Below are 71,025 nucleotides of genomic sequence, written 5' to 3'. Positions count from 1 at the left end.
CGCCCACCCAAAGTCAAAATTTGACAAAACTTCCAACATGAATGTTCTTCATCCTAACTCCAATTGAAACTTTCATAACTACACCATATTCAGATTATAATCCCAAAAAATGAATTTTACCTCGCAAGCCGATAGATTCGAAAAACTCTAATTTCACAACTCCAAAATTCGATGACCACAGATCAAATCGCTACAAGCCGTCTTGGGTATATCTTCTACGTCTTCTAGGCTAGAAAAGCCCTCAAGGATCTCGAGCTATAGTGGCTGGAGCTGAGAGAACCAAGGCCGGCGATTTGCAGTTCCACCGTGCAACTTCTCGGCCTTGTAGCGTCGTGCTCAGGTCTACCCACACCGTGAAACTTCACGGAGATGAATTTGGGACAAAGGCGAAGAGATAGGCACAAGAATCTCGGCCTATGGTGGCCGGACGGTGAAGAACGAAGCCGGCAAAGTCAACTGGGCGAAACTGGGCTCGGACGCGAAATGGGGAGGGATTTCTGGAGCTCTGGAAATTCTGTCCTTCTTTGCAAATTTCCCAAATGTTCTTATATTTATAGAATTTTCTCAATTTTCAATTGCTCATAACTTTTTCATATCAACTCCGATTCTCGCGTTCCTCATGTCTACGAACTCTTATCGACGCGCTCTACGACTTTCGTAAAGGAAGTTTTCCGAGAATCCCAACGAATAAAGAGTCAACCTTTGTGACGCCCTAAAACCAAAATCTTCGACTAAATATTCGTCCAGAACACTTCCGCTCCGTCCACGAGCCACGAAACCGTCCAATAACCACAATTTAGTTATGGAAAATAAATACGAATTTCTGAGGCATCACAATAAAGATTTCGTATCCGTACTTTAAAATTACTGAAATTTCGACAGTTTCGGAGAAATTTCAATCCTTGTGTTGATATCATTAATTTGGACTGCAAATAGATATTTTAAACCTTCATGTGACAACTAAGCAATATAAAATGACAAATTATAAATGACCTATTTATGACTTGCCAGTGATGCCACATAAGATTAAGGCCATAAAATATGAAAATTTTAACTTTAACGAAGGAATTGAAGGAATGCACCAAAGTAATTAGCAAAATATAAAATTGAGGTACTAAAATATATTTTTTTGAGATAAAGAGCTCACAAGTTAATATGGCCCCTCTTGTCTGAGTAGTTGCCCTGTTGCCATTTTCGTTTCTTATCGTTTGACTTTGTGGTGTTGGTGGGAGGATTGCTAGTAGTGGCTTGCTGGGATGAGGGCTGAGTGTTTTTGGCGAGGGTTTATGGTGGAGGTGAAGTGGCACTTAGGCGTGGAGGACTACTTCCCCCATGACATGATCATATGTTGCATTTGGGCAGTTGTAATTTAAGTGGTACAAGAAGTTCCCCTTGATGGGTCTTTGCTTGAAGGCGGTCAGTGTCATTGTTTTGTCAAAATCTGGACAACTTGACATAGACGTCTGCCACTTTGTGACAAATTAACACTCGTAGGGACTTGTCAGTGCCTTGCTTAAAAGTGAATTATTGGCTCGAGTTATGCTATTCTTCTGTTATGAGGATGAATGGCGATAAGAAGGCATTGGACAGAGTTGATAATGACTCAATTGAGCTTGGCGGGCACTCAAAGAACCAGTTCATTGCCTCACTGTCTAGTTTCTTGCTGAATAAATGACATAGAGTTGCATCATCAAAACCCTTGTTGTTGGTTACCTTTCTGAATGTGTCCATATGGACGAAAGGATCTGTCAGGCTGCCATATTGGCGATCTTTTGCGTTTTTGCATATGCATACCTGATGGTTTGAAGGATTCTGGTGGTGAATGGTACTAGGTGGACGACAAAGAGTGGGTTGGCGGTTTATAATGAGGTACCTGCCTCTGCTTAGAATAACCTCTCCTTGAGTTAGCGTACCTTGTCAAGGATCATGGCAGTGGCATCCACAGTAGGTCTGGGGTAAGCCTGGTTATTAACCTGGCTTTGTTGTTGATAAGGTGGCGGATGAGTGCTTATGACTACCCTGGTTGTCTGGCAATAAAAGAGCTATTGCTGGAATATGAGTCTTCTATCTTCTCATTTGCCAATCTTAGGTTGGGTGGTAACCCAGTTTCGTCAACTCCAAGGGGGTTGGGTTGAGTGATGCCCCTATATGCACTATTTACGGGGATGGAAGGACCTGTTGTGCTGCACCAACTGCCGTTTCGATGTTGGCATCCGGCGCCGATGTGCACTTCATGTGGGATTGATGGTTCCGCCAAGGACCTTTTTTAATGAGATGAATTCATTTTATCGCCTTGAACTTTATGCCTAAAATCGTCTGTGCCCCCAAACTTTTAATTTAATCACATATGCCCTTATCTCTCTAATATGATCAATCATAATCATTAGTAAACTAATTCCTTAATTTCTTCATAAATTAGTGACAACGCATGCCCACTTAGGGTCAATTTTTAGCCTTGATCATGTAAATAGTGTGTTTCTTGCATGATTAAAGGCTAAAAACTAATTTGAGTAGACAACAATATATGAATAAATTGATAGATTAGTGAAGGATTAGCCATAATAGATCAAATTGGAGAGTACAAGGGCACATGCGATTAAATTAGAGGTTTGGGGGGGCACAACTGATTTTAAGTGTAAAATTTAGGGTGGTAAAATGATTTTAGCTCTTTTTAATTCATCGAATTTTGCCAATAATTCTGCCACCTGGTTTTGTGCGGCCGCTTTGTCCTTTCACTCTTGCTCACGATCCCTATTAACGCGGTGCAGGTCCATCAAGGCCAACTCTAGCTTTGCCACCACGTCTAGTCTCTGCTGTCGTTGGCTTGCGTAAGGTTGGTCTTCGATTGGCGAGCGATTTGTGGTAGTTTCTAGGGTAACTATTAGAGTGTGGTCGTCGATGTTGGTCGGGGTATTGAATAGTGCCCGCATCACGTGTTGGCGGCATCAATGGTTTTGATGTTGGTGGCTTGTTCTAATTGATTGGCTGCACCTTCCTCGTTACCATTTTTCATGGTGATTTTGAGTGAGTGACCTTTAGCTCAAGGATTTTTACAGATGGCGCCAATTTAATGCTTAGAATGCCACCACTTGGTGTCGACTTCCGATAACGTGGACGAGGGTCCTTATCTTTCGATATCTTGATATAGTTGCAAATTGCCGCCACCTGTCAAATGAAATACACTAGGGTGAAGATAGGAGACCGCGGTTGGCAGTCTTCGCTCCTCCAATGCTAAAGTCAGACAATGTATTTATGTTGACAGAGTAGCGATAGGTAAGTATTAAATGCGTAATTAATGAAGAGAGAAGAGTGGACATTTTATAGGTGATGAGAGATTTGGCCTCAGTTTTGTTTTTGATGTGGGACTGATATGCTTCATTCTTGTGTCTTCGAACTTCCCTGAGAGGTCGTCTTTGAACGGCGTGTGGCGGGGCGTCAAAGGTCATATTGGCCTGAAGCTGGGTCGAGGCAGAAGGTTGGCCTACACATGCTAGCCATTTCAACAATGGGAGGTTGACTCCATTGGTTGATAGTGTCATGTATGTACAACTCTATGCCAACAAAATCACCTCGTCCCATAGGCATCTATTCTGCCATCCTCCATACGCCGAGCACACCATTGCATCTATCCTCTCAAAATCAAACCAACATATGGCATAACAGCCATACCACTAATGGGGGGAGAGGGCTAAGGCCAAGGCGAGCTTGGTGCTCTATACGAGGACAATGAGGGTTGTCGTCCTCTTGCTCAGCGTCCCAAGTCAGCGCCACTAGGTTTTCTCATCCTTTTTCCTTGTACTTTTCCTAATGTACTAAAATATAGATTTGTAAATAGTTCAGATAGTGTTTGAAATTTTTTCGCATGGTACAAAGAATAAAAACTTTGTGAAATAGAGAGAAGAAAAAAAAGAAAAGGTAAAAAGAATAAAATAGCACTATTTATCATGGCCCCCCTTGGTCTTGTGGAAAGCCAGCCCGCTTGGCTTCAACTATATATTATAAGCCCTACGCACCCTTCCACTTAGTAATCTTTTTTACAATAGTTTTTGATACGTATCTTTTTTACAATAGTTGATAATTGTTTTTCACATGTAATTTTAGTGATTACATTTAATGCTAAAGTGATGATCCAGAGTCCAGACAGTACATATAAATTAAAGAATAATCTTTGCTTGCTAGTTGACGTTTTAATTTATTTTTTTAAATTCATAGTTGACACATGATAATTAAACGTGGAAATTAAGGGAGGTGTTAAAAAGGGGAGCAAGAACGAACAAGCTATCCCACAACCTTGCATGGGTGGTTTCGTTTTGGACTTTTGGCCTTTTGGGTTGCCTTTGTCTTTTGCAGAGAAGGATATGACTGACCGTTCATTGGCACATGCTATACGAAGCTTCTTCAAGACTTGGCTAACCATCTCTGAAATTCACTAGGGATGAGTGATTACTTCCGCTGGCTAGCTAGAGTGGTAGTCAACCTTGCTCCTAGAACCGAGAATTTTCAAATGGAAGATTTTTTAATGCATTGACTGGATGAGTTGTTCAGCACCTACACTGTAGTTACAACAATTTGACGGGTTTGCTCTCATCGTTGTGTATTTAGCGTTTTATATACAAAAAGTGGAACCCTATAGTGCCGGAGCATTCCATTAATTGGTGAAAAACCCTAGTCTGTGGTACTTCCACTTTGGTTATTAGATGATATTTCTTTTTTCTTTTTTTTCCATCAAATTTATTATTAAAAAAAAAAAGGTTAAATCATGAGTTATTTTTAGGGAGCTAGAAAAATCGCTCCATGCTCAAAATATCATGCCACAATATTTTAATTTCATAAAATGAAGGAAAAATCGTCCAGACAGTGTCTGAACTTTTGCGGATTATTAAATTTCATACCTATATTTTGAAAAATATCAAAATGGTACTTGACGATTTAAGCCTGACCCAATATTCATACCTAGGAACAGTAAAAACGTTAACCCCGTTAAATTTTTAAGGATAAAAGTGGTACTTCTGAAACAAACAAACAAAAAAACTTGTTTTTGGAGTTCTTCATACCTATACCATACCAAGAACAACTTTGTTTGTTCTCATGCTAGTACCACAAAAGTATGCCAATACCTACCATACCCAATACGAGATTCAAATACCAATACCATAGACCCACCGTATACCTAGATCCAAATACTCGAATACCCGTATCTAGAAGAACTTAGGAAGATTGGCGATCACAGATCACCGCCAGCAGCCGCTGTCATTCCAAGAACATGCAACAGTTGTGCTCAGATCCATACTTGATCGGAACCCAACCTACATCTACATCGACGACCTGAATCCAAAGACGTCCTCCGACATACCAGAACCTGACTTAGGGTCTCACGTCAAGCACCAGAAATGACACAGTTGCTAACGACAGGCCTAACCACTCCTCATTTTACAATCCACATTCTATGTTTCTTTTTTCAGCAACTTAATTTTGTCTTTTTATAATAATTTCAACAAAAAGAAGAAGAAGTATGGATTGTAAGTGGGAGAGTGTAGATTTCACTCCCCATATGTAATTTGATGACTCTAAATATTTGGGTATATTGATTTATGCTTTCCGATTACGATTATCACATTAATGTCTCTTGTGTTAAAACCCTAATTGAAGTTCTTTAGAAAATTAAAATTTAGCTTAGACATGAGAACTAAGTTGTTTAGATAGTAGAAAAAATCTGTTATGTTCATAAGCCCTAACCCAGAACATTGAATTCTATCTTGATCAAATTGAACACATAATTTTCTGTTGTACGTCGGAAAAAAAATTGATTAATTGAAAAGAATTCGGAATTCATGAAAGAAAGTTAAAGATCAAATCGATAGAGTATCCGACAGAAGTATTCTGCCTCGGTTTTTTATTGAAATCAAAATACATCTCCATAAGTAAAAAGTTCATTATGAGACATTATTAGAAGAAAAGCTGTAGGAGCTTTATCAAGAGGTATGGTCACTTTGTAATTAGTTGAGAAGAAAGTCATCTTCTTCTTCTTTATTTCAATCTAATAGTGGTAGATATGATTGTATTGGAAAGTGTATAGTTAAGGTTTATGCGTAATTTATCCAATTTGATTCAGATAGAATATCATCGCCGACTCTCAATTTGGACGCAATTGAATAACACCAACACTATTTAGTGAACCATTATAAAACTTAAGTTTCTGTGGGTTGCTTCTTGCATTACTTTCGTTTACTTGTTTACTCATCAAAATCTAAATCTAAATCAATATCGTATTTGTTTAAGCTTCCTCACAACAAACTAGGATCAGAGTTTTGATTTTGTTTTGAATTAAGATTTGACAATTGAGTTGGCCAAATAATATGGTAACTTATCAACTTCTAGTTACTGAAGAAGAAATTGCTTCTGCGCACACATTGCTATCATACAATAGCAAATGCCAAATGGTGTAGAGTTGGAAAAACCGAAAAAGCAATATTATTACCCAAGTTTAGCAAAGTAACGGAGTCTCCATATATAAAAGTACAGGAATTGTTCATGGCTTTTCATGCCGAATATGTCAAAGCTCACGTCACTTGTTTTTTTTTTTTTTAATTAAACTTAATATTGAGTTCAACCTCAACTCCTTTGTTTATAAACACAAGTCAGACGAGCATAAAATGAGCCAACCGCAAGCGTAACAGAATTTTATCAAGCCTTGAGAGAGATGGGAGATAGAGTTGATCAGACAAGAACAGGCTAATCGCCACAACGCTCACAAGTGTAGGGCACATACTATCTTCTAACAAAAGATTTGATGAAATTTAATAATTTATGCGTTTAATAGGAAGCAATTACCATTAGTTCTCAGTGTCGTAGTTTTCTCTTCCCAATGTTATAACAGGTCACAAATTATTTACACCTAGTCGGGGAAGTATTTCAATATGTCAGGGTTGGATGATTGGATCCATGCTTAAAGCCTTCACTTCGGATCTATCGCAACCAAATTTCAATATGATATATAGTGTAGTACGTTTGGTAAATGCCCAAAGTATATAAGAGAGCATCTCTAAATGCCAAAAATCTTCATCCATAACCCCAGCAAATCAGCGTATAGTTCAAGGATAATCATGCAGTTCTGCTGTCAAGCTTAACAACCATGCTATAGGACTAGATGGCCATAGCTGCCCGGGACAGCACAACAGTCATGCACAAGAACTCCACAAAGATGAGGCAGGAAACAAAACATAAGCTTAGAGTTCGGCATAAGCCAATTAATCACATATTATATCTAATATGTATCGAGAATAATTGAATCAAAGAATTTAGAGAAGATAACGGAAGAGCAGCTGGCACACTTGCGCACATGGATGCCAACAAGCATGAAAGGAGAAAACAGTGAGAAACAAAAGAACAAAACCAAACATGAATATAACTAAATCTGATTCAAATCAACTATATCTAGCCGAGCTTAAATAGTCTTGACAAAAACACTATAACAAAGGTAATCTAAGATCAATATTTCACAGATAGTAGTGTCTCAATTACAGAATACAGACCAACACCATTGTCATCCAGGCAAAAAAAAAAATAACGCTTCACCAAAAAATTAAGCACGATTATGAGTACCCCTGGATGAGTTCGACCATTGGATAAACTAGCAGTTTCACAGACTGGACTCCCGAATTAAACAACTGCAGAAGTACAGACAAATATAGTTTAAAGCAACTTCAAAAAATAATAGAAAAACTTCCTAAATGGTATTACTGACTACCTCAACCAGATGCTGATTCCGATGGAGTTGCTTCTTGTTTTGGCCGTGTTCGTTCTGGAGGAGGTCCATCTCTTCGTCTTTCATATCTTCTGCTCTCAAACTTTGATTCTCTTCGTTTCTTCGGTTGATAAACAGGGTAGTTACCAGGAATTATCTCTCCATTAACATATTTATCACCTACATATGAACCCAAAATGAAATTATAATAACAGCGTTTAAGTGCTAAAAAAAAACCATTTACTTGTAATATAACCCACCTCCATAATCCTTATTTTTAACATCTATATACGAATCTGGCAACACCCAGAGGACACCAGGCAAGCCTGCATCAGGTTGAACCAGGTTAGCACAAGAAAGTTAATGTTACATGGGAAATCCAAGCAAATTTGAACCTAACCGTAATACAAACCTTTAAATTTTTCAGATGTTTCTTCGGATACAGTACACTGGAATCCAGTGTAGGTGGTGGTGCTAAAAGCATACATATTCTTCTTTGCTTCTTCCATACTGTAACATAGATTACCGTAAGAGTTGTGAGATTAAAACAAAGTGCCTCTCATTAGCTATTCAACCTAGCAAAGTTTCATAGTAATAAAACCCACAAAGGTTCAGATTGAGGTCAATCAATCTTAATGTAACTTATCTAAGCATATAATTCTGGCCCTTCTAGATCATCAATTAAAACAAGTTCAACATGATTCCATATCCTTGCTCAGATTCAAACCATCACAATTTTGCTAGTAACGATTCTTGTAATCTCAGAACCAATTTGCTTAAAAACAAAAGGCTTTTGAAACACACTCAAACTAGAAGACAGACTTTCTCACTTACTGATAAGCCATCAAACATAACAAAGTTTCAAGCTTCACTTTCCATCATAACAAACAAAAAAATCACATAGAAAATTGATACCTTCCGAGAACAGTAGCGAGAGTGTTGAGGTAGGTCTCAATCATTTGGTCTCTTGTAGGGGCAGGGTCTTTGGGGAACTCCATGACTATGAGCCAGTGGTTATAGTCACAGCCCGGTAACATTATCGTCTCCCTCTGCTCATTACTGCTGCTCCTTCTGGACGAGTACTCGCTGTCGCTCACGGCCCGAAGGGTCGGCTTTGACGGCACCGAGCGGGTAAGAGGGCGAGTCGCGGCGGCGGAGGATGAGCTGAATCCGAGGGAGGAGATAGAGGGCTGGAAGAGGGAGAGTCTTGGGGTCGGTATTATTAGGGTTTTGGGTGTGAGAGAGAGGCTCGGCGCCATTGCCATTTTTCAGAGTTGAGAGTGAGAGAGACTATGAGAGTTTGGGAGATAAGGAGAACTGGAATTAACGATATTTTCAGGTTTTTATGTTGGACAGGTTTGAGTTTGGGCTGGGTCTCTGTGTTGGTTTTTGAGTTTTGGGCCGTATTGGAAGTATGGTGGCTGTTGCTGTTCACTGATGTTAGCATTACCGTTCACCGTTAATATCTTACCTCAGTTGTTAGAGTTGTTTAGATAGTTAGCCTTTCTGTTTTCTGTTCCTTTTTCTCTTCCTTGTGTATGTATAGGAAAATGCTTGTAATCAGTTTATACCATGAAGTAATATCAGAAAACTTTCCACAAAGTTTCTGTTTTGTTTTCTTCATGGTATCAGAGCAGGAATTCAAGGCCTGACTCTGAAACTGTTCGTGTGTAGTTTCTGAATTTGTCAGCTTATCATGGCTGGGAAATCCGGTTCTAAAGATGAGGATTCTCTAACCTCAAATTCTTCCGATGTTGAGTTTAATCCAAACCAACGTCTTAGCTCTGTTTTGTTGAATGAGTTCAACTATCTTTCTTGGGCTAGAGCTGTTACACTTGCTCTTGGAGGAAGGTCCAAGTTTGGCTATGTCAATGGAATCATACTGGGGATGGCAATGGGGAGGGTAGGGTAAGGGGATCAAATTACCATCCCCATACCCGACTTCATTCTCCATCCCCGTACCCGCCCCAATCCCCGTAATAAGATATCGGGGATTCCCCGTCCCCGTCCCCATTGGGGATTAGGTCCCCATACCCGCCCCAATCCCCGTTAACAATATTACTAATTTATTATATTAAAATTTATACAAATAATTATGGATTGTAAAATATAAAGTTAAATCCAACATTAAAATAAAATAAATTTCTTATTTCAATCAAGGAAAATTGATATATTGATAAAGATATTTTATTAAAAGAAATTTTTTTTTTTTTAACATATTTATTAACATAATTTAAATATTGACAAAAGATGAAGTTTACAAATATTTATTTATAAATAATATATATATATATATATATATATATATATATATTAGATAATTCTTATTGGGTGGGTATGGGGATGGCGATCAAAATACCATCCCCGCCCCGTACCCGATTTCAGAATTCAAATACTGGGGATCCCCATCCCCGTTACCCGATTTCCCCCGAATTTCTCCCCGTTAGGGTCGAATACCCGATGGGTACCCTACCCAATGGGGATTTTTGCCATCCCTAAATCATACATAAGCCTAAAGCTGACTCCCCCACATATGATTCTTGGATGTGCAAGGATCAACTTGTCATGTCTTGGTTACTCAACTCTATGGAGAGCATAATTGAAGAGATTTTTAGTTTTTCTGAGTCTTCTATGCATCTTTGGAAACATGTTACAGAGATGTATGTAAATCAGAATAATGCAGCTCGAGTTTTTCAACTCAAGCGAGATATTGCTGATCTACAACAGGACGGTAAGTCCTTTGTGCAACACCTTGGTAGTCTTACAAGCATGTGGAATGAGCTTGATGTTTACAGACCTCATATCACAGAGGCTAGTGTTTTGACAAAGAGAGCTGAGGAGGACAAGATTTTTCCACTTCTTGCAACCTTAAGCTCAGAGTATGAAGATTTGAGAAGTCATATTCTCATGAATGCTGAGCTTCCATCTTTCAACTCTGTATGTGCTACGATTCAAAGAGAAGAAGTTTGAAAGAAGGTGATGAATATGGAGAACAAGAAAAGTTTATCTGAAACTAGAGCCTATGTTTCAAATCACAGGCAAGTTGAAGAGAGAGCATATAAAGGCAAGAAAACTGATTTAAAGTGCAGTTACTGTGAAGGTGTTGAGCATGTCAAGGATAGATGTTGGGTTCTCCATCCTGAGCAGAATCCAAAGTTTTCAAAGGAAGATAAACTTCTTCAAAAAGGCTGGAGTACTTCATCACATAAAGCAAACCTTGCAGATGCTTCTTCTACTCTGAATATGATGAATTTCACCTCCAATCTCGCTGCTTTGATTAATGAATTTGCTGCCTATCTCAACAAGAGGCAGATACATGGTAAAAAGGAAGAACCAGCCATAACTGGGAGTGAAAGCCACAGTACTGCACTCCTTGGAAAGTTTACTGGATGAAACTGATTGTGTTCCACATGAAGAAGATTAAGGTATTCTAAAATCCTTCTCAACTGCTCTCAACGTTTGTGCTATGGATGACTATTGGATTATAGACTCAGGAGCTACGGATCATATGACAAATAAGCTCGAAAATCTTCATGATTTTGAAAAATTGTCCATTCCTTCTAAAGTTTTAGTAGCAAATGGCAAAGGAGTTTTTGTTTTGGGAAAAGGAAAAGGAAAACTAAAATTACTTTCTAGTTTCATTGAGTCAATTGCTCTTTATGTTCCTTCTTTTCTTCAACTTCTGTCTGTTGGAAGAATTATACATACCTTAAAATACCTTGCCATTTTCTCCCCTTATAATGTTATATTTCAGGATCTCATCACCAAGAAGAAGATTGGTGAAGGTTTCTTCTTGAATGGACTTTATTATCTGTCAAAAAAACTCCTTCGTCTCCAAGGTTTTTCAAGCTAGTTCAAGTTTAGTACAAGACCAACATCTGTGGCATCAACGTTTGGCTCATCCTTCTAAGAAAGTGTTTTTCTTCCCAAATATGTGCAAGACAGCTAATCAATGTGATGTCTGCCATTTATCAAAATCCTCTAGATTACCATTTACTTCTTCTTTGTCTACGGCTAGTAATCCTTTTGAAATCGTGAATTCAGACATTTAGGGACCAGTTCTTGAGTCCTATGATGGATTTAAGTATTTTGTAACCTTTGTAGATGATTTTACGAGGATTACTTGGTTGTATATTTTGAAACTAAAAAATGAAGTTGTGGATGTTTTTTTAAGGATTTTCGTAAATTTGTCATCACTCAATTTTCATCATCTATTCATATTTTACGATCCGATAATGGTTATGAGTATATGTCCAATAACATGTCACAATACTTGAGCACACAAGGCATTGTGCATCAAACAAGCTGTGTTGGTACTTCTCAACAGAATGGGATTGCCGAGAGAAAAATCGAGACTTTGAAAAAACCAGAGCTCTTATGTAAATGAATGTTCCAAAAAAATTTGGTCTCAAGGTGTTCTCACTGCCACATATCTCATCAACAGACTCCCTAGTAGAGTGCTTGGATTCAAATCCCCTCTTGAAGTATTGAAAGGTAGAAAGATTGATATGTCTCACTTAAAAGTCTTTGGCTGCACATGCTTCGTTCATATTCAAGCTCATCAACGTGATAAACTTGATCCCAAAGCTGATAAGTGTGTTTTCCTAGGATATTCATCTACTCAAAAGGGGTGTAAATGCTACAACTATGCTACTAGGAAGCTCATTGTGTCAAGGGATGTGAGATTTGATGAAGTTACTCCCTATTTCACTAGAAAATCATGTGATACTGGTCAGGGGGAGTTTCTATCTGATCTGTTTCCAAGTCCTAATCTTCCTGTTGATGAAGATTGCAGCTCGCCTATCAATCCTGATATCAGTCCTAATCTTCCTGTTGATGAGGATTGCAACTCATCTATCAATCCTGATATTCCAGTTCAAGAAGTTCCAGCAGTAATTTCTTATTCAAAAATTGATATGCAATCTGTTGTCGAGCCTCCATCTCCACCTGCAATTGTTCTTCATAGAAACCCTCCACGAGAACGAGGTTCTCCATCAAAGCTCAATGACTATAAAACCTACACTGCAAGGTATCCGATGACACACTTCATATCTTATAAGAATTTTTCCTCTGCTCATTCTGCATTTCTGAGTGCTCTTGATTGTACTCATGAACCTCAAAATTTTGAGGAAGTTAATCATCTTGATGTATGGAAGCAAGCCATAGCAAATGAATTTCAAGCTCTCCATGACAATTGTACATGGAGTGTTGTTCGAATTCCTAAAGGGAAGAAGGCTGTAAGCAGTCGTTGGGTTTACAAAACGAAGCTTCATTCTGATGGTTATGTGGAGAGACATAAGGCTCGTTTGGTAGCTCATGGTTTACTCAAACATATGGAGTAGATTACAAGGAAAATTTTGCTCCTGTTGCTAAAATGAGTACAGTGAAAGTTTTGTTATCAGTTGCAGCCAATCATGCTTGGCCTTTATATCAAATGGATGTAAAAAATGGTTTTTTACATGGTGATCTTGAAGAAGAGGTTTATATGAAGTTGCCCTCAGGTCACCCTCAATCACATGATCTTGAGATAGTATGCAAGTTTCACAAGTCTATTTATGGTTTAAAGCAATCTCCACATGCTTGGTATGCCAAGCTCAGTTCAGTATTCGAAGAAGTTGGTTTTTCACATAAGCAATGCTGATTCCTCTCTGTTTTGGCTCAACTAGTAAGCTCGTGGTGCTCATCTATATTGATGATTTGATTGTGACAGGTGACAATATTGAAGAGATTAATACTCTCAAGCAATCTTTGCGAAATAGGTTTGCTTTGAAAGATTTAGGCATTCTCAAATATTTTCTTGGTATAGAAGTGGCCACTTCTCATAAAGGTCTTTTCTAAACCAAAGAAAATACGTTCTTGATCTTTTACAAGATACTGATCTGCAGGATTGCAAGCCAGCTTGTACTCCTCTTGACAGCAAGCTCCAATTTGATGTACAAGGTGAGCTTCTCCTGAATGTGAGTTATTATCAAAGGCTGGCAGGTAAGTTTATCTATCTTACCATTACTCGTCCGAATTTAGCTTATGCAGTAAGCATCGTCAGTTAGTTCATGCATTTTCCCACTTTGGCTCATCTTCACATTGTTAAACGAATTCTTTATTATCTCAAAGGCTCTGCTGGAAGAGATATTTTGATAAAAAAAACAATGGTAATACTCAAATCATGGGTTACACAGATGCTGATTGGGCAGGTTACTCTCTTGATCGTAAATCAACTACCGGTTTCTTCACATTTGTTGGTGGTAACTTAGTTATCTGGAAAAGCAAGAAGCAGACAGTTGTTGCTCGCTCTAGTGCAGAGGCTGAATATAGAGCTATGGCTTCCACTGCTTGTGAGCTTATTTGGTTAAAAGGTCTCCTATCTGATTTCGGATTTCCTAGTGATCAACCAATGTCCCTTTTCCGTGATAATCAAGTTGCAATGCATATTGCTTCTAATCCTGTTTTTTATGAAAGAATCAAGCACATAGAGGTTAACTGTCACTACATTCGAGCCCAAGTTCAATCCAAGATCATTGATACTCACTATATCCGAAGTCATGATCAATTGGTTGATATTTTCACCAAATCTTTTGGGCAAGCTTGGATCAATGAATCCTCTTGATCCCGCTTGAGGGGGAGTATTGGAAGTATGGTGGCAGTATGGCTGTTACTGTTCACTGATATTAGCATTACCTGTCACTGTTAATATCTTACCTCAGTTATTAGAGTTGTTTAGATAGTTATGGTTGGGGTGTCCCTTAATTAAGGGAAAGCCTTTCTGTTTTTTGTTCCTTTTTCTCTTCCTTGTGTATATATATGAAAATGCTTGTAATCAGTTTATACAATGAAGTAATATCAGAAAATCTTCCACAAAGTTTTTGTCTTGTTTTCTTCAGGCCGGCATGTTGTGAGCTTGGGTCTGTTGTTACAACTTGTATCTTGTGCATACAACATCAGATGTATGAGTTGGATAATCGTTTTTTGATAGTGAATAGGTATAGGGTGTTGACAATCTTGTGAGGTTCGGTGTTTATTGCACTTGAGATAGCAAGTATTCTTATGCATGTTGAACATGAGATAAATATGAAGGTGCTCGTCTGGAGGATGCATAAGCACATTAAACGTTACAATCCACTATGTACTTTTCTCTTCTTACTGCGTTGTGCAAATAGTTTTTTTATATGAGATATCATGCGTTATCTATATAGCAAACTACATATACCCCCTCACTAACATTCCAAAACACAAATAACTCCTCAACATTTAGTTTTACACATTTAAGGACAAAAATTTACACTTAAGGACATTTTGTCTTTAGTAAGTCTTTTACTTTCCTTTAGCATTTATCTCTTCCTTCAGTAAAGATAAAATTGACGGAGCGTTGTGGGCCCATGCTTTTGAATTTGTTTGTTTAACATATTACAGGTATAAATCCATCCTCTATACTCGAAGGTAAACAGTTATTTTTACTATTCATAATTTCAATCGTTGACAGACTTGAGTTAAATGTTATCTGCAAAAATACTAGCAAGGAATTGAAGAAAGAAAGAGAAAAGTTGAGAAAATCGAAAGACTTTAGGAATAGTCTTAAAAGAGAAACTCTTGGCTATTGGGATATCATATTCCATACCCAGACAAGAATTTATAAAGTCGAGCAAGATATTGAAAACCTCTTGTATATGCTTACAGAGGAACAAAAACCTCTTGATTATTTGAGCATTGGTTAGATCCGCACATCACTGGTATCAGAGCTTGTAAAATAGCTCAATAGGGGAATCCCCAATGGGGACAATGTCTGATCTACTATTAGAGAAGTTGAATTCTCTACTGAAATCTTCTGATGAGAAACATCAGATCCTACTGAAGGAATTATCTAGATATCAAGATCATCTAGATAAACTGCCTACTATAATCTACCAATTAGAAAAATTGGAAAACAAAATAGATTATATCAAGGAACTTCCAAAAACGGAAGAAGAAAAGCTAACAACTGTTAGCAGAAAAATCAATGAACAGCAAAAAACGCTGGATTCTATGAAAAATATACTGAAGGACAAGAAAATGCCTACAGTAAAACCAAAGAAGGCTAATGGATTTAAATCATTAGAAAAACCTGAGAAGAATCATGTTCCTAACATGATTTTTCTTGGACCATCTACTAGTCAAACTAGTATTCGGTATGAAAACCCGAAAGAAACAAGAGATGTCAAAATGATGAGCATCTTCGGGAAAAAGAAAGGAGTACAACTCCTCAATGCTGAAGAATTCGAATTCAACGAAATTAAATAGAAGGTAAAAAACTCTGCAATTCCAAAGCTAGATTTTAAACAAATCTACAAAAGGGGAAAATTTGATGTGTTGGATAGCCACCACTTCAATTATTAGAATTTACAACCCCCTCTACAACAGGAGAAACAGATCTTCTGATGATAACTCCTAAAGAAGTTACCCGAGCAAGAACAAAAAATTATCAATATATGCATGTTGTCAATTTTAATTTAGTACTCGCAAGTGCACGATTTAATTGTAGGATAGATGTGCAAGCACGAGGTCATTCCCTCAAGGACTGATTGAAACAATTTTGCTATGACAAGTGTGCTATACTTAAGTGAAACAAATTGATTTTTATGATGATTGAGTTGTAAACAGAAAATTGAAGAAAGAAAAACTAAAATTAAAGACAAGATTGAGTAATGAGATTCTTTAGAGTTTAAGAACAGATTATGAAGATGCTAAAGCATTGAATCCACCACCTAATACTCCTATCCTATTCTCTAGTTGATAACAATTGAACACCTAGACATCATGCTAAAGATTTCCATACATAAGCCTTATTGATCCCAGACATATGCCAAAGTTCTTCTAACCTATGAATTCCAACTTATTGATCCTGTATAGAACTCAAGTAGCCAAACTATAATTTACTCCACTTAATGATTAGGTTCAAGCAAACATGTTCAACTCCATTAAGCACAAAAGAACTAGAAAATCATGCAAACAAGAATATCAACTATGATCAAGCACTTGTATTCTTAATTCACAACTCTTTAATCACAAGATTGAATTATCTTTTGGCACCCTAGAAAACATCTACTCATTGATCAAGCACCATGTTCTCCAACCAAATAACTCATAAAAAAAACTTAGGTCTTATTGATCCCGAGCGAAGATTTTGAATAAAAGTTATATTGAAACGGTGATTAAGAGTTTAACATAGAAATCCAGAAATTCAATCACAAATCAACTAAACAAATAGAATAGTCATACTAGGGGCTTCATCTCAGCCCTAGCTTAGAAGTTTAGCAATCCATAACTATGAGAAACATGACTAGAATCAAAGAAAACATGAAACAAACAATGGAAGAATTGAGGAACTCCGGTCCAGCGATGGTGAGAGCTTCTCTTTTTCTTTTTCTCTGCGAAATATGCTGCCTCTTGTGTCTCTAGACGTTCTAGGTTTTTCTGCCCTGTATGTCTCTTTCCAATCCTACTTGACTTGGGCTTCTTCGGTCTTCTAGTCCAACTTAGAATAGATTTCTTCTCTCCAAAGGAACGCAGGGTTATTAAAGTCAATGCAAGAAATTACTCCAAACATGTCAAACACGTTCAACCTTATTCCATTCAAGTGCTAAGAACAACGGACTTGGGCCTCACAAGTCAGATTCCCAAAAGATATGCAAAATCCATCAGAATCTGCCTTCCCGAACTAGGTTCGCTAAAATCATCATAACTTGCTCCACAAGAATGCGAATCCACTTCCATAAAATTCCTCATAAAGCTAACATCCGTATCTTTCCAATGGTGTAAGACTTGCCTACTAATTCCTTGTGAGAAGGTACAGTTTAATACTTGAAGTTGACGCACAGCAGAGACAATTCTGGACAACCAGGATGGTCAGCATCCTTTCAATCCTACATGACTCTAAGCTCCAAATCTTTCTTTTCTCCAATTTAACCTACAAAACACAAACACAAAGTAAAAGACTCAAAAATGACAAGAACTAAGCCTAGAATCCGATATTGAAGGGTATAAAAATGCATGATGTTTTGAGTTATCAAATACCCCCAAACTTAGATTCTGCTAGTCCTCGAGCAAACAAGAAAAGAAAAATAAATATGACTCAAAGCATGGACCTAATGTCTTCCAAACAACTCAGAGAACTTATATTGCCCACAAGTATGGTCAGTCAAGATTCAACAAGCACAATATCAAATTCACAACTTCACTTAAAAGCTAATCTATTTTGATGACCATCATGCTCAAAATTTAGTGCAAGGACAATCAAAGCAATGCGACAAAAGAAACCCAACTTCCTCATGTTTCAAACAAGTGTCAACTCAATTTCTCACAAGGATGCACTCAATTTCTTTTCACTCATGATTCTCTGACTATGGCATAAGCTTCCATTTTCACTCAAGTTATATGTGAGAGGAATGATGTATAAAGGCAAACAAATAGCTCACATACGAAAACAGGAACGAAAAGCTTTTTCTGACAATATTTTTTTAATTATGATCTCATGAAAGGAATGCCAAAACTCGGATGAAAGGCCAGTGACACCATATGCTCACCTCTCTGCACAAGTCTCCACAAATCGAATGCACAACTTCAAAGATCAAAGAGGTCTTTATTTAGGGTTGTAATGGGGCTATGGGTGTAAGTTTCAAGAAAGAAAGGATCGGGAAATTACAAAAATCCTAAGGAATTTAGTAGAGCACTACGAAGATAATGTAGAGAGATAAGAACTTCAATGAATTTCCTCAAGGCAATAAAACTCGAAACACATGAAGCAAGAAACTTTTTCTTAAGGCCGGATGTCATTTTTTTGGGCCTTTGCTTCACGCTAAACACCACAATATAATAAAACAACTTATCGAATCCAAGGAAATTCTTCTATTTTTTCACTTTCAATTTTTTTCTTTGGCTTCTTTTTTTTCGATAGCCATCAATATATATTTTTTTCTTCCTTGGATCGACATTTACAATAACATACCCCCATACTTGCTTACAAAAATACCTTGAACAATAATGAATCTCTGAGAATTTGTGCTCCACTAACTCCTTAGAATAGGGTCAAGATATAGCTATATATACTAGGTTAAAGGGTAAAGAATTTGTGGTTGACAAAAGAAAAGGCTTAATATAGGCTCAAGAGGTTTATCTAGGGGGTTGCACAACTTGTGTGCATAAAGGGACACAGGCTTTATTTGGCTATGGTGGTTAATCCTAGTGCCTTTATCCTTTCCCATCCATCAGGCAATTCAACCATACGCTTCAAGAGGCTTTGGGACAAGTTCTAGCATTTGTCCTTGTATAAAATATGCAAGTCGAATCCGAGTCTCAACCAAGATGAATAAAAGATGAGATCATGCAAAATCCACGCCAAGAAAATAAGATGATCTATTCTAATTCACTCAGAAAAGAAAAGCACATATATAGGCTCAAATTCTCACAAGGGTTAAAATCAAGTTTAGCTCATCCTAGCATGCATTAATCAAATTTCAATCATAACACCAATCTAACCATCAATGCAAGACAAGCTGAGCACAATGGTCATAAAAATCTATTAACAATTACTTAAAATCATGAATCAATACATGCTTGCTATCATCTTGGGACCATAATATTAATCCGAAAGAAGTTCATGCTCATCATAGTGTTTGGAAGACCCTAAAACTTAGACTAACAAACAAACAAGACTAAAAACCCAATGAAAAACACAAATTTTTTTTTTTTTTTTTGTTATTATTGATTTTTTGATTTTTTGATTTTTTGAATATTTTTTTTTTTGTATAAGGTTATAAGGTCAAACAAACATAGAACACGGACCTAAAATAAAATAAAAATACGAAATCCCACCCCCAAACTTAAATTGAGCATTGTCCGCAAGGTGAAGAACAAATCAGTCGCAGGATTGAAGTGCATATTGCAATCCCAGAATATAAAACAGCAGTGCAGCAATAACAGTAAGGGGACAGAACACGACCAAAACAACTAATGGATGAAAAAGAACTACAAAAATAGAAGAAAAGAGTTAGGAAACGTCCCTGGTATGAAGGTAGCAGATGTGACATGATTAGAAGCCTCATTCTTGCTGAACGCGCACTCCTCGTCTTCCAAGAATCATTGGGTTGCCTCCCAACAAGCGCTAAGTTTTATGTCTTCAGCCAGACCAAGTTTAAGCTCATTCATTTGGAGGATCAGTGAAGGAAACATGCTGCTCATTGGTGTCAAACGATGTCTCCAAGTAAGGTTTGAGACGTTGACCATTCACTTTGAATATAGAGTTGTTCCTCAAGTTCTTAATTTCAATTGCTCCATAGGGAAACACCTTTGTGACTAGAAAAGGACCCATCCACCGAGATTTCAACTTTCCTGGAAAGAGTCTTAGCCGAGAGTTATATAACAGCACCTTTTGGTTTGGTTCGAATGTCTTTTGACGAATGACTTTATCATGAAACCTCTTGGTGCGCTCCTTGTAAATTTTTGCATTCTCATAAGACTCATTACAAATTTCCTCCATCTCATTCAGCTGCAATGCTCTCTGTTCACTGGCTGCAATCATGTCAAAATTGTAGTGCTTGATTGCCCAATAAGCTCGGTGCTCCAACTCCACCGGAAGATGACAAGCCTTCCCAAAAACTAAGCGATATGGCGACATGCCGATTGGAGTTTTATAGGCTGTCCTATACGCCCATAGAGCATCATTCAAATGTTGAGACCAATCTTTCCTATCCGGCCGAACTGTTTTCTCCAAAATATTTTTAATTTCCCGGTTGGAAATCTCAACTTGACCACTAGTTTGAGGGTGGTAAGGTGTAGCCACTTTGTGAGTGATGGAATACTTCTTCATAAGTGATGTGAATGGCTTGTTGCAAAAGTGTAGTCCTCCATTGCTTATAATAGCTCTAGGAGTGCCAAAACGAGCAAAAATATTGTCTTTGAGAAAGGAGAGTACCACCTTGTGATCATTAGTCTTGCAAGCAATTGCTTCAACCCACTTTGATACATAATCCACTGCCACCAATATGTATAGATTGCCAAAGGATTGAGAGAAGGGTCCCATGAAGTCGATTCCCCAAACATCAAATAATTCAACCACCAAAATATTACTCAAAGGCATCATGTCACGTTTAGAAATATTACCCATTCGTTGGCAGCGATCACATGAAGAACAAAATTCAAAAGCATCCTTGAATAATGTTGGCCAATAAAAGCCACTTTGAAGGACTTTAGCCGCTGTTTTCTTGGCTCCAAAATGCCCACCACAAGCATAACTATGGCAGAAACGAAGAGTGCTTTGAAACTCACTTTCTGGTACACATCTTCTAACCAATTGATCTGGGCAATATTTGAATAAATATGGTTCATCCCAAATATAATGCTTCACTTTAGAAAGAAATTTCTCCCTCTCTTGCTTGCTTCAATGATCTGGAATTTTTTTAGTAACAATAAAGTTCACAATATGAGCAAACCAAGGAGGAGAATCACGTGCCATAAACAATTGTTCATCAAGGAAATTTTCATTCAAAGGAAGGCAGTCCACCTCATCATCTTCATGCACCAATCTACTCAAGTGGTCTGCAACCGCATTCTCACTTCCTTTTTTATCTTTTATCTCCAAATCAAATTCTTGAAGTAAGAGAACCCAACGGATAAGTCGAGGCTTCGCATCTTTCTTGGCAAGTAAATATTTAAGGGTGTAGACAATTACTTTGGAACCAATCAAATAAGATCGGAACTTGTCTAGAGCAAACACAACCGCAAGCAACTCTTTTTCGGTGGTAGAATAGTTAAGCTGAGCATCATTTAGAGTCTTTGAAGCATAATAAATAGCATGAGGAAGCCTCTCTATACGCTGCCCCAAAACTGCACCCACCGCATAATCCGACGCATCACACATTAATTCAAACGGTAAGTTCCAATCCGGAGGCTTTATGATAGGAGCTGAAGTTAGGAGGGCCTTGAGCTTGTTAAATGCCTCTAGACATGCTTCATCAAACACAAATTCTGCATCTTTTGCTAATAAATTGCTCAATGGTCCTGCAATCTTGCTAAAATCCTTCATGAAACGTCGATAAAATCCTGCGTGGCCAAGAAAGAACGCACTCCCTTTACTGTTGTTGGTGGAGGAAGATTGGTAATTAAATCCACTTTTGCCTTGTCAACTTCAATGCCTTTGCTTGAAACAATATGTCCCAACACAATACCTTGCTTGACCATAAAATGGCACTTCTCCCAATTTAGCACAAGATTGGTTTCTTGACATCTTTTGAGCACTAAAGCTAAATGAAGCAAACAATCATCAAAAGAAGAACCAAAAACAGAAAAGTTGTCCATAAATACCTCAATAAATCGCTCCACCATGTCGGAGAAAATACTCATCATACACCGTTGAAAAGTAGCCGATGCGTTACACAATCCAAAAGGCATTCTCCGGTATGCGAAAGTACCAAAAGGGCAAGTAAATGTAGTCTTTTCTTGGTCCTCCGGTGCAATAGGAATTTGATTATACCCTGAATAGCCATCAAGGAAACAATAATAACTATGACCCGCCAATCGCTCGAGCATCTGATCAATAAAAGGTAATGGAAAGTGGTCTTTGCGTGTGGCAGTGTTGAGCTTTCGGTAATCAATACACACTCTCCAACCCGTAGTCATCCTTGTAGGCACTAACTCATCTTTTTCATTCTTCACAACGGTTATTCCTGACTTTTTAGGCACCACTTGAACTGGACTAACCCATTGACTATCTGAAATTGGATATATAACTCCAACATCTAGAAGCTTCAAAATTTCAGCACACACAACTTCTTTCATTGGTGGATTTAAACGCCTTTGTGCATCACGTGTTGGCTTCATATTGTCTTCAAGATGGATTCGGTGCATACACATTGTAGGACTTATACTTTTAATATCTGCAATTGTCCATCCAATCGCTGTTTTGTGAGCTTGAAGAACTTGCAGCAACTTCTTTTCATCTTCTTCACAAAGGTCCAAAGCAATAATCACTGGAAGTGTCTCAAATTCACCCAAAAATACATATTTCAAGTGTGATGGCAGTGGCTTGAGCTCTAACTTCGGTGCTTGCTGAATGGAAGGCACAACTTTATTTGTGGACAAAGGTAAAGACTCAAATTGGTTCCACTTTCTTGATTCAAAAACCGGTGCAGCATTAAGAAGCTTCTCTAACTCATCAACCTCTTTCTTGGCATCAAAATCCATTCCAGATTGTGTCAAACATACTTCAAGTGGATCTTGAGATGAATTCAAAACAAAAGATTCATGAGTAATAGGAGAAATTGAATCAACCATAAAACATTTACCATCATCAGAGGGACGTCGACCTGCTTCAAAAATCTTGTACTCTACTGACATGTCACCAACTGTCATAGATAGAAGTCCATCTTTTACTCTAATTATGGTATCAGCAGTAGCCATGAATGCACGACCCAAAATGATTGGTACATCCTCACTTGAATAAGCATCTGGTTCAATTTCAAGAATGACAAAATCTGCAGGCAATATGAACTTATCAACCTTCACTAACACATCTTCAACAATTCCCTTTGGCCTCTTGACTGATCGGTCTGCAAATTGCAAGGTGATTGATGTTGGTTGTAGGTCACCAAGCTTTAATTTCAAATATAGAGAGTACGACATCAAGTTAATGCTGGCACCCAAGTCCATCAAAGCACGCTCAAAATAATGATCACCAATTGTGCAGGGGATTGTAAAGCTTCCTGGATCCTTCAACTTTGGAGGGAGTCTTCTTTGAATTACGGCACTAACCTCTTCTGACAACAACACCTTCTCATGTTCTTCAAATTTTCTCTTATTAGTACATAACTCCTTCAAAAACTTCGCATAAGCTGGGATTTGTTTAATGGCATCAAGCAAAGGAATATTAATCTGCACCTTGCGAAATAGTTCCATAATCTCAGTCAAGTGCCTATCTTTCTTTGGCTTCTGAAGCAATTCTGGATATGGAGGTTTAGGAACAAATTGAGACTCTATAGGAGGCCTTAAAGTCGTTTCTAGTGTGCTAGAAGTCACTGGGTTCGAATCAGTTCGTTTTCGGGATTGCTGTTGCAACTTCAATCCTCTTGCGGAATCATTCTCTGCTGATTCATTAATTCTTGGGATAGCAACAGACTCATCAATCCCCTGTTCGACTTCTTCTTTTTGTTCGACTTCTTGAATATCTCCTGGACTACGAACTTTAATATCAACTTCTTTTCCACTCCTCAACGTGATCACAGCTTTCATAGGCTCATGTTTCTCAAATTGACCCCTTGTATTAGCAAGAGTTTTGCTAGGTAAACGCCCTTGTTCTCTCTCATTCAAAGCAGTGGCAATCTAACCAACTTGAACTTCTAGCTTAGAAATAGCTTGAGATTGAACTTGCTGCTCTTTCTTGGTTTCTTCAATAGCTTGAAGCATCTGAGCATTGGCCTTTTGAAATTCCATCTGATTTTGTGCAAGTTGCTGCATGGTTTCTTCAAGAGATGGTTTCTTTTGTTCAATTGGCCCTTGATAATTTTGCATGGGAGGATTCCTTGGCATTTGCACTTGATTATTATTACTATTAGAGAAATTTGGATGTTGCCTCCAACCTGGATTATATGTATTTGAAAAAGGATCATTCACAGGCCTTCTATAATTATTCACCATGTTGACTTGCTCATCTTGGAAGAAATTTTCAGGACAAGCCTCTGTGGTATGTGCAATACTTGAACACGAAGCACATGTCTCCCTTGCAGCCTTATTTAACAGAGGAGTAAGACTCTTCATTTGTCTCGCCAAGGTTGCCACTTGCTCTTCCAACTTAGTACTTGCACTAACCTCATATAGTCCTCCTCTTTTGGGCACTGATGTATAAGGATCATATTGCTGCGAATTTCACATATAGTCTCAAAAGCTTGAATTGCCTCTTCTGCCGTCTTTCCCATCAAGCTTCCACCAACTGTAGCATCCACCATACTTCTACTTTGGCCATTCAAACCTCTATAGAAAAATTGAGACCTTTTGGGGTTTAGAAAATCCATGGTGAGGACACTTCAAAAACAAATCCTTATAACGCTCCCAACTCTCATAAAAAGGTTCTCCTTCAGGTTGAGATAAGCCAAAAATTTCTGCTTGGAGAGCATTGGTTTTCTTAGCTGGGAAGAATTTCAACAAGAACTTTTTAACCAAATCATCCCAAGTATTGATGGAACCAGGGGGAAGAGAGCTTAGCCACTTTCTTGCCTTGTCTTTCAATGAAAAAGGAAAAAGCCTTAAACGGATCTACTCATCTGATATCTCATACCGAAAAGTCCCACATATGTCTTTGAATTCCTCCACATGGAGATAAGGGTCTTTATTTGTCTTCCCATAAAAATTAGGCAAACTCTGGATTGTTACTGGTCTAATCTCAAAACGCACTCCTTGAGGAATAGGAGCCACAACAATGCAAGATGATGTTGTGAGTGCAGTAGGAGCCGTGAACTCCTTCAAAGCTTTTGTTTCATCTTCTGCCATTGGAACCGCAACTTGTGCTTGAGTTCTTGCTTGCCTTAAAAGTCTTCTATGAGTTCGTTCAATCTCCGGATCATATACAATGATATCTAAATTCTGGGATCGACGACCTTGCATAAACACAATTCAAACCTACAAGAAAAACAAACAAACAAAATAAGTAAAAGAAAAGAAAAACTAAAAAACTATACAAAAATTAAGTATGGCACAACTGACAAATCAAATTGAATTAAGTCAGTCCCCGGCAACGGCGCCAAAAACTTGTTGTCAATTTTAATTTAGTACTCGCAAGTGCACGATTCAATTGTAGGATAGATGTCCAAGCGCGAGGTCATTCCCTCAAGGACTGATTGAAATAATTTTGCTATGACAAGTGTGCTATACTTAAGTGAAACAAACTGATTTTTATGATGATTGAGTTGTAAACAGAAAATTGAAGAAAGAAAAACTAAAATTAAAGACAAGATTGAGTAATGAGATTCTTTAGAGTTTAAGAACATATTATGAAGATGCTAAAGCATTGAATCCACCACCTAATACTCCTATCCTATTCTCTAGTTGATAACAATTGAACACCTAGACATCATGCTAAAGATTTCCGTACATAAGCCTTATTGATCCCAGACATATGCCAAAGTTCTTATAACCTATGAATTTCAACTTATTGATCCTGTATAGAACTCAAGTAGCCAAACTATAATTTACTCCACTTAATGATCAGGTTCAAGCAAACATGTTCAACTCCATTAAGCACAAAAGAACTAGAAAATCATGCAAACAAGAATATCGACTATGATCAAGCACTTGTATTCTTAATTCACAACTCTTTAATCACAAGATTGAATTATCTTTTGGCACCCTAGAAAACATCTACTCATTGATCAAGCACCATGTTCTCCAACCAAATAACTCATAAAAAAAACCTAGGTCTTATTGATCCCGAGCGAAGATTTTGAATAAAAGTTATATTGAAACGGTGATTAAGAGTTAACATAGAAATCCAGAAATTCAATCACAAATCAACTAAACAAATAGAATAGTCATACTAGGGGCTTCATCTCAGCCCTAGCTTAGAAGTTTAGCAATCCATAACTATGAGAAACATGACTAGAATCAAAGAAAACATGAAACAAACAATGGAAGAATTGAGGAACTCCGGTCCAGCGATGGTGAGAGCTTCTCTTTTTTCTTTTTCTCTGCGAAATATGCTGCCTCTTGTGTCTCTAGACGTTCTAGGTTTTTCTGCCCTGTATGTCTCTTTCCAATCCTACTTGACTTGGGCTTCTTCGGTCTTCTAGTCCAACTTGGAATAGATTTCTTCTCTCCAAAGGAACGCAGGGTTATTAAAGTCAATGCAAGAAATTACTCCAAACATGTCAAACACGTTCAACCTTATTCCATTCAAGTGCTAAGAACAACGAACTTGGGCCTCACAAGTCAGATTCCCAAAAGATATGCAAAATCCGTCAGAATCTGCCTTCCCGAACTAGGTTCGCTAAAATCATCATAACTTGCTCCATAAGAATGCGAATCCACTTCCGTAAAATTTCTCATAAAGCTAACATCCGTATCTTTCCAATGGTGTAAGGCTTGCCTGCTAATTCCTTGTGAGAAGGTACAGTTTAATACTTGAAGTTGACGCACAGCAGAGACAATTCTGGACAACCAGGATGGTCAGTATCCTTTCAATCCTGCATGACTCTAAGCTCCAAATCTTTCTTTTCTCCAATTTAACCTACAAAACACAAACACAAAGTAAAAGACTCAAAAATGACAAGAACTAAGCCTAGAATCCGATATTGAAGGGTATAAAAATGTATGAAGTTATGAGTTATCAATGCATATTGGAGCAGTCCAAGTAGGCATAAAACTCTTGGCTCGAGAAGGCATAAACTGTTCAGTTCTATGTGTCTTATAAGACAATATACTAACAGATTTTCAAGCTAGTATGTTGGGAACCCTTGAGGCATCTTTATGCAATCAAGTGGCTTATTTCAACTGCTTCCCAAATTTCTCAACCAGCTTGAAAGATGCAGCTCACTGTCTACGACTGAGAGTCAAGACATATGGCATACCTATGAAAAAGGATATGCAAGAACTGGCTATAGTATACAGAATATACTATAAATTGATGAGCACCACAGTAGAACCTAAAACCAGGATATCAAATATCCCAGGTCTCACTACTGGTTTCCTTACCAACCAGAAGAACCATTCACAACAGATTCACAAGGTTACTTGGAATGAAGTAACTTTTCCTATTGAATGGAAATTGTCTGATCCGAAAAAACCAGCAGAAAATGCCAAAGCGGCAATATATGAAAGCAGAAAGACTGGAGATATCAGTCTAAAATTTGACGATCACAGAAAAAGTGACGTCTGTCCTGAAAATATCATAATAAACAACAATCTTCTTAGAAGAAGTTACAGCACTAGAGAAGCTAGTGTTAGTGGTACCAAATACTCTGAAGAACCATCAGAGTCCATCACTAAAGAAGATTTAGAAGCTGATCTGAACAGACCAGTAAATATGCTTAGAGCACAAAAGTTCTATGATCTCTATGATGAAGCAGAATCCTGCGAAGATCCTGAACGATTAGAAAACTAATCGAAGAAATGAAAATTTTCAAACCAGGAAAGGAAAGAAAAATCATTCCCTATCAAGATATTGAAATGGAAGAAGGAGAAAGCTCCAAAACTTTCATCACCAGAGAAAAAGGAAAAGTGAAACTTCCTATTAAGAAAGCCCCTACGGGCGGAGAAAAAAATTCTCAAAGATTTGTCCCAGAAGACAATATACCCAGAGTACCAATTTCTTCTCATGTATCTGGCTGAATCTAGATAAAGCTCTAGACAAGAGAAAAACTCTTGACCAATGGGTTGATAGCCTAATGATGGCTTCTGCTCTAACCCTTGGAAAATTCGAAGCACCAGATCTTCAGGTGTACTATGAAACTACTCTTACTGGAGTAGCAAAAAAGTATTACTTCTCTTTCAAAGAGACTGCCAGAGGGAAAGACTGGCTAGAAGAGATAAAATATTCAAAATCTCCGTATGATTTTGCATTACCCCTGTATGATCAGTTCTGTGGAGATCTCTCAAATCTGAGTGAGAAGGCTAAAGAAACGGCCAAATCAAATATCTATGCTCTCAAAATTTGTGACATGAGATATTTTGAAGAATACTTGAATGAATTTCAAGAATATTACTGTACAATTGGTGAACTAGAAAATACTGATCTAGTCAACCTGTTGTACAGGAAACTCCTTGAACCATGGAGAATAGCTGTGCGAGAAAGCATAGCAGAAAAATCAATTGAAAGATTTTCAGTTGGAGCAATTGCTGACAGAATTCGGCAATTACTGAAAGAACAATCCAAAACCAATCTTAGAGCTAAGATGGCTAAGAAACAACTCAAAGGAGTTGAAAATTTCTGTTACGGAATACTGGATATGCCAACCAACTGGGGATGCCATGAATCCAAGTTCCACAGAAAAAGAAAAGAAAAATATTACTCTAAAAAATTCAAAAAGAGTAATAAGAAAAGAGATTGGAAATTCAAGAAAAGTTCCAATTACAAGAAACAACAGGATGAAGATCCTAAAAAGAAATTCTTCAAGAAAAAGAAGAATCACCTAGTCAATCCTCAGAATACTCAACCAGGCAAGAAAGCTTGCAGATGTTGGTTATGTAAAGCTGAAGGGCACTATGCCAATGAATGCCCAGAAAAGGGTAAAAGATCTACTAAACCTCTGTTTGAGCAATATGAGCCCATAGTAGAAACAGCAGACATGAAGGGCTACGAAATAGCTTATTCTGATAATGAAGATGACGACAGTTCAGTTTACTTTGCCTGTACTGAAGAAGAATAATCATCTGATTCTGAAATAGATTCTGAAGTAGAATACTTAGAATCTAGACAGATGAATGTTCTACATGTCAAAAACTGGGAAGAAAGTAAGACGGAGGCGATAACGTCTTCTTAACAGGTGAACCCTGGTACATTCGTTTGTGACTACTGCCTATGTCATAAAAAGAATGGACTTCCTATGTTATGTGAAAAGTCAAAAAAGACTTATCACAAAGAATGCTTCATAGCTGAAGTAAGAAGAAAAACCAAGAACGGCCTTGTCAGCCAATTGGTAGAACAAGAGTATGAAGAATATTTCTCTGAGAAAAAAGAGAAAGAATTAGAAACAGAAACTCAGTTCCAAAAAGTTATGAAACCTTCTTCTTCAAAAACAAAGGAAGAAAAACTCGAGATAAAAGAAGAAAAAATCGAAGAAATCGATACAACTATAGAACTGGTTGAAGCACCAGAAAATGTTTCAGAAGAATGTAAACTATTCACACCAAAGGAACAAGCTTAAGAAAATAAGCTTCAACAGTCGAAAGTCGTCTCTGCTAATAGATACAGCAACTACATAGAGATTGGACTCAAATTCCCTTATCATAAAAAATATCATCTACATGCATTTGTAGATAATGGATCAGGATTTACAGTTGCAAAGAGATTTGCAATTCCAGAAGAACTCTGGAAAGAAGATAAGAAAAGAACAGCTACTGGTGTTACGTTTGATGGAAGCCATCTTACAATGAATAAAGTAGCAAAAAATGTTCATATCACCATCGGTGGAGGAATATTTATCATCCATAATGTTTGGCAATCTGAAGGCCAAGGATCAGATTTCTTGTTGGGAAATGATTTTATTCTCTAACAGAGATTCATCCAGGATGAAGAAGCAATAGGCTTCAGAAAGGGAGAACGGGTGTTCTGGGCAGACAGGCTTACTCAAGCCAAAAGTGTGGTAGGACCAAACTTTACTACACAATATCAGAGATCACAACAGAATAGTGGTGATCTTACCCCCTACAAACCCAAATTTGAAACCATCCTCCAAATCAAATAACAAGAAGAACTACTTGTTGAAGAATCATCTTCTTCTGAAGAAGAAGAGACATCTAGCGCAGATAAAGAAGCTAGATTCATTCATGAGCATAACCTCAAGCACTTTCAGAATAAGCTTGAGTCTCAGAAAGTTTCCACTCTTGACAAAATCAAGAAACTACTCGAACAAAATATCGATGTAGACCCTCAGAAGTTTTGGGAAAAAGACCCAGTGATCTGTGAATTGAGATTACATGATATGAATGCCATATGTCATGTCAAAGCCATTCCTCAGTACAAAGAGGAAGATAAAAAAGAATTCAGAAAATATATTGAAGATCTCCGAAAAAAGAGATTAATTCAACCATCCACTAGCTCTCATCATGCTCCAGCATTCTATGTGAGAAATCATGCAGAAAACCTCAGAGGAACAGCTAGAATGGTGATTGACTACAGAGATGTCAACAAGAAGACTGTCAAAGACGGTTATCAAATTGCTCAAGTTAGAGTACTGATCAACCAGCTCAGAGGAGCTAAAGTCTTTTCAAAATTCGATGCAAAGTCGGGTTTTTGGCAAGTCAAAATGCATCCTGAGAGTGTTCCTCTCACTGCATTCGGAACACCACAAGGCCATTACGAATGGTTAGTAATGACTTTTGGTCTAAAGCAAGCTCCCTCAATCTTCCAAAGAAAGATGGACAACATCTTCAAACATGTTGCGGAGTTCTGCGTTGTCTACATTGATGACATCCTTGTCTTCTCCAAAAACAGAGAAGAACACATGAAACACCTCCATGAGGTTGTAAAGCTGATAGTTCAGCATGGAATTATCCTAGGTGAAAAGAAAATCTTCTTTATCCTCAATGAAGTTGATTTCCTAGGAATCAATATCAAGAATGGAGCAATAAAACTCCAACCTCACATCCTTGAGAAGTTCTGGAAATTCCCAGATAGAATTTCTGATGCTAAGAGTCTAGAAAGATTCTTAGGAGTCATAAATTATGGGAGAGATTTCATTCCCAAAATCTCAGCATTAACAGCAATGTTATCTCCTAAGACAAGTTCCAAGAGAAGATGGAACTTCACCACAGATGATGAAAAAATTGTGAAGCAGATAAAAAATCTCTGCAAAAACCTCCCTCCTCTTCAACAACCAGAGGAAAATTATGAGATTATCCTCCAAACATATGCTAGTGATAATTATTGATCCGGTGTTGTTCTGGCAAAAACGCTTGGAACTAACATTGAAAAAATATGTAAATTTTGTAGTGGCAAGTTCAGCCCTGCAGAACTGAATTATCCCACAGGGGAAAAAGAAATTTTGGCTGTCAAGAAAACAATCCTAAATTCTCCATCTTTTCTTGGAAAACCCTTTACTGTCCGCACCGATTGTGCTAGAGTAAAGAATTTCAAAAATTTTAAACTTGATAAAGCTGCTGATAGAGGAAGATTAGCCAACTGGCTTTTATTTCTTAACCAATATGATTATAATGTTGAATTAATTGCAGGAAATAAGAATTATCTTCCAGACGCTTTAACCAGAGAAATGGCGATGTTCAGCCGAAAAGATGACGACGAATGTCGTAATCCCAGAAGCAGAAGACCTGGGAAAGAACATGAACCTGCTGAGGATCCTAAAGAAAAAATCCTCAAAAGATTCTTGCTAGGTCCAAAAGGACTAGCCACAACTTATCAATCCCAGGGTAAAGGATTGACTAGCCTGTCTCAAACGGCAGACGATAAAGGCTCATCAAGACCGTTGACGGCTGTTGCTTTGCCAAAAAGCAAACCTACTCCAACTGGAGTAATAAATGTTTTTAATAATGAATTAAGAACCTTTGATGCTCCTGTGTTCAGAACTGGCAGGAGAGTAGCTTACCACTAGAAGGCAATCATGGATAACCTTTTATTTGCCTTTCAAGAAAGGAGCAGTGGTCTGATGTTCCCAGCTCTCTTTGCACTAGCTGAAGAACTCTATGAAAATGCGAGACCACAGTTTGAAGAACTACAGTAGAGTGCTGTTCGAAAAGAAAAAATCCACTTCCTAGAAGATTCAGAAAGTGCTAGAGTCTCTATCATAGCACTCAAAGAATCAGATTGGCATGAATTCCATAGTCTAATCGGAAGTCATAATTCTGAGGATCGTATTCCTCCAACCCTCTTTATTATTGCAGGACCATATGTGGGAAGATACTTAGTCAATGTTCAGAGTGAACATCCTCAAGAACACAAGCTTTGGCTTGTTGAAAATGGTTTTGTCCATAATCTGTGGACTAAAACAAATGATGATCTCAAAGGCTTGCCCCTATCATTATCAACATAGTAAAAAATATTAGAAAAAATGACTGCATGCTTCGTCTGAAGTTCAGATCCACTCCTCCAAAATGGATCCAGAAGGCAAATGGTGAGGTTGAGTATATTTCTCCATATCATTATGTGAGAATAATTCAAAGGAAATATCTTCAGCCTGCCTGTGTTGGATACAATGGCCAGCCAAATTCAAGCATCCCATGGATGAAAGCCATGGCTCTGGAATATATCAAAAAGATCATCTCTGAAGATATCAACAATACCTTCCTGGCAGCAGGAGAAAAAACTATCATCACTGCTTACGATCATTCTGACGTAGTCAGCAGTGACATGTTCCTATCTCTCACAAGAAAGGAGATAGACTCAACACTGGCATGCTTACATTGGATTGAAAGGCTTGAAACAGATAACCACTATAAGATGTATGTTGATACAGATGTCGAAGATAATGCAACAAGTGCTCGTATGGCCCAGGCAGACAACGACTCGTTTGTCCTTGGTCACAATTCAGAAACAGACGAGAACATGTGAATCAGCAGGTGTAGAAAGTACCGAAAGATTTTTTGGACTTTTCCCAAAAGTTGCTTTTTGCTTTTCAAAAAGACATGTGAAAAACATTTCACCTAAAGGAATCTGCTTTCCTCGTCCGACCTCCACCAGTAGGAGCACTCAGGAAAGCAGGAAATCACGGAGTCGTTCTGTACATTTTGTTGTTTTGAATTGCAATTTGAGTTCCGCTCCCTATATAAGGAGCTTTAGCTTCTGTAGGAAGGCATTCGAAAAACTTCTAGATCAGTTCTAGAAAAGAAAAATTGAGCAGAATCAGATTCTCTCAAGAAATAAGAAAGTCATAGTAGCAGCAGTAGTAGGTTTTCTATAAGTCTTTTGATGCAAGTGTGCATCTTATTCCAAGTAAGTATTTGTAATCAAGTTATGAGTAGCTAAGCAGCTTCTAGCTGTTTGTCCAAGAGTGAGGCTCTGGGTTCTGTATCTGTATTTATGTTTGAATAAATAAATTTAGCTTGTGCCCATTACTCTGTCACAAAAATATTTTGTTATTTCTGCATTTGAAAGTAGCAGTAGCAGTTGTTATGTTTCGGTTTAAAAACCTGAACCCTTTATCATACTAAGGCAGCAGTGATTCTGCCCTGTTAGTAGCCGCTTAGACAGGAAGTCGTTAGATGAAATTGTGGCATGTTGAAGGCTAGTTCTTAGGCTGATACTGTGTGAAGACTTTTTAGCAAAAAATAATAGCTGATACTGTAAAAAATTGTGAAAGGGTAAAAGGAAATATGATGTGTCCTTAATTGTATAAGGGAAAAGGTTGTAGACTTTTGTGTTAAAGGAAATTTTGTCTGAGAGTCCTTTATAGTTGTCTATTATCTATATGAGAAAAGATGAATCTTGACTACGTTTGGAAGATATGATCATAATTAGTGTCATAGTCGTGTAGGCACCTCTCAGGTCCATGATCATATGCATTCACCTATCCCTAACTTCCTAAGAGTCACTAGAGATGACTTATTTTTGAATTGAATGCTCTAACCAGAGTAATCGTGAATCAAATTAAAGATCGAGATAATTAAAGTCAACTTAGATAGATACATCGTGACAATTTTAAGACTTGGAAGTGTTTTCTATATCTGTTCATAATAATTGGAACAAGTATGGGTACTAAATTCGATAATATAACAGAAAATGACAAAATTCACTAACGGAAACAGGACACAAACTTGAATTATTTATTCAAACATCAGAATCATCCCCATTTAATACTAGAGATTAATCATCGTTCTTTCATTTATAAAATGAGGTAGCAGTTAGCACTGGAAGCTGAAACCTAGCTATCTTTCTCTGAACTACCAGGCGGTAGCCTGTAGCCAAGTGTGCGTGTCTTCTTTTGATTTGCATTATTGATAAATTTTTCAAAGCTTATGCATGGTTGTTTGAATCACGTACATGATATAATTTATCATTGAAGAGGAAAATGTACGTTTGCGTGAGAGATGGGTAGTGCCATAGTTTAGTTGTTTTTAAAAGTGTTCGATAGAAGGAAGCAACCTCCATGTTAATTTCAGCATGTTATTAATTTCTAGCTACCTAGATAGCCAAAATTGTCAACCAAAAGTTGGAAGATATATATTAATCGATATTATATAGCCGTAAAGCCGCGAGCAGTACTTAGCTGAATTGGTTATGGTAAATTTCAATTCAGTACATGCATGGATTATCAGCCTCCATCGTCTAGCTTGCTCAACTGTCTCTAATCTGCAATTATTTTTTTACGTGAGCGATGAGTAATTTAGTTGTTTTTATAAGTGTTTGATGGTAGGATCCAACCTCCTATTTGTTTCAGTATGTTCTTAATTTTCAGCTAGCTAGCTAGACAGCCAAATTAATGGTCAGTGAAAAGTTGTATGATATTGATAATCGATATTGTATAATCATAAAGCCGCGCAGTACGTACCTAGCTGATCGAATTGGTTAATTTTGTTATATATCAACTTCAGTACTTCGATCGTCAGTCTCCATTTTCTACTTGTTCAACTGTCTCTTATCTGCAATCTATTAATGTTCTATCTTGACTTGATTATCTGTTAATTTGTTTACATCTTGCGTAAGGATTCCAACTTTGAAGACCAATGTTAATTTGTTTACATCTTGCGTAAGGATTCCAACTTTGAAGACCAAGTGTAGTTGTTTTTTAAGCAGTGTGTGATGCCACTCATGCCAGGAATTCAAGACATTGACATCTAATCCGATCCCAACACAACCTGACATTAACGAACAAGTGAACAACAACCATTAGCCTACTTTTGATGGTTGTTGATCATACATACGATCTAGCTCTTACTCTAAACCCGACAATAATTCGGTCTACAATCCCAAAAAGACGTTGATTAAGAACATAACAGGTTATCAGGAAAAGGTACAGTATGTTTATGTTATGAGTTAGTGGTTGAAGTACTTAATTTGCAGAATTAAACAAACCATGCCTCAAATATATATTCAAAGGGGGTATGATTCACAAGTCTAATATGTTAATTTATATATATTAATTTGTTAATCTTCCCCTTATGTTTTGCCAGAATGTCTCAATTATTAATTGAAGTTATTATATATTAGTGATGGAAGATCATTCAAACCAAATGTTTTTGTTTGTTTAATGAACCTGTTCTTCCAAGGTCCAACCACAGTAGTGACTGAAGCCTCTTATATATTCGATCAGGTAGTTCTTTATCCACTTTGTCATGGAAACCAAGGGGTTTCTGTTATATTTATTTATGCTGTGCGTGTTATAGTTTTCCTTATCTATTCTAACTTCTATCACCCATTTAGTTTAATTAATTACTCAATCAAATTCTATATTTTGAATAGTGTTGACCTAACTTGCTAGACGGGTAAGCAGCATGCATATGTAAGCAGAAGGGGACTGTGTAGCTGAATTCAACAATTCTGGGTGTTAGCTAGGAAGACTTCCAAGTCCCAACCACTTAGTTGAATTCATTTCTCAAACAACTAAAAAAGTTAGTACTGGTGGATAATATAATGAAACTGCGCAGTACTCGACCACATGAGAAACAGTTAGTAGTTTAATTGTAGATGCATGATTAACTAAGACTGCTTTAATTTGTTCTTAGTTTGAAAAAGAGAGAAACCCTTGCATGATTGTTCAAGAATTTGAGAGGAGCTATAGATACAATAATGCTAGGAAGGCCGCGGACTGATTTGACTTGATCTAATGAGCAGGAGAAATACAAAATTGGGCGTTGTTTTCTCATCCATTAATAATATCAATATTTTTGTTTACAGTAAATGTTAGCATCAGTCATTCATGCGTACGTAGATAACTTGTATAGTGTTTATAAACATAAATCTTACATATTTTACAGTTACTCATCCGTTCAAATTTTTTAAGAGTGTGAGCACTAGCTTACACTTCGTATACTCTTCTCCTTGGTCGTGATTTTACGTGCTCACACTTCGTATACTCTTTTCCTTGGTCGTGATTTTACCCTCGCAACTGTAAATCTAATATTCTTTTTATAGTCAATTTTCTAACTTTTCTGTTTTTACCGTAATATTGGAGGAGCCTCATTTCACACATAATTGGATATCAGTAACTGATTAGTGACCAATTATGTGCAGCGTGAGAATAAAATAAACACGGACTAAAGTCACTAAACAAACACTAGCTATAACCCACTAACCACACTCTTTTTAAACTACGGAAAACAAAAAAACAAAAACAAATCACTTTCATAGTAGAAGAAGACTGTTCTTCAATACTGTGGATGACGATCCTTGGGCCCAAACCGAGCCAGACTGGCCCATCAAGTGAGCCCGGCACGAAAACAAATCAAATACCCCTCACGTGCGGGTGGAGGGGCCTCAGGGCCACAGCCCACGTGTGAAGTGACAGTGCATGGGGCTGTTTGGGTGGTGGGGGGGGACTGCGGACTTGGGTGATCGAGAAGCTCTCAGCCCTCCACAACCGCCCCTGTAAGTTGGGCCGTCGCCTTCGTCGGAGGATAAGTGACATTTCACGTGAATTAATTCACGTGGCCATGGGGCGGATCTTTGAACGACCACCCTGTGGGGGCAGATCTCAGTATTAAGCTTATACCCTAGCCTCCTCCCAATCATTGATATTCTAATCTGGTGTTGTGTGGTGTTTTGTTGCTACACCCTTGTTTGTCGTTTCGGAGGGGTCGACTACCTTTGGCTTCTTCTTTCTTCTTCTCAGCTTTAATTGAAACCCTAGTTTACTCCATTTTTGACTTCATGAGCTAATAAGAAGAAGATAGATAAGAGAGAGATGGATATAGTATATATTCATGTACGTGATGAGTGTGTTCAGTGTTCTTATTTAAAAGGGTAAGTGCTGCATGTGCTACAGGAGATATTGTTGAATTCGTGTTTTCTGGGCACACGTATTTTCCTTCCCAAACAAGAACACAGCAATTGCTACTTGAAAATTTTCATAGTTCATAATTTTTTTTTTTTTTTTTTTAAGTTCGTTTGATAATTGTAGTACTCGAAGTTAGATTCAATTAACCAAAACATTTGATCGAATAGCTCGAGTGGTGAGGGGTGTTAGAAATGGTGTTTAGATCAGGTGAAGTCAAGATTTTTATATCTTAATTTCATGTAATAAAATAAAAAAATTTACATTGATCCACCTCTTATCTATAAAAAAATATTGACAATCATCAATTTTAAAATAAAATTTAGATGATTACAATTAAGGTTATTTGAAGAATAACAAAATTTGACTTTACTATCACATTTAGTCAATTCGGTAAAATGATGTTGCTTTCGGGAACGATATTTGACGGGTTTGTTTAAACTACAGTTGGAACTAGATCTAATAATTCGGCAGATGGTTCGCTCTCAACGTTAGAGGAGAGGGTTCATCGAATTTGATACATCATTTTTGCCCAACATTAAAAATCACCAATTGCTACCTTAAGTTATCTACTTAGCATGCTGTTTTAGGTAAAGATTTATCTTAAACCAGCTCGTTCAGAAAAGGGTTGAAACTTTTGAAATTAGTGCAAATCCTATACACACACATTGCCATGTGCGCAGCTGCACTTAGACATCTCGATCAATTTCGAAAAAGACCTAAAACTTCCAGATTTTTCTTTTTTATTTTCCTTCCATGTAGGGGCCAAACAAAGCGAAACTCAAAACGACATCTCACGTGGCGTTGCTGTGCTCTCATTGGCCCAACCAAGGTGGGTCCCAAATCCCCGCAACAGAATAGTTTTACCAGAACTTCAGGTCAACGCTGCCTCACTGCCACGTATTAATTAATATTTTGCAGATGGTCCCCTTCCTCTTTAAGGAGGAGCAGGTATTCTCTGCTCATCGCTCTACCTTGGTCCTTGAATTGTGTCTCCTTTACTCGCCAAGTTTTTCGTTTGAGATTGAAATTCAACGATGAACTGTACATTTTTTTGACCATCTTGGGTGAATCTGTCAATTTTTACCACCGTACGGTAATTAAACTGAATGAAAATAGGAATCATCAAATTATAAGCATTGAGAGACGAGAAGTTGTCAAAGTGACCAGCATTGCAATGCGCAGTTGGATCATTTCATAATTTTCACATGTACCAATGGACTAGTTTTTTTTTTTTTTTTTTTTTTTTTGAGAACACTGATTGACAGCTTCGTACTTAAACAAGAAAGTCTTTGAAATATCCTGACAATGTTAATATACATATATATATATATATATATATATATGCGTAAGTCATCGGTTCTAATTAGATCCGAAAAAATGAGAAATCAATAAAAAATAAGTGCAGTGGTGAATCAGTGCGCTCTGTCAATACGGAAAAATGCACTTTATTAATATATTGAAAATGAAGCTTCATGACAAGAAGTGCACAAAACTTTTATAGAGAGAAATCAGCAGTACAATGAACTCAACTTGATTACCACTATGCCAATAATCTGCAACGATTATCTACCACCACGCACTTATATCATTCCATGCTAGTGCGGCATAAAAATGCCGGATACAGGTAATAGGTGAAGACGATGGGAAGGACAGCGACATTGCTAGAATTTACAATAATTAGTAATCTTTTCATTAAGTCGTACCAACAAAGTTTCCATAGTAAAACCTGCAAAAACATCATTGACACATTAACTAACAAGTTTTTCCGTAAAATTTAACTTGGGAGGAGGATTTGAACTCATGAGTTAATCAACTTGGTTTACTACCATCCATTCCCAACTTCACTGGCATGGGCTACATTTACATTGTGTGGCATTGGAGTGGACACTGTGGTGGTCACTTTAATCTGGTGCTCATAATTAAACACAAGCAAAAAAGCCAAAGGCACTGCACCACCTTATCTCCTCCACCACCACCGTACCCTGAAATCATGTGTCTGAATTTGTCTCCATCTTTTCTTTTCTGGGTTTGTCGACTGGGAGCTTTCATTTTTTTGACCATACGTCTGGCCGGGTAGTACCAGAGCTGACTCGGCAAAATCTGGCTAAATCAAAACAGCTTTGTTTTTGTTAGAAGACAACAGCAGGCAAAAGCAGGGACCAATTTTCTGAGCTAGCAGTACCAGCAAATGCAGCAGTCGTTGTCTTTTGGACTCCTCATGGATAATATCAATCTCCAACCACGCCAGTCGCCAGAGATTTCTGTATACAATCAAACACACTATCAAATCTTGAAAACTGTCACATTTGTGGTGTCGTTTTCTCTTTGAAAACAACGGAAAATATATGACTCATGGGTGGCCTTATAAAATTTGATATAATACTAATGTTGCCACAAGTATGGCATGCAATTTCTGTGATATACATACATTATGATTTCACTACCACAAAAATCCAAAATTAGAGGTGACTATGTTAGGGTTTATCAACAGTGTGCCCAATTTAAAAAATTAAATTTTCATAAGGTATTTGAGTACTTATTTTTTGTAGTCATGTTATTTTATCACTTTGAGTCTGACCAATAAATCGATTTGTAGTAGAATAGTCGTGTCACGTGGCAAGAGCAGGGGTTTGATTACATGCAAGTATTGAAGAAATGAAGATATTTTGAGTATGTTTTCCTTTATTAACACGGAAATATTTAGTGTAATACAAAAATGAAGAATTCAGACAAACAACAAGACATGACACACGTGTGCCTCATTCTAAACTTTCTTGTGACCAAGCCATTGGAAAGAGGAAGATTATTTATCTTGTGGTACAGTAGCTAAATTATATACACTATTAGTGGGTGGCCATTTTCTTGAGAAAGTGATGGAAAGAAAAAGAAGGGAGTCCTGGAGCAGTACTACTTCAGAAGTGTCTGGCTTTCTGAGACTGCTATCGCTCTCTTATAATTAAGTGCCGTTATTCACAATTGTATAGGAGGCCCATGAGACTTCAGTGGCCAGGAAACCTGGCTGGAAATAAGAATCAACATCCCATGAAGAAACAGCAGCTAGTTTTAAACAAATAGGAAAATGAAAAGGAGCTTCCTTCCATGAAACATGAACTAGATTTTATACATGGTGGTGCTAATTTAAAAGTCTACTCAGGCATAGTTAAAAATAAAAAGAGGTGGTGGTAGATGAACATAAAACATAAGGTTAACCTAAAATGGGTACTTGTTACTCTTCCCTAAAATGATCAATTACGAGTCCAAATTGCAGTCATTGTTCTTCTTCCTCTGAACCAGTTTTCCTCTTCATTTTCAATCATGGTTATTGCACCATTGCTTGTGGCCAGGGGCCCATTTGGGGCACTTGGGACTGAAGTAGTTTGAGACCACCCTAGAGTTCAAGAGCTCAACAATGGGTGCAAACTTCACACACCTTGGGGTCTTGTATTGGTTAATGGAAGCTCCCAAGCTTATAGCATAGTCCATGAGCTTGTCAAAAGTCCCAGCCTCAACAATCTTGATCTCCAGCGGCCCGATTGATTTGTCGGAGACTCTGCCTTGGCGGTACACACTGTTGAGTGACTCCTCAATGGCCAAGCAGCAGTCCTCAAACACTGAGGGTGGGATTGGAGTTGAGCCATTTAGGCTAAGCTCCCAGAAAAGCACATAGTGGCCTGGAACTGTTAAAGTGTCAGCATAGCTAGTGTACTCTGCCACAGTTGCATCAAATGGCACCAAATGGGTCACAGCATACTTCACAGCGTTTTGGAGCTCAACCTCATCAGTCTTGTCTGAATCAATGCTTAGAACCACGTTTTTCCTGCAGATGAAGTTGAATTGCGGAGCCTTGTTCTTGAACCCTGCCACTCTTAGCACATCTCCAACTCTGTAGCGGTAAAGCCCTGTTATATACATAGCACCAACATTATTTTAAGCACAAACGCAAAGTGAAGAATAGTACAAATAAAACTGTTTGATGAAAGTACCGAGACAAGTTGATTACCAGCATAGGTTGTGACAACAAGCTCATATTCTTGTCCTAGCTTCACATCAACAAGATCCACCAACTGTTGCTGCTCCTTCTCATTGAGCGATTCGGGTACAGACACCGAATCCGAGTTGACCCCATTGTTTCTGTTAACAGGGAGGAACTCGAAGTAGCACATAGTGGGAATGAGGGTGTAAGAAACCTCACTGGGTTTGCACATTGGGTTGAGATTGACACCAAAATAGCACTCAGAGGAAGCATACATGGTGCAAACCAGAGGAAGCCCATTGCTGTAGTAATCCAAAGTAGGAATGTACTGTGACATAGTGCCAGTCACTATAACATCCACATACTTTGTGTTAGGCCACAGCCTTGTTATGATCCCTTGCCATGATTTCTTCCCACACTCGGTGGCAATGAAACAGGCTAGCTTCGGGTCCGGTTTGAGGATTTTCAAGACCGATTCCCGGACCGATGGGTCGGTGATTTGGGGGTTAAGAGTCCCGAATTCTATGTCCTTGCATAGAATAGGCCAATGCTTCTCGAGAAAGCGAATGGCTCGGATAAATCCAGAGGCGAAAACAGCGCCAACTCGGAGGACTTCTTTGTTCTGGCAAAGGCCACAGAGCAATTGGGAGTACATGCTTTGGTAGGAGTCAGGGCAGAGAATGGTCTCATTTGGGCTGGTGTAGTTTGTGTAAGGGTCATAAGGCCTCTGCTTGAAATGAGAGCTTTTGTAATAGCTAGTGAGCACTGGACGAGCCACAAGGCCCCCAGGTGTTTTGGCCTCAGATTTTATGAACAAAAAGTACATTCCCTTGCCCTTTTCTAATTCAGGCACATATTGGCTCATCACAGGCATCAATAGGCTATAGAGCAGTGACCTCCTCTCCAGCTCTTCTTCAATTGTTGGCATCAATTTCCTCTCCCCTCCAGATGTCCCAGAGCTACAAGAAAAACACAAACCCATTTAGCTAAAAATTCACAAGATGATGATTTCGAAAACAAAGAAGAAAACTCAAGAGTTTTATGGTCCAAGTCCAAACCTTGTCAAAAACTCCGAAATGGGTTTTGAGCAGAGGATTTGGGAAGTGTCGCCATTTGCGATACGGTTGATGTCAGGATGGATATTGTCGTAGGTGATAACAGGCATGATTTTCTTGAAAGTCTCACGGTCAGTGTGACCATTGAGGCCGTGTCGCTGTAGATACTCAACATGAGCATTTGCAGCTAGGATTTCACCCAGAACACGCTTCTGGACCTCATCAGAGTTTTCTGTGACACTCTCGATGAACTTGAGAGCCTCTTCGTTCTTCTGTTTCAGAGAGCTTTTTGGAGCTTCAGGCATGGTTTTTGTACTTGAAACAGCGAAAGAGAGAGAAAGAGATGGGTTTGAAAGTGTGTGAGATAGAGAGAGAGAAGAGAGAGTGATGGAGATGGTTGGTTATGAAAACAGAAGTGATGGTTTTTGGTGTGGGGGAAAAGGAAAGAGAGAATGGGAGTTTATATAGAGCGAGAAATGGAGGTGGCCTCGCTTCAGATAGAGGCCAATGGGGAATTGGGGATCAGAAAGTAAACAGCACAGTATAATGAAGGGCAAAAGAGTCAACATGCAGCCTTGGAATCATTTTGTTTTTCTTTTCCGAACATGCTTATTTGACACATAAAAACAGGGAATTTCGATGCATTCAAATTCATGGTCAAAATTATCTCACCGGAGAGCAACTTCAATGGTCAAACATTCGAGTCATTTTACGGCTAGCAAACCAAATATGTTATCGAAGGTTTGCTTTCTAGTGGTATTGTTGTGTCATGCCTTCCACATTAACAAAATTTCGATTCTGCGATAGCGAAATTTAGATTATATTTATCACTTATTATTAATTTTTTTTTTTTTTTACTAAATATTGATCCAATGTTTTTCTATTCTAGCTCTTTAGCTATTTTGCAAAGCATGATTAGCTTTTTATATATTTTAACAGCTGCACCCGACTCCTAAGAGCATCTTTAGCAGACTCTCTATTTTGGCTCCTTAGCTATTTTGGAGAGCACATTTAGTTTTTTTATCTATTTTAGCAGATGCACCAGACTCCTAAGTGGCTCTCTATTATAACTTTTAACTATCTCGCTCCTAAATATAGAGAGCGGTGAGGCTCTCTATAATTTAAAACATTTATTTTAAGTTATTTTATGTAATTTATTAATACATTTAAACTATTTAATATTCATTTAAAAAATAATATAAATTCAAAACTAGGAAAAATAGAGAGCATTAATGCAGACGTAATTCTAAAGTGGCTAGCTAAAATAACTTTTTGGGAGCTTCTATTCATACCTCCAAAATTGGTATTTGGACCTCTTTCTTTTTTCAAGAAGTAGTTAACTTTGTCAACTCTTGTCAAATTACCAATAAAGACACAAAAGAGAAAGAAAGAAAAAATTAAAAAATCTTTTCCCTTTTAGAGGTATGAAATCAACAAATGGTCATCCTCATGCCATTTTTTCCCTTTTGTTTTTGTTATGGTATTCATCCTTACCAAGCAGCTAGCGGATAAATCAACAGACCAGTTCCTCGAGTCAAGTTCATCGAGAGTGTCACAGTCAGTGTAACCAAAACACCAACAGACCACTTTCTCTTAAAATCATAATCATCCATTAGAGCGTACTATTCTCATCGAGCAAAAATATGAAATGAGGGAATCTTAGGAAGTTGAAGAAATGAACTGCTCTTGGCCTCTAAAGATGCATATGCCTACAAAATACAACAATAAGAAAAGGGAGGGGGGGGGTGGAGGGAGAGAGAGAGCTATCAACTGAAAGTTTTTTTTTTTAGCTTAGTTGTATTAAGAGTAAAATACTATTGTGAAATGTTCAAAAATTGATGGAGGTCTAACTACTGATTTTGGAGGTATATGAATAGAACACTCTAAAAAAAAGTTTTTATTGATATCATTGGATGATGGGTATTATGGAAAAATTAAGGAGGTGTAGATAGCATATTGGTTATTTGTAAAAGTAAGTTGGAGGTCTATTAAGTTGGGAGGTCTAAATACCAATTTTGGAGGTATGAATAGAAGCTCCCTAACTTTTTAGCTACTTTAGCTAAAATTTGACTCAAAAATGGCTAGCATTGCTAAAGATGCTCCAAGTGGCTCTCTATTATAACTTTTAGCTATCTCGCTCCTAAATATAGAGAGCGAGATGAGGCTCTCTATAATTTATAATATTCCTTTTGAGTTATTTTATGTCATTTTTAAATACATTTAAACTATTTAACATTCCTTTAAAAAATAATATAAATTCAAAACTAGCTATAATGCAAAGCACTGATGCAGACGTATTTCTAAAATGGTTAGCCAAAATGACTTTCTAAAGTGAAGATAGAGAGAGAGAGAGAGAGAGAGAGAGAGTCTCATTGGAATAAAAGATAGGGATATAAGGAAGGCAACAATATGTATATCAATAAATTATTGAGAAACGATTGGAGTTGCTCATAACATAGGTAAATTCTGAGTTGGGCAATTAACATTTTTTGTTGTTTCTTTGCCTAGCATTCCGACAATTGAGACATTCGCAACTACTCACGAACCTCCTGAAAGACAATAGGGTTGCCTTGAACCTTATCGACAAATTTGATCGGTTGAAGGGAGCTTCACATCCTCAATAATCATCAACATCTTCGACTATAGATGGGAAGATGATGATGGTCAAAAATGTATGACATGATATGTTGACACATAGAAAGATGTTGTATGTTAATCATCAATATCTTCTACTATAGTTTTTCCTGGAAATATTACCATTTACGCATGTTGATGATACATAGAAGGATGTCAGTACTTAATTTATGACTGATCTTAGTCGCATAAGAACTATGTCAAATGCCATCATCATACTCAGCACACTATCAGACAGAGAATATCTCAACTTCAAGAAAAGAGAATATTTATCACACTCGATCCACAATGTTTGAATGTACTGCATATTTCTCAAAATAAGGTATGTTATTACTGAGATCTCTACTTATCCTATTTATTTGTCTATACAACAACTTTACTAACTTACACCTCGGAGCCTTTAGGCTAGTAGGATCACTTCTAGCATAAGCCTTATAAGATAGTAAATTTTTTTCCTGTATTTTTTGCTTCAAATGATCGATGCAGATAAGGGTATTTAAAACTCATTAGGTATGATGCATTCATGGAATGAAAAATATATTCTATATAGCAGGTTTCATTAACCAAAAGTCATGCTTAGGACTTCAGTACCTCTCACCATTTTTTCTATTTTATTATTCTGCATTAGGTTTTTTTCCTCTCTCTCTCTCCACATTTTCTTTTATTCTGTGTTAGGTTATTATTTTTTATTTTTATATTTATATATATATATATATATCAAAAAACAAAATACTTTATTTTATTATCTTTATATTTTTATTTTCACTTTATACTCTATTTATTTGTGATTTATATTTATTTTATTCAAAGTAAATTATTTCTTTTTTATTCAATTATGGCCAAAGAAGTACCTCCCAAGTCTTTATAAAACTAGGGATTGGCCAGGAAGAAAAAAACAAAAACAGTAATTACTGTATCCTTTCTAAATTGGCCAATGGAAATCCCAATTTCTGAGCTCAAAATGATTCACCAAGAATCTACTTTTTCAAGTTCAATGTTACCACCCCAATTTAAAATTCCATCTTCTTCTGTCTCGGAAAAGTAGTGGACTGGAGTACCACAACTCACAGCAATTGTGTGCTTGTCGTACAAGGAAAACCGTAATTACTAATTACTCATCTTCTAAAAAGTGTTTAAATGCCGCTTAGGATCCTAAGAAAAACATTTTCAACCGGTAATATCCGGTAAACCTGGTTTTTTTTTTTTTTTATGAATCCGGTAAACCTGGGTTAAGTACACTCCTTGTGTGCATGATTGTACCGCGGATGTCCACAAACTACCGGCAGGCACCTCCACAATATATATATATATAAATATATATATATATATATATATATTTTTTGGTATTATGGTAACTTTTTCTTTGTATTACCCAAATAAAGAAAATGGCGTAACAATGAGTTTAATGTGATATTTATAAGTTTATCGCGAGCATATAGGAAAATAGTTAGGCTTCATTTTGTTTTAAATATTTAATTGTGACCAACCGACTCGCTATCAGCTTGATTTGTTGACACGTGTCTGAATGGGCTTTCAGTGCTAGTGACTTGACATAATTATTGTGTGGGATTGTATTTGCCAGCATTTCTTCCACAATGTAGGAAATTCATGGAGAATGATATCGTAGACTATAGAATTGTTTATGGCCAAAGAAGAGAAGAACTTAAGAGTTAAGAGGGTCTCTCTAATAAAGGGGAAAAAAAAATTCTCCAAGACTTTGAATAGTAAATTTTGGAAAACTTAGGTGCACTTATCTAGGAACAATGAAATTTGGTTATAAATCATCTTCAACGTAATACGATAATAATTTGTGAAATTAATATTGTATGAATAAAGTGTTTACATATGTAAGTTTCACAAGTTTATGGGTGTTTACATATGTACTTGTAAGTTAATTTGAAAATGTGTTGGATTTGCATGTGAAGTGTTTATAAGTAAAAACACCATTAGACAACAACAAATATCCGTAAATTATATATACAAATGAAAGTGTACCAAAAATAGTGATGTTAATTTAAGATATAAATACAATTGAAAGACGTTTTTTTTTTTTTCGAGTGACGATATCGCAAAGTAGAGGTGGCAAACGGCCCGGCCCGGCCCAGCCCGGCCCATTTTAAGCGGGCCTAATCGTGCTTCGTGCTGTGCTTGGGCCGGCCCATTTATTATCGTGCCGGGCTCGTGCCGGCCCATTTACTTAAACATTAAGCCCGGCCCGGCCCATGGCCCGAGTCCATATCGTGCAGGGCCGTGCTCGTGCCGGGTCAATAACGGGCCGTGCTCGTGCCTACCCACTATAAAACACGATTTTAAAATCTTAATTTGAACAAATAAAAATTAATTTTATTTAACTATTTAGAAAATTAAAATAAATTAAGTTCTACAATGTTTTTCTTAATCTTAGCTTTTTAAGATTAGATTTCTAATAATTTTTTATATTCCACTATAAGAAAGAAAGAAAGAAAAAACTCACAATATTTTGTTTTTAGTATAGTATTGTGAGATTAATCTTTATTAATATAATGAAGATTTAGTATCTATTATTCTTTCCTTCATTCTATAGTTGTATTATTATGAGATTAGTCTTTATTAATAAACATATATTTAATATTTAGAAAAAATACTTATGTCAAAACAGATATAATGTTTTGTTTCATTATTTTGACAATATAAAAGAAAACATTGATGGAATTGTCATGAGATTTTAAATAAAAATGTCTCATATTCAAATCTCATCATTGTAGTTTTTTAATATTTTTAAAAACAAAATGAAATTTTGTGTTTGTAACGGGCCGGCCCACAATATGTCGTGCTCGGGCCGTGCCGGGCCCATTACGGGCTCGGGCTTGGCTGGGCCAATGGGCCAATATTCTTAGGCCCAGCCCGACCCTTTATTCTAACGTGCTCGGGTCGTGCCGGGCCATTAACGGGCTTGGGCCGTGCCAGACCACTTTTAAGCGTGCCGGGCCCGTGCCGTGCTCGTGCTTAGTGGCCCGTTTGCCACCTTTATCGCAAAGATAATAGACGCTTCGTTGTTTCATTTTATTTCTCTTCGAATGTATGCGTTTCTTTGTTTTGGGCCTATTCTAAAAGGTGGGTGTGCTAGAGGTGTGCTTGGTAGCATGCTATATTTAGGGGTTTGCGTGTTAGTGTACTCTGTGTAATGACTCTTTCTAACTGCTCTTCAGAGATGGGTCATTATTGTACTGCTTGTTAAAATTATCTAATGGATGACCTTGTTAATTAAAAAAAATTATAATTGAACTCCGGGGAAAGAGCTTGAAATATAACACATAAGAGTATGCCCAACCAAATGAGGAATAAAGAGTGTGATAAAATTGACCCTTCAACTAAAAGGAACTTTATCACTTTTTCATCTCCATATTTACACAGAAATGTAGATGGCATTGCAAAAGGACTGAGAATCATATTTGTCCCCAGTATGTAAATATGGGCACGTGATGTTTCCTGCCAAAAATGGTGGCCTTAAAATTTTCATCTTAGACTCAATCTAATATGACATTCATTTTGTGTTAATTAATTTGATGCAACAAGTCTATATATACATGCGTCCGCACATGGATACGATAGTTTAACTTTTACTCCTTTTTCTTTAAATTTTATCAAAGTCTAAGTAGTATAAGGATAGAGGACTCGCGGCGATGTGAAATAGGAATTTTGAATATATACTAATGCATGATCACATTTACATCACGTTGTATATCTGTTATAGTCACAAATATTAATAATAATAATAATAATAAAAAATAAAGAACTTCACTCTCCAATAGAATATTTTATTAGTATATATATGCAATCATTTTTTTTTATGTAGCTAGCTGCACATATCGGAATTATTTCTTTCTCTTTAACTTTTGCGTTGTCGAATGTTCAAGGAGGTCGAAATCAATTGGAACTATATATAAAAGCAAAGTTAACCTAACACTTAGTAGAGTGGAGGAAAAAATAGACAGTTAACTAAAAGCTGTTTAGACCACTTAATGTTGTTACTTCTTAAAATAGAGTTTAGATCCAATCAATGCACGAAAACTTCAACTATAGCAGCTGGCATACTGCAATAGAAAGCCACAATTAAACTTCCTTTCCTAGCTTGGGAGAATAATTTCAGTCATATGAGGGTACCTGGTTGGAGATTATACACCTCGTTCACACATCGCCATAAAAAAATTTCTTTGCTCCTATAATTAGGAAAAGCAGAGGATAAACACACACGTCATTGTTCAACTTAACCTGTCAAATGCTATTATATAGTGAGAAAATGATCTAGGCTGGCCTCCTCAAGTATATTATTCACTTTATTCTACCCTTTTTTTTATGAAGTTGTTAATCGTTTGTATCTTATGCACTTCTTGATGACAAAAGGAATGAATCATAGTATGGTCACTTCCATACTTGGTTAGTGAGCGCTGGCATTTGTTCGACCTTAATTAGTTGGGTAACTAGTTTGCTGCCTATGACATGTAAATATTAGCTTCATTATTGAAATACTAAAATTAGTAGGGGATACACATAAGCCTTACTCCTCAAAATAAATGAGAATTAACATAATCAAAATAAAAGAGACAATCAGTTGGCATCCAATTGGTTGGTAACATATGGAAGAAACAAAAGTAGAATTTGTAAAAGTAATTAGAAGCTATTTTATCAGGATTCAAGGGCATCATCCAGTTGATTTTTAGTGAGTAAATACTGACAAATGTTTTATATCGACAAAATTAGTTGAAATAATCCATCAAGTAAGTTTTTCTTTCATAAGGTTAGGTGAAAAAAAAGAGATTAACGTTGGAGTAACCAAGGAGTAGCTGTAGTCATTAGTACATCTATAAGGTGATTACTAGATCAAAGATAATGTTCCGCATAACAACTGGTATGATTTTTTAACTTCAGGGATCATTTTGACAAAACCTTAAGTAGGAAAAAGAGAGAAGAAAGAATTAATACATCGCAATGCCAACAGTGGTCGTGAATACCAGAGAACCAAACTACCAGGAAGAAAAAGAAAAGGGTATAACCCTAATTAGCTGACGTCAGCGAAATATTATCTCCCAGAATGTCTCGTGCTGACCCACGTGTCAGCGCCCCACCTGAGTCGTCCCTTGTTGCCCCCAATTTGCCCTAATCCCAGCCTCACGTGTCGCCGGCCGAGGCGCATTGACCCGCCAAAGGACCCGACCGGTAGTGTGATCGAACGGCTAGGAAGCCAGCACAATCTGCTTCGAACGCAAAAACGTCAGTGGGAAAATGCGAAGGAAGGAGGGGAGGGACTGGGGGGCCCACCGGCTAGGGCAATCGCATTGGCTGGGTGGTGGTGAGAGGGGAGGAGGAGGCGGGTACACCGAGCGAGGAGGCAGGTAGGGCCGAGCCCAGGTGGGACGCCATAGTGCTCCGTGCGATCTCGTGTGAGTGTTTGTGTTTGTGTTTGGGATGAGAGGGATTTTGGGGACTTTGTTGATCCAGTGAGAGAGAATGTGTGTTAATGCAATCTACAGAGGGAAGGAGTGTGGTGCCTGTGTGGGAGACACAGACGGTAATGCAAATCTTTGACCGTTGACTTCTCCCTTCCATCACTGATATTTCCATTTTGTTTATCTATTTCAATTTGTTGTTTTAACATCTCGAGAAAAAAGGGCTGAAGATACCATTATATTATGATTCTGTTGTGCAATAATAGTCACAATCCTTATCGAAAGACGTGAACGTCAAAAATAGTATAATACGCTTCATACTAATCCAAGCTCTATCGTATGCACTGGTCTAAAAATTTCTCAGGCTGCCGCTTATGGCTAGCCGCCTCAAGTTACCCGAGCGGCTGAGCATGCTCTAAAGAGTTGCAAACTCTGTGAAGAGATTTTGTAGCGTTAAAGGTGATTTTCTGATTTTGAGTTTGTAGGCTTATAGATGTTGCATCGTTACTTACTGATCAAGCTATCTCTGATAGTGTTAGAGGTACATCAATGAACTTTAAAGTAATGGGTTGAATATGTTGAAATTCAAAGGCCGTAATGAAATGAGTTGGACCCTAAGAGATATGGTAATTAATAAAATTTAAGTTTTTTTTTTTTGAAAATAATAAAATTTAAGTTACCACAACGTTACTTATTATTGTCATAGCAAGCATTTTTTCTTTCTTTTTTTAAAAGATGATAAAAAGATTTCACTCATATCCCCATGGTGACTCGAACCCAAGACCTGAATCGTAGGTAGTGGGTGCTTTAACCACTGAGCTAACACCACATAGTCAATTGTCATAGCAAGCATTATCGATATTGAGAGTGGAACAATACATTGTCAAATTGGGTTTTCAAACCTGTGAAAATGCAATGTAATTTTTATAGGTTTGAATCGTAATTCACATCTCGTAATTGGGATACGTTGTTATGATTTAGCAAAGGCTTGAATTCACCTTTCTTTTTCACAACGCACTTTAATTTCAATTTTAGAGGAAAAAGTAAAGAACTTTGAATGTAGAAAGTTTTAAGTTATGCGGTCAGACATTTAAATTTTTCAATAACGAATCATAGATCACAATGAGTTGAAATGTTGAGAATGTGTGTTTCACGGGCATGAAAATAAGGGGTGTTTGAGCATAGAGTTTTATTGTTTTGAAATGTAGTGGAGCAATATAAAATTTTATCATATATTTTCGGTATATTCAAACCAAGACTTTTTCGCTCCCAGATGATGCATCCGCATTCCGGGTTATAATATAATGGGGTAACATTTCTTGATTAAAGGAGTATTCAACTAGAAAAAGGAACTTTACTTTACCATCAAGGTACTTTAGTATACGTGGTTAAAATTTCTCAAAGATAGCATATTCAATTGTTTTTTTGCACAGGTATTCCTATACGTAGTGTATATAAAAAATCTTCATGAACTATTATACTACGTAGAGAGATGTTCACATTGTTGAATGATGGCAATAAGATTTGCTGGGGCAGATGTAAGCGTTCACATGAAGATCTTGTAACTGGCTAGCTACTTGGCTAGTTAGGCAGATAATGAAAACCACTTTGTTTATCGTTTTAATAAATAACTAGCCAAATTCCAGCTTAACAGCTAGCAAAGATAACATAGAGAACCTGGATTTTTGGTTCAACAGCTTTTTAATTAAGGTATGATTAACTTTAAGAGACCCAAATTGTGGTCCCTACTATCATGTTGCCCTTGGGGTGTAACATGGAAAAAATTGTCACTGACAGCACAAACATATGTAAAAGGAATAATTAACGTATCGCTAAGCCAGGATCCTGCTGCCTTAATTTGACAGTACTATGGGTAATTACCATGCATAATATTCAATATCGTTAAGTACTTTGAGGCTTGACTCCAACCTAATTGGCTGTTAGGGACTCAAAATTTGATGAAAATCTGTGTAGAGTAGGATTATTCCTTAATCACACGCAACTTTTGGGTCCAGTGTAGTTAATTATTAATATGTTGGTCAAGGTAAATCCCTAAAAGAGGCATGGCTAGTACTTGAAAAAGACTTGGGAGATTGTGCCTGTTTTACTGTTAAGTTAAAGCTCGTGGTTTACATGGTAGGTTTTTGGCTCTTGAACCCTACCCACTGGAACAGGAAGTGAAAAAGCTCAGCTTCCTATTACTGCAATGATGGAACTCAGGACCCCTAATGCTTTAGGGTTCATGAGGAGTACTTACAGCTCATGAATTATTGGTGGAATCTTTTTTATCTTTCCAGGTGAAAAAGTAATCAAGTAACAAAATGATGAGGGTTTGTGAAACATGTTCAAAGCAGGAAAAACATGTGGCACTTGCATATTCTTCAAAAAGCTGCAGAAGCTAGCCAGAAGTTTTGAAGCTCCAAAAACCCTAATCCTGTTGTCCCTCTGAAAATCTTAACCCTCGGACTTTCTGCAGAAGCTAGCTAGCTGATACATAACAGAAAAGTACTGGTTTAAATATCAAAAAGACGTATAGTTAAAAAAAAAAAAAAACAAAATATCAGAAAGACCTTTGCAAACAGATGTGCATAATCTCAGTTACTGGAGCAAATAATAATTAAAGAAGAAATTGGTTTTGTGATAGCATTACATCAAACGTGTTTTTGTCATGACAAAGTGTCGACTTTGTGTATTGGTGTCTCAATTATTAGAGGAATTTAAAGCATATATCATGTCAATAATGAAAGGACTAGAAGCATAACATTAAGTACGTTGTGATCAATCTAATTCTACAGGGAACAGTATATCGATCCCGTGCTAGCCGCTGGTTCAATTATTACTTGTTTACAGTTTAATTGTTTTAAATGAATTGTCAAAGTACCGATTACCAGTGGTACATATTGGTACATATTAGGGTATAGTTTTTTTTATTTTATTTTTTTAAGACTCTGAAGGGTCTTTTCTTGAGGTAAGTCAACGCATGCAAAGCTCTTCATCATAAACGTCAGTCATCAATCTAGAAGTTTTGGCGTTTCATCCCGCACTATTAATGCATGATTTCTTATCGTCAATTTGCTTTTCATTTGATAGAAGTTTAAGACCTAATATTGTTATGATCTAACATCCATTATAGGACAAAAAAATATAAGAATAATTTATAGATTATCGTCAATTTGCTTTTCATTTGATAGAAGTTTAAGAACTAATATTGTTACGATCTAACATCCATTATAGGACAAAATATATAAGAATAATTTATAGATTAAAGAACAGAAAGAGATTTGACTACTAGTTGCGATTTTTTTCTAAATTGGACTGAGCACTCATATTCTGTCCAACTTGTCCTTAGGTCAGGACGGTCCTCAAATTCTAGAGACTTGAAATGAATTAAACAAACGGAATTTGCCGTTCTCTCCATACACATTCATGTATAATAGTGTTTTAAAAATATCTTTAAACGGCCTCTTACGCGTTAAGTAGTGGTAAGCCGTTTCGATCAGTTTGAGGGGCGTCTATGAAGGCCGAGTTTAAAATATTTAATTGTTTTTGTTAAATATTTAAAATTAAATTCTTATTTGTAAGTTCTCATTATATGTTCAATTTTTTTAAACTACTAAGTATAGTTTTTATTTTAATTACACTTATTTATATGTTGTATAATAAAATAAAATTAAAATAAACATCTATCTAGGAACACGCATACCACCTAGCGATTTTTAGAAGTCATAATAGGTAAAATTCTCATTATAATAAGGAAAGTTTTCGTATACAGGACTTGAAAATAGGCTCACTATGAATTTCAATACATAAAGTAACCAATCCTAAACTTTAGTACACTAACTTGTAACCCCGACCAACTATTTGTACATGTCGTGACTGATGTCGTTAGTTAGTGTGCGACATGGCATAATTTGGTTTCTTCAAATTTTTACTTTGGGCACACAACTATTTTATGGAAAAGAAAAAAATCATATAAGGATAAGGGTGCGTCTATTGCCACCCTACCATTTTCTTAGTTCACTCTACAAACATTTGAATTATTGAAATACTATATTACCCAAGTGCAAAATGACTACTATGTACATTAATTTTTTTAAATCTAAATTTGTAATGAAAAATAAATAAATGACCAATGAATTAATTAGAAAGACTACTTAATTTCCCATTGGATAACTTTAATCTTCACCTTCTCCACCCAAATTTGAATTTATTACTCTTTTTTTTGTCTTTTGTTTTGTTACCTCCTATCATGAATTCGTTATTCAAGTTTCCCACGTATTAATCTTCTCATGACCTAGCCGTACGCTAGGGTTGCTCTCTGTCTCTGAGAGATAAATCTTCTATCCATGAATATGGATATATTGAGTTGGAATTGCAGGGGAATCTATAATACGACTACCACTAGAGCTTTGAGGGATTTGATCACTCAAAATCAGCCTCAAATAGTCTTTCTTTGTGAGACAAAAATCAGTGCGCTAAGGGATTTCAAAGCGCTGCATAAGGAATTAGGTTTTGCGCACTCTAAGGAAGTGCTGAGTGTTGGGCAGGCTGGAGGTCTGGCACTTTTCTGGTTAGAAGATGTTGATCTACACGTCCTTACCTTTTCTGCGCATCATATCGACGCAGAAGTTAGGGCAGGACCTGGTGAACCGTGGTGGAGACTAACAGGTTTCTACGGTTATGCACGCACAGGTGAACGTGGGGAGTCTTGGCAACTCCTACGTGATTTGGCTGATTTAGACTCCCTTCCATGGATAATAATCGGCGATTTCAATGAGATATTGAATAATAGTGAGAAGTTGGGAGGGCCTTTGCGGTCGGAAAGGCAAATGAGAGGCTTCCGTGAAGCTTTGGGTTATGGAGACCTAGTTGATCTAGGGTTTCAAGGTGCGAAGATGACATGGTGGAATGCAGAAACCCAATTACGTTTGGACAGAGCGGTTGGGACTTCTACATGGAGTGATATTTTTGGATACTCAAGGGTACGACATTTACCGCCCAGTGATTCAGATCACATTCCCATTCTATTGCAAGCAAGCTGCGTTCCTTTGCCAAAGCGTCCAAAGCGACATCGATTTAAATTTGAATCCTTTTGGTTGTAGCATCAAGGTTGTGATCCCCTTGTGTTGGCTAATTGGAAGGCTGAAGATAGAGGTGCTCCTATGTTCATGTTAACCCGAAAAATTATTAATACAAGATGTGCGCTAGAAACCTGGCAACGTGATACTTTCAGGCTGCGTCAAATTCAGATGGTGGAGATTCGAGGCAGGTTAGAAGTTCTCATGAATGAACCAATGTCTGTGATGGTGTATGATGAGAAGAAAACTTTGATGACTACCTTGCAAGAACTTTTGTCGCAAGAAGAGGCTTTTTGGAAACAAAGAGCAAAAGTAACATGGTTGCAGGAGGGTGACAGAAACTCTAGTTTCTTTCATCGGAAGGCAGCTAACCGTAAGCGAAAAAATAATTTGCTAGGGTTGTTTGATCATGAAGGGCATTGGCGTGATGATGATGACGGTATGGAGAATGTTGTAACATCATATTTTTCTAAAATGTTTACTGCTACTGATTTGGATATTGAGGCAGTTACTCTAACTTTGGAGGCGATTCAGCCTTGTGTGACTGGTGAAATGAATCAGAAGCTATGTGCCCCTTATTCAGAGGATGAGGTCCGGTGTGCTTTATTTCAGATGTACCCTACGAAGTCTCCTAGTCCGGATGGTATGCCTCCATTATTCTTTCAGGACTATTGGGAGGATATAGGAAAAGATGTTATAGAGGCAGTACAAAGTTTTCTGCATACTGGTTCCTTGTTAAAAAAGATTAATTTTACTCATATTTGTCTGATCCCTAAAGTGCAGAATCCTGAAAACATGGCAGATCTTCGTCCCATTGCTCTTTGTAATGTGATTTATAAGTTATGCTCTAAAGTGATTGCAAACAGGCTGAAGGTGTTTCTTCCATCTCTTATCTCTCCTTTTCAAAGTGCATTTGTGCCAGGGAGACTCATTACAGATAATATCCTTGTGGTGAATGAAGTAGCTCATTTTGTCCATAATAAAAGGGAAGGGCAGGATGGTTATATTTATTTGAAATTGGATTTGAGCAAGGTTTATGATCGAATGGAATGGACTTTTTTGCGCGAAGTTTTGGAGCGGTTTGGGTTTGCTTCTGCATGGATAGAGGTGGTTATGCAATGTGTTTGTTCTGTGAGATATTCTTTTTTGGTTAGAGGTAAACCAAAAGGGTTGGTCATCCTAACTAGAGGATTGAGACAGGGTGATCCCTTGTCACCCTATCTTTTTCTCTTAGGGGCCGAAGGGTTCTCTGCGTTGCTACAGACAAAACAGCGTTTGGGATTATTACCTGGTATTGCTATTTGTTCAGGGGCTCCTTCGGTCAACCATCTGTTATTTGTCGACGATAGCATGCTCTATGCTCAAGCTACACCGGAGGCTTGTTTTCAGATCAAAGATGTTATACAGACGTATGGAAGAGCTTCAGGCCAGGTGGTAAACTTTCATAAAAGTTCTATTGTTTTTAGTAAGAATGTCACTGATTATGAGCAGATTAGAGTGGCTAATATGTTGGGAGTAGAAGTGGTGGACTCTCATGAGCGTTATCTAGGCCTCCCAACTTATGTGGGGCGGAAAAAGACAGCCACTTTTCTATATATTAAGGAGCGGTTAGCTGAAAAACTAAAACATTGGTAAGGCAAGATGTTGAGTGGTGCAGGGAAGGATATTTTGATTAGAGTTGTAGCTCAAGCTCTACCAAATTATGCTATGAGTGTTTTTCAATTAACCAAAAATTTTTGTGAAGATCTTGAGCAGATGTGTGCTCGTTTTTGGTAGGGAAGTACAGAGGATAAGCGGAAAATACATTGGAAAAAATGGGATGATTTATGTCATGCCAAGGAAGTGGGAGGTCTGGGTTTTAGAAGTTTATCTGAGTTTAATTCTTCGATGTTGGCTAAGCAAGCTTGGAGGGTTGCTTCTAACCCGGAGTCTCTTGTGGCACAATTGTACAAAGCCAGGTATTATCCTAATGGTTCATTTTGGAATGCAGAAGAACATGCTACTCCTTCTTACTCTTGGAGGAGTATTTTTGCTACTAGAAATTTGTTGCATGAAGGAGCTCACTGACAGATTGGGAATGAGAATAATGTTCTCATATGGTCAGACTCTTGGATTCCTAGTACTGTCAATCACAGGCCACAATTGTTGGGATCAGGGCAGGATGATTTGGCTAAAGTAAGTGAGTTGATCATCCCTCCTAATGTATGGGATGAGCACAAAATTCGTACCACTTTTGTACATGCAGATGCAGAAGCTATTTTGGCAATTCCCTTGAGTTCTAGGTATCTGGATGACAAATTAACTTGGCATTTGGAGAAGAAAGGTATGTTTACTGTCAAATCTGCATATCATCATGCCTTTTCTAAAAATGCATATTCTCTTTCTCCTTTTGTTGTGAGTAATCAAAGAGTTTGGAAGAAAATTTGGTATGCCAAAATTCCTAGCTCGGCCAAGGTTAATGCATGGAAGATTTGTCATAACATTTTACCTACATTAGACAGATTGGCGTCTAAGAATGTGCTACTAGAATCTCATAATTGTATTTTTTGCAACGAAGTGGAGACAATTATTCATCTATCCAGAGATTGTGTTTTCACTAGAGAAGTATTGAATACCAATTCACAGATTGCTAGTAATTGTCTTAGTGGGGATTCTGATCACTTAGATGCTATCAGTTGGTTGAATCTTTGTTCTGGGAAACTATCACAGACAGTGTTTGATCAGTTGTTGTTTTTTCTTTGGGGAATTTGGAAAGAAAGGAATGATAGAGTGTGGGAAAATAAAATCACTTCAGCTTGTGATATCGCTCTCATGGCATCTATCAGACTGAGTAATTTCATTTTTCAAAATACGAAGCCACAAAGTTCTCATGGAGCTAGAAAAATTTTGAAGTGGAAATGTCCTCCTCTAGGTTGGTTGAAGGTGAATATTGATGGAGCTTACAATCCTGTGTCTGGCAAGGCCGCTATTGGATTCTTGATTAGAGATTCTCAGGGGATGTTTTTGGGAGCAGTTGGGAAGATGGTGACTCCTGTTCAATCTGCTGAACATGTTGAACTCATTGCTTGTAGGGAGGCAGTGGATTATGTGTTAGAACATGGGCTTTTTCCTATATTGTTGGAGACTGATTGTTTAGTGTTGAAACAACAATTGTGTCAAGAGGAGCTGCAGAATTCTTCGTATCTTGGAAGGTTATATGAGGATCTCAGACTAGATTTAGATGCAGGGCATCAAGTTCAGATTGTTCATGCTAGAAGGGAGGCTAATACAGCTGCACATATGTTGGCAGCATTTACTGCTGAGTCTGACCAAGTGTTCTTTTGGTCTAATACTCCATCATTTATTCAAGATGTAATTGATTCTGAAAAATGTACACCTTAATCTTTTTATCAGTTATCAATAAAGTCTAACACCATTCAACTCAAAAAAAATAAAAATGAATTCGTTATTCAATTCACAAAATCATTACTGTTAATTACATCAAAATTTTTGCAATACCCTTTGTGAACACCAAAAGTAAAAATTTAAAACACAAAAGAAAAATCTCAATATCTTCTTCGTTGCTCATAGTTGTTAACTTCAATATATTTTTATTTTTTTATTGATATAAATTAAATGAGGGATTTTCGTTAAAAAAAAAAATCTTTTAATTGGGTATGTCATATAAAGATATTATTGGAAAGCGAAATAGGTTACATAAGTAAATTTAATAATTGAAATTAAAATGTAGGATGCAATGAGCAAGTATGGTGAACAAAAAAAATGGTATGATGGCAATAGCTGCACTCCAACAATAATTAACGCTTGTTCTTGAGCCAGAGGGAAACCTGTGATGGTGCCATTCACAACGGTGCTGTTCTTGAACTTGATCGACTAGGTTTTGTTCTTCAACTTCTTCAAGAACCTACACATTGTCGAATTAAGGTGTATTAGTACAAACTAATACATCGATTTCAATAAATAACTGAGAAATTTTACATAGAGAGAAGGACTGACCTGACGTGCTTCATTGTGGTGATAAGAAATTCCAGGAAGCTTTTCTAGAAGCGAAGCGGGAGAGTGGGAGATCACAAACTCAGTAGCAATCCCATGTTCTCTATTTCAATTTTATACAAATTACAATGTCAATTCACAAGCCAACAAATTCAAATTTTCAGGCCTATTTATATTTCTTTCGCATCAATTCGAATGCATTGCTGGGTCTTCTTGTTCCAGGCATAGTTTCCTTAACAACGTCGCTGCGGAGGGAGAGAATGTCGTGGAGTGTACGGTGTTGCGGGGAGGGAACGTGTCAAGTTGTACTCAATTAGAGGTGGCAAACGGGCCGCTAAGCACTAGCAAGGCACGAGCCCAGCACGCTTAAAAAGAGGCCTGACACGGCCAAGCTCGTTAGTAGCCTGGCACGACCCGAGCATGTTAGAATAACGAGCTAGGTTGGGCCTAGGAATATTGGCCCATTGGCCCGGCCCGAGCACCACATATTGTGGGCTGGCCCGTTACAAACATAAAATTTCATTTTGTTTTTAAAAATATTTAATGATGAAATTTGAATATTAGACCTCTTTATTTAAAATCTCATAACAATTTCACCAATGCTATTTCTTTATATTTTCAAAATAGTGAAATAAAACATTATATCCTTGTTTTGGCATAAAGTATTTTTTCTAATCTTATAATAATACAACTATAGAATGAAAGAAAGAATAATATGGTACTAAATCTTCATTATATTAATAAAGATTAATCTCACAATAATATACTACAAGCAATATATTTTGAGTTATTTTTTTCTTTCTTTCTTTCTTGTAGTGGAATATAAAAAATATTAGAAAAATAATCTTAAAAAGCTAAGATTAAGAAAAATATTGTAGAACTTAATTTATTTTAATTTTCTAAATAGTTAAACAAAATTAATTTTTATTTATTCAAATTAAGATTTTAAAATCGTGTTTTATAGTGGGTAGGCACTAGCACGGCCCGTTTATTGACCCGGCATGAGCACGGTCCAGCACGATATGGGCTGGACTGGGCTTAATATTTAAGTAAATGGGCCGGCACAAGCCCGGCACGATAATAAATGGGCCGGCCCAAGCACGGAATGAAACACGACTAGGCTAGCTTAAAATGGGTCAGGTCAGGCTGGGTCGGCCCGTTTGCCATCTCTAGACTCAACTAACACAGCAACAAGCCAACAACGTTGGCTTAGGACGACACGGCACTGGTGATGAGTTTGGAAGGGAAATTGGTTTCTGGATTTTGAAGAGATGGAGTCACGAATGGTGAGTCGATGACTATGTAATCTTTAAAGACAATGATAAGAGGAAGGAAATCTGAGGCAAGGTTTGATGGAGAAGAGAAGGCTTTGACCTAGAGATTGGAGTTGAGATTTGAGTTTTCTAGGTTTGGGCTGGGGTTTATCTTTTTGGGGTAAAAACCCTATTATACCCTTCAGTATATAGATAATGACATACATATTGACGGGGCTATTGACGTCATGTACAAATGAATATGATAAATGTTCTAAGTAAAGATCCCGTTGCAGATCTTCATTGTGAATTCTTCAATTTGACATTTTAAGAAAAATTAATCTCATATACTATAAACTTTTTCTTTCATATGATTGTGACAATTTTGGTTTATTTTTAGGGAAAAATAGTATTTAAAATGTCTTTATATATACTTTCCTAGGAAAAATAAAGATAAGGCATACGATCTAACCTAATGGGGAAATGGCTATAACGTTCGATTAACACATCCAACACTATTTCCTTTCTATTATTCAGAAGAGAATTCTGAATTTGTAGTAGATATAGTAGTTTGTGTTATCTTTTACTTGCCGACACATTTGCAGTGTCTCACATTAATTGGCAGACAAGAAGATCATCATGATCATATGCAGAAAGGTAAAATGGAAGTGACATTGTCCACCAAAACGAAAAATGGCGAGAGTAACTTGAATTCCAGTACTTGGCTTGTACCACCCCTTTCCCTTGGGCATGTCCTCGATTAATCACATGCATAAATGAAAAGCAAGAAAGAAAAAAGAAAACAGAGCAAAAGGGAGAAATCATTTAAAGGTGGAATGGATATCTAGCTCAATAGCTTTATATATAAAATATATGATGCCATGGTCACCACGTCATGCATGAACCAAGCAGAAAAAGCTTCAAAAATCTCTATCCGATTTTTCACTGCTCCATCAAGTCGTACCAGATGGATCTGCATGCCCATATTTGATCTGAGTAGTCCTTATCTATGATCTCACTTTGTAACCATATAACAAGAAATGGTGCCGAAACCTTTGGCCTTTTGTTTGGGCTTGTATGCTTTTCTTTCACTTTCGTTGATAATTTTGATAGCTAGGGTACGTACAGTGACTGTGATTTTACCCGTAAGAGAAATGGGAGCTTCACCTTCAATAATAATAATCTGTTCCATGGATGATGGTGATAATGTAAAGGCCGGTCTTTATCCAGAAGCAGAGAAGCTAGCTGTTAGTGCACTCTTGTCGGTCAAGTGCCCCAGAAATTAGGGGTCACTGTTCATGATGTTTTCTGCAACCAAGTCAATCCCCCACCTGGTCGAACATTAATCCAGAGAATTATTGGTGTACGTGCCCATGACTTGACTAACAAAGAAGACCTAATCCATTCATAATTGTGCAATCTCATCTTTTCTTCAAGCCATCCTAGCGAGTGCTAAACTGCTAATATGAACAACAATCTCACGCATTTTAGATAATCCAATACGAGTTGTTTAAGAAAACCCCGGTACACGTGATACATGAGTATGTTCTTATAGAGTATAATGTGTTAAGCATGCATTACATTATAATATACCAATATCTAAGATTCTGACAACACTTTCCTTAATCCCCTGGATATATTGACTAATCTGTTCACTCTCGTTTCAGTATTATAGTATCTTCATTCTGTTCCTCATTTTCCTCAGGTAAGAAAGAGGAGCACTGACTTAGCTCCTAATGCTCATAGAGCAGGCCTCGCATACAATCCCTTAAACAATTATATTACTCGACGTAAGTATAGGCTTCATCGTTCGTACTGTATTGCAATCTATGTACAATATAAGTTTGAGTGATCTACTAATAATAAAATTGAAGTTTCTCAAAGATATATAAAACTTTAATTAAACAAATTAGGTTTATCTCGTTGATTATCGAAACCTATTGAATTTTTTTTTTTTTAACCTATTGAATCTAGATAGTACTATAAGCTAGAAAACACAAAATTAACAAGAGATCCACAAACTAGGTCAAACTTCGCTTCACACACACACACACACATATATATATATATATATATTATATGTGTGTACACACACACATATATATATATATATATATATATATATTATATGTGTGTGTATTAATATATTAATTTTTTTAATTACCTAATCGTTACTGGTATTAACCCGCGATTCTGTTTGACAATTGGAAAATTTATTATCGTGTCCCATTTTCCGTTTCTTAGTTTTCCAGGCCAGCTAGCAGTCTTTTCGTTAAGAGATAAGGCATACAGTAAACCTAGCTATAAGCCTATAATATATATAAAACACACACCTAATTAATTAAGCTGATATCTTCTAGTTGACTAGAACTTCATGCAATCTCTGCATGAACAGTATACTATTCAATAATTCAAGCAGTGTGTTATTTATTGCTTTTCGAAAAGCCGATGAAATTAAAATGCTTAATTATACATAGAATTAAATTTAATAGGATTCTAGCTGGAATCATCTTTGAAGCCTCTTGGCTTCAACCGGTGACATAATCTCGGCTATTTAGCTTTCTAAGATATCATTGCCATTAGAAATCTCTTGTTTAATATTAGCCAGAGGTTTACACTTACACTCGATCATGTTTTTCATGGCAGTGGAGCATAGCATTCTAAGGCATGATAAAAGAGGTAGTACTACTTAATTACTTTTAATTTAAATAAAATGCATGAAAAGCCATCACTAGATCTTAATGGCTACCTTACCTACACAGAAGACCTAATAAGGAATACTTCCTAATTGGGATGAGGAAGAACATGACATTTAACAAAATCATGATTGATGGTTTCGCAATATATTTATATATGAATATATAAATTCACTTCTTAATCCAATAAGAGCACTGAAAAAGATAAACTAACCAATTAAAGGCTTAAAGCTTGAAAATTTGGTTTCATTTTCCAGGATCTACCGTTGTTAAAATTTGGTGGATGCTACAAGTTTCAGCTTTGGCGCTGTTAAGCGGGTTGTGCTTAGCGTTAGAAACTGGTATTGGTTATTCCTCGAAAACTTCTCGAGTCCGATGCTTAAGCAAATAAGCAGTGATCTCTATATTTGGTTATGTATGAGAAAAAACTTAGTTCTGAATAGACACCTCAATCAAGATAAGCTTTTTAATTCGATTTGAGCAGCTACGTTCATCATTCTTGTAATTTTGTTGCTTCATTTCATGACTACATTTTCTTTGAATTGTAGCATTGTAATGATATGGGAGAATGAGGCACCTTACTCATCTTGATGTACCCCTTCACAGTAGATGAAATGCTTAAAAGAAACCAATTAAAATGGATCGATGTATGACTTGGTTGAGGTCACAAATCACATGGTAATGCCAATAAATATGAGTCTGTCGGCTACTTTTCAAGGCGACGATTGGAAGATGATAATTTCTAACACTTTGTGTCCTAAATTAACAAAACATTTTGATTATGGTCTAGACTCTATAGTGTAGGGGAGGAAATGGAGGATAAACAACATTCATCTAAAGTTGAAAAAAAACATGACAAGATGGATCATCAAAGAAGAGAAATATAGTCCTCATCATCGAAAGAAAAAGAATAATGAGGGTGACTAATATATTCATTAATAATGTATCTAGGGTTTGGTTTAGGGTTATGATTCCAAAGCAACGATTATGCATCGTTAAGCATGATCTTAGATTCCCAATAATGGTGTCTTTGGTTCCCTAATCAAAAGCAAAAGCACATCAAAATTGATTAAGACCATGGAGTTCATGTCCAATCCTAAACCCTAATTCAACACAAAGATATATTTCTAATTGGTGCAAACCTTTCAGCCCATCGTTTCATGTCCCAAAAATAGGCAAACTCTAGGTCCCTCGTAGAGCGAATACCCGCTTGACCACAAGTACCAAATACTTTATATTCCTTTTTTCAAAAAGAAGTATCTCTTTTAGACGATGATTGCTCTCATATGGAGTAATAGTAGTAGTGGCATACTTTAGAGTTTTCTTTCTTTGCTTGTTATTTTTTAGCTAAGCTAGCTTTCTTTGCTTCTTGAAATAATGGTGTGAGTGACAAGTATGTAGATGGAGATGGGAGTTAGCTAGCTAGATTAGATTGTAGAGAGAGAAAGAGGAAGATGGTACTTGAGTTGAGACCAATTAAGGTGGGGAGCATATTGATATGAAGGTTGAAATTAAATAAGTAATGTAGATAGGAAAGCAGGTTGGCATGACTGTGTTCCTTTGCTTTAAATGGGATTAGGGATGACTCCCATATTTTTCCAATACAAACAGTTTTTGAGAGGAGGGGGTTGCATGTGGACCATGAATGTTTTCGAGCAATTGCTGGTCTGTCTAGATAGTGCTATGAAAAAATTGGAGATAGAAGCATGCTTTTTCTGTTTTTTAATTAATTTGTTGAGAGAATTGGTTTCAATTTTGACTTGGAATTTTGGGTTTGTGCTTCTGTCTACTCTGTTTTTGTATGTGTTTGTGTTCGTGTTTGTGTTTGTGATTGTTGTGGAGGTGGTGTTGAAATATAGGGGGTTTAGAGGGGGTTGGTCCCATTTGCAAATGCATCTAAAAAGGAAGAGAAGCAGTGTGTTATGTCCCCTTTACAATTGACCCCCATGAAGAATGAAAAGGGGATTGCATAATTGTGTCTTGTTTTAGTATACTTTTGGCCCCCCCCCCCCTCCCCTCTTCTCTTCTTGTTGAATCTCAAGGGAGGTGGTGGGTGATGAACAAAGGCAGAGCTTTGAGTATACCCCAACACCTCTTTCTTAATTGAATCATGGTTCGTTCCTGATTGGTAGGTATGAGTTAGTAGCATCTGGACATGCATTTTGATACTGAACTGCAGCACCAGAATGCCAGATGCCTCATACCTAACAGCAATGAACCCTACAACAGCTTTCGTTTATTTTCTTCAATATTGATCCTAGATTGTGGAAAATATCTATACTATATGGAGGACTTCATGTTTATGCACTTACATATTGAGGATTTCTTCCGCATTAAAAAGAAAAGGGGGAAAAAAGAGAGTCAAACACTGATGTTATACTGAGGACTTTATCAAGACTTGTACCACAAGGTGACTTTCATACCACTAGGGAAACTTTTCGACATTACCATTTTTGTTGTAGCACCCACTAGAGGGACTAAAATTGCAAGTTCTGCACTGCACTGGGGTCAATCACTACAGGATGATCTAAAAAGATGATCAAAAGTTTTATAAAAAAAACTGATTAGTCTTCAAATTTCCCGGCTGCTAGTGCGCGACACAGCATTTGTGACATGACTAAATTTGCCATGAATTTGAATAGCTACTAGTCCTCAATGGCTCAATGTCAAAACTTTTCATGAACTGTGGTTTATGATGGCCTCTTTGATTGCATGATACACAAATCCTATTTGATGGGTGTCAACTCGACAAGATAAAAATTTCAGTCCTCCCAGCAATCATGTCTTGAAAGAAAGCATTACTCCAAAAAAAGAAAAAAAGAAGACGCATTACTTGGGAGTTTCAAATAAAGGGTTATCAAACACTGTGATGTGAAATACAGAGTGAAGCGGCCTCTTTAGAGCCTAAGTTTTAGGATAAAAGATCAACAAGATGAAAATCGAGCCCACAATCTCTAGAAGAGTACACATAGCAATAATTCAAATCCTAGACTCAAGAAGTGTATACAGTAACCTGGTCAATATGAAAACAAAACAAACAAAAGTTCTTTGCATATTCATATTTCCTTTTCATCTTCTAGGTATATCCATCTGCATCGATCTCTCTTAGACAACCAAAGACTGCCTTGCAATGGAGAGTTTAGATGAACATCTCACTCAAATACAGAAATTTCTCCGTTCCAATTGCACGCAGCAATCACATTAGGTATGATCGGGTGGACCGCAATATCTATGCAGGCCTGCTCAAATGCCTTGATTTTCTTGATAACCTCAGAAGACCCATAATCATAGAAGTATATTGAACCATCTGAGGAGCCTGACAATAGCTTTTCCCCATCCAAGCTAAATCCACATTTTATTGGAAACCCTGATACCCCATGGCTTTCGTACCTCTTGTACTTGTTCATCTTGAAGGGAGGGCTTGCAGAGAAGATTGCAATATAATTACCATTTGACTGTGCAACAAACGATTGTTCGAACGGGTGGAATCTAATACAGGGACAGGTGAATGCTTCTACGTACACCTGATACTGAGGAATATTAGTTCTACATTATAATTAATATAAGGGAATGCAACATGGACAGACCAGTGTCATTACTACAAGTAAACATAATTCATTTTCATGTTAAGTAACAGAAAAGTGTATACATGATCACAAACGTGGAGACGTATGAAAAAAACATAGTATCACGTACACGCCCTCAACTGATTTTGTGGCATATTTCAATCCCATAATAGCTACTATGCATATAACCCTCAAGTCTGAACACATTTTTACGATCACACTGTAGCAATGTTAACAACCCCATCCTTACAAATTTTAACACTATCATTAACAACTTTTCTTATAACGGTAATGACAATGGTACAAGAGCTTGTTTGAGTTACAATATATTTTCTAACAAATTTTTTTTTTCAATTCTAAATCAAAATGATCATCCTCTGAAAGAGAAATCAAATGTGTTATAAGGTTATTTGTTCTTTTGAGAAAAAAACTTTCAAAGGCAATAATACAACAATACTTCTAAAATAAATTTAGTCTGAAGTAAAAAAAATCTTCTGTTTCTTATTTTAAAAATGCAGTATCAATGTATGATTACTGAGAACTTGAAGATGCCCAGACATGTGATTGTTCTAGTTTCTAACATCAAAAAGCTTAGCAAGGCAATATGTCTTGGTCCACAATTCCACACAGAATTCGACTGGTGAAAAAGATACAAAGAAGCCAACTAAACCTTATTCTTCTTCTCTCTCTTTTCTTTGGTAAATTGAGCTGACTAAAGTTGTTAAAACATATACACATTTACCGAATGAATTAGATGTCATTTCAAAATTCGGCATGCCATTAAGAGTGAAAATTTAGTCAATTTAGACTCTGCACACCATTAAATGAAAAACAACTATGCACAGTTGCACACACAAATATTCTTTTAGTATAATTCTATTACATATTTATGAACTGAAAGGCTTCAGAAAATCCTTCACTTTTGTGACAGCACCCAAACAACACCACCCCCCCCCCCCCCCAAAAAAAAAAAAACAAAAAAACAAACAATATGGCCATTCCATTGGGAGTCTGAAACTGAAAGGTTTGTTTCAAATTACAAACTATGAATTGCGCATGACACACATGCTGGGTATACGTTCCAAAGGAAATGCCGATGCCATTACTAAAACATGACAGCCGAGTCACAAACTGACTAACAGTGTCTTTTTGTGTTTTTCTTTTAGGGGATACATATGATGCCTTGAGCTTATCTGTAAAAATTATTACCAAAATCTTAATAACAGAAATTAGACCCATCCTTGACAAAAGTATTTCATGTGTAAATTTGTAAAACATCTTATGTTTAAGTATCTAACTAGAAGGTCTCTTCTTTATCATACAATTATGTTTATTTGTTCTATCGAATGAATGTTATGTGATCATAACATAATGATAAATATGTTTTCCAACTAACCACAGTATTGTTTTGCTGCCAAAGAGTATTGTCAACATTCCATGCATTAAATAAGCACATACCATAACTGCACAGTAAGAAAAAATCCAACAATTGGAGATTTCTCTATAAAAAAGGCTGAAAGAATTTCTATGCATATGCAAGGAGCAAAATGAATTCGTAGACATATATGAACTGATGTAGTCATCTTTGGTATCAGATGGCTTTCGCCACTAAGAGCACAATAACAAATTGTTGACCAGAATAAAAAATTATATGCAGCTCCAAGTCTCACAAATGTTGAGCAGAAGACCAGATGGCGAAAGTAAATTGGAAGCTAAAAGTGTCAAGTATTAGAAAAAATTTTAAACAAGGACGAATGCAAAGTATCAGAGGACAATGCATAATTGCAGTGCATACAAGTTCTACTTAATACATGAAGCAGGATATCAAGACAACCATATGTGTAATATGTGTTTAAGGTCATGAAGTTTTGATAAATCATGACACACAGCATTTGTAACAGATATTAAAGGAATAATTGGAATAAGTCTATTACCTGATTAGAGAGAGGAACTTCTCGTGAAACATCCCAAACAACAATAGAATTCTCACTAAGGTTTCGTCCAGATACATCACTCGAGGAAATAATCTGCTTGCCATTCTTGGTGAATTCGACATCAAGGATAGGATCATGACCTCGAATGTAATCATGGACCACCTTGCCATTTCTAACATCCCACAGCTTGAGGCTGCCTCTTGATCCCCCAGCAATGAAGAGTTTTGAATTGTCGGGATGGAACTTAACAACACTGACAACTTGATCCTCCTTAAAAACTTGAGTCTCTATCCCCTTTTCAACATCCACTAACCTTGAAGAGGAGTCATATCCGCAAGAAAGCACAAACAATCCATCCCGCGACCATTTTACATCTTTAACTGCTGCATTGTGAAAATTCAACACACGGGCTACCTTCTGGTCACTGTTCCACACACTCCATATGCAGATTGTGTGATCCATCGAAGCAGAGGCTAGAAGATGAGCTGTAGACTATCTCCATTGAACAGATCAATAAGGAAAGTGACAATAACAGAACAGGCACATAATACACATTGCTCAATGCTTCAATTTAAAACAAATTGAACAACAGAAAAAAAACACCCTTCTAGAAAATGTAATGAAACCACTCATTGAAACCACAAAATGCATTGAAGAACATTCAACAACCAACAGTTACTGCGAAACTCACTGCAGCAAGGCCACAAATTCAAAAGCATAACCGTTAAATTCAAAAGTCCGCCAACGAGCAGAGGTTACCTACCATGACTAGGTGACCAATGTACCGCATTGACAGCTTTGGTATGTCTATTTAGACCCACAGACATTCTTTCAGGCATTTTTCCAGGCTTTGAACAGCCCTTCGCTTTATTTCTCAACAATGACACAATATCGCGACGAACATCAGAATCCGAAATACTCCCCAACACTGCCAACAACAAAATGACTACAAAACATAAGCACACTATCCACATGCTATGCAATAAGCACATGAATGACATTGTCAAATTTCACAGAACCAGCTCTTCTTTTCCACCTTAAATTCCTAAAACTGCTATAAAGTTTTAATTTTCCATGATGAATGTGGGAGATATACAACAAGTTACTGTCTTTGAACTCACATAGTAAGACAGAAACAAAAAAAAAAAAAAAAAACAGATTGAAAATAAACAAAATACCAGGGGAGGTGGTGGCCAGGGTATTCGGGTTTGGGTTCGGGTCGGGGACGCTGGGCTGGGAGCCCAACAGAGCCCGCTCTCTCTTGGATATGTATCTACCAGGGACTTGGGTCTCAGAACGGATGACCGGAAACTGGGTTGCGGCCGGCGGAGGATGGTAAGTGTTGGTATACTGAAATGGGTTATTGGGTTTGTGTTGCTTCCAATTCTGGGGTGTGGAGCTGTCGGGTCTCGGTTGTTTAAGTGGTCGAGCTTCTTCTTCTTCTTCTTCGTCGTCGTCGTTGTCCGAGGCGTTTGAGTATGCTTTGCAGAGAAGGTCCATGTCTCAAAAGTCAGAAGCTTTGGTGCTTCGGAATTGCTCCAATTTCTTAATTTTTAATCAAGACAAGACGAATTTATTTATTTTGTTCCTCTGTGTGTGTGTGTGTGTTTTGTTGGGTTGGGTTGGGTTGGGTGAGCAGAAGCCAAACAGTAATTTTTATATAGTCAGCATTTTCATATTTTAAGTGAAAATTTGTGTAAATCTAGTATGGTTTTTTCTCGTTTTCCTCGATCTAATTCTTCTGATTACCTATAGTTATCTTTTCTCAGCCAATGGTTGTGTTATTGCTCTTCAGAGGTTTGGTTTAAGCGAGGTTTGTCCCGCTATGGTACTTGGGTCTCTACCCGGATGTGTAACGAATGTTTATGGTGGTTGTTCCTCCGATCCCTCGTTGGATCTACCTCATCTTTGTTTTTGTTTCTTTCCGTTTCGTTTGGTGGATGTGGATTTATTCTGGTGTGATGTGATCTGGAAATTGTTGTACTCTATTGGAGGATTTGCTTAAAGATTTCTTGGGTGTTTCTTTGATCGGGATTACAGTCCTCGATCCCAACTCTCCGA

At 37.2% G+C, this 71,025-nt stretch overlaps 4 protein-coding genes and 1 non-coding gene across 5 annotated transcripts; 1 reads left to right on the top strand and 4 right to left on the bottom strand.

Annotated features, from left to right (window-relative positions):
* Window positions 1–7,399: 7,399 nt before the first annotated feature.
* On the bottom strand, window positions 7,400–9,064 carry LOC112165629 (DAG protein, chloroplastic). The gene is made up of 5 exons (XM_024302214.2): window positions 8,660–9,064; window positions 8,157–8,254; window positions 8,005–8,070; window positions 7,748–7,924; window positions 7,400–7,667 (listed from the first exon to the last, which is right to left on the bottom strand). Exons 1-4 carry the CDS (start codon window positions 9,007–9,009, stop codon window positions 7,749–7,751), a joined length of 690 nt encoding a protein of 229 aa, XP_024157982.1. The 5' UTR covers window positions 9,010–9,064; the 3' UTR covers window positions 7,400–7,667; window position 7,748.
* A 15,021-nt stretch (window positions 9,065–24,085) lies between these two features.
* LOC112203629 lies at window positions 24,086–25,249 on the bottom strand. The gene is made up of 3 exons (XM_024344562.1): window positions 25,120–25,249; window positions 24,752–24,981; window positions 24,086–24,619 (listed from the first exon to the last, which is right to left on the bottom strand). Exons 1-3 carry the CDS (start codon window positions 25,247–25,249, stop codon window positions 24,086–24,088), a joined length of 894 nt encoding a protein of 297 aa, XP_024200330.1.
* On the top strand, window positions 24,768–24,874 carry LOC112168507. The gene has a single exon (XR_002924271.1). It is a non-coding gene; the product is annotated as a small nucleolar RNA R71 (small nucleolar RNA).
* Window positions 25,250–40,417: 15,168 nt separating the features above from the next.
* On the bottom strand, window positions 40,418–42,819 carry LOC112201882 (indole-3-acetic acid-amido synthetase GH3.6). The gene is made up of 3 exons (XM_024342808.2): window positions 42,388–42,819; window positions 41,357–42,288; window positions 40,418–41,255 (listed from the first exon to the last, which is right to left on the bottom strand). The coding sequence occupies exons 1-3, from the start codon at window positions 42,687–42,689 to the stop codon at window positions 40,666–40,668; spliced, it is 1,824 nt and encodes a 607-aa protein (XP_024198576.1). The 5' UTR covers window positions 42,690–42,819; the 3' UTR covers window positions 40,418–40,665.
* Window positions 42,820–66,433: 23,614 nt separating this feature from the next.
* On the bottom strand, window positions 66,434–70,635 carry LOC112167945 (WD repeat-containing protein 25). The gene is made up of 4 exons (XM_024305053.2): window positions 70,143–70,635; window positions 69,728–69,892; window positions 68,965–69,449; window positions 66,434–66,988 (listed from the first exon to the last, which is right to left on the bottom strand). Exons 1-4 carry the CDS (start codon window positions 70,462–70,464, stop codon window positions 66,617–66,619), a joined length of 1,344 nt encoding a protein of 447 aa, XP_024160821.1. The 5' UTR covers window positions 70,465–70,635; the 3' UTR covers window positions 66,434–66,616.
* Between the last annotated feature and the right edge of the window lie 390 nt (window positions 70,636–71,025).

The sequence above is a fragment of the Rosa chinensis genome, chromosome 5 (assembly GCF_002994745.2).
Source record: "Rosa chinensis cultivar Old Blush chromosome 5, RchiOBHm-V2, whole genome shotgun sequence".
NCBI classification, from domain to species: Eukaryota; Viridiplantae; Streptophyta; class Magnoliopsida; order Rosales; family Rosaceae; genus Rosa; species Rosa chinensis.
Note: the sequence above shows the minus strand (reverse complement) of the source record. Positions and strands in the feature narration are given on the sequence as shown.

Coding starts and splice junctions, on each gene's coding strand:
- LOC112165629 (XM_024302214.2), bottom strand. CDS start 9,009: ATGGCAATGGCGCCGAGCCTCTCTCTCACACCCAAAACCCTAATAATA. Junction 8,255..8,659: donor CTCGCTACTGTTCTCGGAAG/GTATCAATTTTC, acceptor TCTATGTTACAG/TATGGAAGAAGCAAAGAAGA. Junction 7,925..8,004: donor TAAAAATAAGGATTATGGAG/GTGGGTTATATT, acceptor GTTCATATGTAG/GTGATAAATATGTTAATGGA.
- LOC112201882 (XM_024342808.2), bottom strand. CDS start 42,689: ATGCCTGAAGCTCCAAAAAGCTCTCTGAAACAGAAGAACGAAGAGGCT. Junction 42,289..42,387: donor ATTTCGGAGTTTTTGACAAG/GTTTGGACTTGG, acceptor TTTTTCTTGTAG/CTCTGGGACATCTGGAGGGG. Junction 41,256..41,356: donor TGTTGTCACAACCTATGCTG/GTAATCAACTTG, acceptor TGTATATAACAG/GGCTTTACCGCTACAGAGTT.
- LOC112203629 (XM_024344562.1), bottom strand. CDS start 25,249: ATGGCAGAAGATGAAACAAAAGCTTTGAAGGAGTTCACGGCTCCTACT. Junction 24,982..25,119: donor TAGACCAGTAACAATCCAGA/GTTTGCCTAATT, acceptor TTTCATTGAAAG/ACAAGGCAAGAAAGTGGCTA. Junction 24,620..24,751: donor GATTTTCTAAACCCCAAAAG/GTCTCAATTTTT, acceptor TGAAATTCGCAG/CAATATGATCCTTATACATC.
- LOC112167945 (XM_024305053.2), bottom strand. CDS start 70,464: ATGGACCTTCTCTGCAAAGCATACTCAAACGCCTCGGACAACGACGAC. Junction 69,893..70,142: donor CCTGGCCACCACCTCCCCTG/GTATTTTGTTTA, acceptor TGTTGTTGGCAG/TGTTGGGGAGTATTTCGGAT. Junction 69,450..69,727: donor ACATTGGTCACCTAGTCATG/GTAGGTAACCTC, acceptor GATAGTCTACAG/CTCATCTTCTAGCCTCTGCT.